The 72,089-nt window shown below is 35.7% G+C and overlaps 1 long non-coding RNA gene across 1 annotated transcript; it reads left to right on the forward strand.

The window, feature by feature from the left end:
• The first annotated feature begins 13,846 nt into the window (after nt 1-13,846).
• On the forward strand, nt 13,847-59,517 carry LOC131825105 (uncharacterized). Its single transcript, XR_009351130.1, has 4 exons — nt 13,847-13,922; nt 47,169-47,324; nt 52,804-52,923; nt 57,295-59,517. It is a non-coding gene; the product is annotated as an uncharacterized LOC131825105 (long non-coding RNA).
• Nucleotides 59,518-72,089: the final 12,572 nt, after the last annotated feature.

Below are 72,089 nucleotides of genomic sequence, written 5' to 3' on the forward strand. Positions count from 1 at the left end.
ATATATATTCCTGGGTAGTATGGCTTTCCGCAACAACATGGTCCCTTTGAAGGCAAGTAAAAAAGGGGTGGATGGGAAATACAGATATGACCATATGTATAATACATACATACACGATTGTTTAATTTATTAGTTTTCCTCTTCACTGTAGTTTTAGGAAATGCTTAAGACTGTAAAATGTAAAATATAACAAAGTAACAAAAATTACAAGTGGAAAAAGAGAAATATAAACAATAGTTCTAGAATTGAGGCTTAGACATGTGTTAAAACTGACTAGTATACGAATTCCCCCATGCTATTATGTCTGTTCTCTACCACTAACAAAATATACACATAGGCAAATATATATAACCAGATTCACTCTTTTCTTGTACTTGTTAGTTTCCCATACCTGTAAACCTCCAGTTGCTATTTATTTCAACAACAAAGTTTCAAAACTACAGATATTTTAATCTCCTAAAAATCTTAGACAATATATTTATGTACTTATGTTAGCAAGATACTAACAACACAAATAATTTAAAAAAATAATTATCAAAATAGGCAAGAGGAGTAGCTGATCATAGATAATATAACAAACATATTAAAAATTCTCATATCACTTATAATTCAGAAAACACAATTCAAAATCACATTGAGACAGTATTTTATAGGTCAAAATTTAAAAAGGGAAAAACTGGCATTAATAATTGATGGCAAAGATATGTTGGAGCAAACCCCCTCACTGTTATTTGGAGAGTAAATTGGTATAAACACTTTGATGAACACTTTATCTATATCATCTAATATAAAATATGTGTATCTCCCTTGAGCCAGTACTTTTTCTCCTAGATATCTAGCCTAACAAAACTAAAGTTTATGAGTTTGTAAGAGGTGTTTAAGAATGCTCATGGCAACAAACATCATTTTCATAACAAAAGAAACAAATTATCAACAGAAAAGCAGAAATATAGAATATGTGGATACATATAGCATCTTCTTTCAGTAAGGTATACATGGGAATTCAGTATAACCCATGACATTAGTTCACAAAAGGTAAATGTTTTAATATGGATTTTCTCAAAAACTTTATATTTAGTAAAAATTTTGTAAGTTACTGAAAATATAATGTGTGTGTGTGTGTTTCTGTCATCATTTAAAATATTTCAAAAACATGAAAACAATACTATATATTTGTATGGAGGCATAAATATGTGCTATTTGTAAATTTTGTAAATGCTGTACTCTGCTTTCCATTTAGTGTCTTTGGGAATCTTTGGTGTATAATGGGCACTCAGCAAATATTGTTTACATTAATAAGTTTTGGCATATTAAATAATAACCAATGTAGGATATGGTTAATTCTGGGGAGAAAGGGAGAGAGGTAATAGTATGATGAAGGGTGTCCCACTGGCCTTTTCTTCCTATATTTGTAGGTTTTGTTTCAATTAATACACACACACATATATATGTATATGTATTATATATATAATATTCTGAAATAATAATATAGAGGGCTTGCTGTGTATTATGAATTTTTATATATTTAAATATTTGTTAGGAATTTTTAAAATACATATTTAAAGTAATCCACAATAAAGAAAGTAAAGTTATACAAGCAAACAAATGAATATTTAATGAATAAAAAGAAATGAAAAGGGAAAACAGATTTCACCTTTCTATGAAAAACAAGGACATTTTATAAATTGAAGAGGTCTGGATTAAAATGTAGTGAGTTTTTCATTTTGCTTCTTTTTATCTTTCTATTTTATTTTATTTTATCTTTTTTAACAGAACCTGGATGGACTTTGCCTGGTATACTAAGAAACTTACTTATTGGATGAGCAATAAAGGAATATACATTTACATCCTCTTTTAAGTATGTCCTCTGCTGGTTTGTTTTTCAAACCCAACAAATCCATCTATGTGCCATGCTCCCAGAAGTAATATAGTGAAAATTGATTAGTAGAAACCAGTCCCTTTCCCTAAAAATAGATTGATTTTTCTGTACAGGAAGAGGAATTCCACAATGCAAAATAAAATATTCAAATTAAAAGGTCTTTAACATATGTCAGCAGTGTATATGTATTGCAACCTTTCCTAAAAATAAGAATCCAACCAGTGTACATCTGACTCATCCAACAATTTCTCTTTAGTCCAAAGCAGAACCATAAAAGTATTATCTTAGTAATAAAATATATTCAACTACCTTGAATGTCATTTAAAGATCTTCAATAGCAATAAAAACATTTTAAATCATTTTATAGCATATTCCATTTCATAATAGTAGCAGCCATTTCTCTACTTACAGTGTATTTAATTTTACATATCAATAAATGTCTTCTAAATTTTTAGATATAGTCATATTATGTAGTTTTCCATTCACTTATAATTTAGATTATGAAAATTAAGTGGATTTGTTTGCATCTCAGAACAAATTAGAAGCAAAACAAATTACATGATCTGAGATTTTTTAAAATTTTAATTAATGCCATCGAAGTACTTGATCCTGACATTTAAGTACTTCAGCTCATTGATGATTCATTCAACATATTAACAACAGGATAGTAAGTGCCAAAAGCTGAGAATGCAAGTAGAGATTTATGCTTGTTTGCAGGCAAGCATACATAAAAAGTTAACAATTAAATCAATTGTTAATGCAGAAGTTCATTCAGAATTTAAAAATTTTAAAAAAATGATTTAAAAAATATAAAACTATAAAATAGCACGACTAGAAAATATTTTTAAAATATTTTAAAAGAAAGGGTAGATTGACTACTTTTCTCTAACATTATTTGGATTTTAGATGCTTACATTATTTAACTCTAGTATCTTCAAAATCCTATGAAGGTAACATTTCTCTGTACCATTTCCACTGGGGGGAAATAGTCCTTTAGTTAATCATGGGATGAATTTATAGTTTACATCTGTATACACTGACAGAGCACATGTTAGATGTTAGATCATGTGCCCAGTACTGGAGAGACAATGAAATAAAGCCTACTCATTGGTGTTTGGTGAATTTGACCTTATGCAGAGGATAAGCATTTAAAAAGATTATGTCAATGCAATGTGGTAGAAGCTGTAAGAATTTATACACAGGATGCTACAAAAGTGAAGAGAAAAATTTACTCTACATAGGGAACATTGGCTCCCAATAGAGTAAGTCTTCCTTTTATCAAGAATGTTAACACAACCTTGGGTTGAAAATTGTTGTGTCAATTTATATCAGATTTCCACATAATTCCTATTACCTAATCATCCAAAAACATAGGCAGAATTTTACTTTTTCTGTCAGTATATATAACTTTGCTGCCTATTGGTTTCTTTCCTCTGAAAAGAAAGAGTCTCTCTGTCTCTCTCTCTTTTTTTTTTTTTTTTGAATTTTATTTATTTATTTGTGAGAGATAGAGAGCACGCACAAACAGGAAAAGTGGCAGGCAAGGCGGAGAGAGAAGCAGGTTCCCTGCGGAACAAGGAGCCGGATGTGGGACTCGATCCCAGGACACTGGGATCATAGCATGAGCTAAAGGCAGCAGTTTAACCAACTGAGCCACCCAGGCATCCCAGAAAGTCTCTTTAATTATAAATTTCCCATATTTCATTTGTTGTCCTGACATACTGACCAGCTTGGAGGTTTCTTCTCTTCATAGAGGCCTGTTTACTACACTGAGTCATGAATAAATTATTTCTTTGTCTCCAGATATTTCCATGCCCTTCATTCAAATTATGCACCATTCTCATTAATTCATAATTAATTTCTAATCATTCTGAGCAGGAAATTATTTTTTAACTTATTTCATCATTTTTCCCACTAAGATCTTCTCAGGTACTTCAGAAATTTACATTTTTGAAACAGAAGATTCCATTTCATTGGTGCCTAACACGTTTTTGAATGAACAAAATAACAAAACATCTTTAGGAATAATAGCTTATCCACTCTTTTGTATGGTAATAACTATAGCATCCATTCCCCCCCATGGCTTATGATGTTTTTAATTTTGATTTATGAAAATTTGACATCATCAACATACGTTATCATTGCTACAAAACTGTCAGTTGCTTTTTGTGGAATTTTGAATTAAAAAATTAGGTTGTAATTATATATATAAAACTTTACTTTTTAGAGCAGTTTTAGATTCACAGTAAAATAATTGAAAGGAAGGTACAGAGATTTCCCACATCCCCCTGCCTCCATTCATGCATAGCCCACTCCTCACCAAAGTGATACCTTTATTATATATATATATATATTTTTTTTTTTAAGATTTTATTTATTTGACAGACAGAGATCACAAGTAGGCAGAGAGGCAGACAGAGGGAGGAAACAGGCACCCTGCTGAGCAGAGAGCCTGATGCTGGGCTCAATCCCAGGACCCTGAGATCATGACCTGAGCCCAAGGCAGAGGCTTTAACCCACTGAGCCACCCAGGCCCCCCGTGATCCCTTTCTTATAATTGATAAACTATATTGATACATCGTAATCACCCCAAGTCCATAGTTTGCAAGGTCCCATTGCTCTTTCACCTATGCAATAATATTAATTTATAAGGGCATGCAAAGCAAAACCATGCAGACCTAATGAAACTTACATAGAAATTTGCCTTCATTGCAATTTGCCCTCCAGTTTTCTAAGTCTAAACCCAAATATTCAGTTCCCGAGTCTAAACCCAAATATTCAGAATGTACATGGAATTTAAAAAATAATGCTTATTATTTAGTTTATTTTAAGCACATAAAACAAGCATAAATATTATTGAAAGATTACTGAATCCTTAATTATCGTTTTAAAAGATGTGCCGATAATGAAATTTCCATTATTCAATATTTCATTAAAAGGTCTAATTAAAATGATTTACAATCTCTAATTAAAGTTCTAGGAAGACAAGCATCATACAGTTCCTAACAACAATGAAGTAAAACAGGATGAGTAACAAACATGAACCCGTGATGCAGAAATTATAAAGACCCATTTTAACCAACAGGGAGTGTTATTAGTCTGCTCAGGCTGTGGCTTCAACAACAGAAATTAACTTCCACACGGTTCTGGAGGCTGGAAATCTAAGATCAAGGAAGCAGCAGAGTTGGTGTTCGGTGAGTCCTCTCTTCTTACATTGAAGTTGGTTGCCTTGTTGCTGTGGATATGTGGGATGAGGGAGAGAGATCTATAGTTCCTCTTCCTTTCAGGATACCAGTCCTGTTTGATTAGGTGTCAACTCTTACGATCTCCTCTAATTTTAATTACCTCTTTAAAGGTACTATCTCCAAATATAGTCATCTTGGGTGTAAGGATTCAACATATGAATTTTGGAAGGCTTTGATCTCATGCAGTAGTCAAATATTCAGTTTTAGAAACTTTTGTGTTATAATTTTAAGCATAAACTTTAAATATTTTGCAGAGGGCAGTAGATAAAACCCATGTACATATTAATGTATTATATCTACCTCACTATTTCTCGTGTAATAGTCCAAGAAATAGTCCAAGAAAATAGTGGCAAGAAACCACTACTCTACTATTGTTCTCTAAAGGGTTATAACTATGTCCCATATTTAGAGGAGTCAGAAAAAAGAAATGACAGATTAGAGTGTGCCTCTAGTTGGAATATCACTGGACCTCTTTAAACAATCTATTTTCTTAATATGTCTGCTTTGAGATAATGTTTCAGTATAGTGTACCTTATGAATTACAAAGCTCGTGCTGAAAGTGCGAACAACTATAATGGATAAGTAACTCATTTATCCAGTACTCTTTTTATTCAAGGAGCCATATATTTTCTAGTCAATACAAGTTCTGTTCATTCAGTGGGTCTGAGATAAGCTACTTCTTCTTCCATTCCTTGCATAATATGCAGATAACATGACCCCAAAATGGACTATCCCCCCTTATACTCTTCTTCCCTTATAAGTCCTTTTTTCCTGTATCAGTACTAATAAATTCTGATCCCTTCTTGAGCTTTGAGTCATTATGTCAGCTGGGCTTGCCATGTACCTGTATTAATCTAGCAGATCAGCTGACGACTGTATAATCTTGTATGCCCTCATTAACAGGTCTGCTGGTTGAAAGGCTGTCAGCTGGGGTCACGGGGGCAACTGGGTCACCACATGCCTCTCATCATCCAGCAGGCCGTTTACATGGAAACACAAGGGTTTTAAGAGCAGCAGAAGAAAATCCTGATCAGTTAGCACTTGTTAAGGCTCTCCTTATATCATATCTGTTGTCCATTAGCAAATAAGAGGGTAAACCCTAATCACTACAAGAAGATGTGGACTTAAAAAAAAAAAAAAGGTATGAACAGTATGGGACATTACTGTAATCATATACACAGCAGGGAGGAGTTGGCATCACTGAAGCATTTTGCCCAAGTAGAAGGTACATATCTGGGAAAAGCTTAGAAACCAGATTGGGGTTAGATAGAGAAACCAGATGGTAAAATACCAGATTAAGAAATATACAAATTATTCTGAGTGCTGTGAAGTGTGTAAACCTGGTGATTCACAGACCTGTACCCCTGGGGATAAAAATATATGTTTATAAAAAATAAAAAATTAAAAAAATAAAAAATTAAAAAAATTTAAAAAAAAAGAAATATACAAATTATCAGTGGAGAGCTGAAAAATTAGAGGAAGTCCAAAAAATTGCTCTTACTTCTGACATCAACTACAAGTCATTAGGGGGGTTACTAACACAACCCTAAGTTTCATTAATTTTCTAGAATGACTCATAAACCTTACTAAAAAGTATGATACTCATGGTTATGGTTTATTATAGCCAGAGGATACCTATTTATATCCATCAAAGGAAGAACAAATACAGTCGAGTCTAGGAAAGTGCCAGTTATGGAACTTTCAGTTGTTTTCTCTCTGTGGAACTATGGACAGTGTTATTTTTTCATTAAGGATGCATGATTATATACAGAGTATTGTCAATCATGAAAGCTCACCTAAGCTTTGATGTCCAGATATTTATTGGGGCTCCACCAAATAAGCATAGTTGACTGACCACATGACCAGTCTCAGACTCTTGCCCCTTGGAGGTCAAATAGATACCACACGACCTAAAGTCTCCATGCTCAGTCACATGGTCAGACTAGCAAGACAAGGAAGATAAGACACTCTACCAAACATGACACATGCTTTCCATTCATTCTGTTTATTTGGAAAACAATACAGTAACTATAATAATTTTAAGGGGATCACTCTGGAAATAAATGATGGGAGATTAGTGTGTTTTATGGTAAGCAACATAATGATCCCCCAAAATATCCATGTCCTAATTTTCCAAATCTTTAAATATAGCAAAAGAGACTTTGCAGATATAATACAATTCAGGAACTTTTAGATGGGGGGATTATTCTGGTTTATTTGGGTAAGCCCTATTTAGTCACATTAGATCATATTATTCCTGATCAGAAAGATTTGAAGAGAGGTAGATCTGATCATTACTGCTTTGAAAATGGAGGAAAAGGGCATGAGCCAAGGAATGTGGTGGGCTCTAGAAGTTGGGAACAAGTCTCAGGTTACAATCAGGAAGAAACTGGGACCTCAGTCCTACAACTACAAGGAAATAATTCTGCTAACAGTCCAATTGAGCAGAAAATAGATTCTTCCTTAGAGCCCTCAGAAGGAGCATAGTAGTTCTGCTGACACATTTAGTTTAGCCTATTTAGACACATGTCCTACTTACAACTACAGACACAAAGTTAAATTGAAAAAAAAAAAAAAAAAAAGTGTGTTAAGTTGCTAAGTTTGTGCCAGCCTTCGAAAGCCTAATGAAGGTGTCAGTGTTGGAATGTATACTACCTTCATATTAGAAGCTAATTGCCTAAAATTAAATATTCATATTTTGGTATTATAAATAATGTTAGGTCTTTGTCTCCTGTTCCTGGTACAGAACTCCTAAAACCCTTCAAATTTCCTGAGAGATCAGGAGTGTCTGTTATTCATAAGGAGTCACTTTTGGGTACATCTGAGTTTATGGTAACAAGGTGTCGCAGGGTGGAATCTCTAGGTGGCTTCAGGATGGGGCTGGTGACCAAAAAGACCAAATGATTAGATGGTTAGAACGTTCAGCTCCCCCCTGACTCTGGGAAGAGGAGGAGTTGGGCTACAGATTAAGCTTTATAAAAACTCTGAACAAGGAGACTTGATGCCCTTTTAGACTGATGTGTCCACCTGCTGGGAAGGTGACACCTCAGTTCTGTGGCTTCTGGACCTCATCCTATGTACCTCTTCCTCTGACTATTCTTTATAATACTCTTTACAGAAAGTTGTTAAATGTAAGTAAGTGTTGCTCTTGAGTTTTGTGAGCTGCTCGAACACATTAAGCACACCCAAGGAGGAGGTCATGGGAACCTCCCGTTTATATATAACCAGTTGCTGAGAAGCATATGTGACAATCTGGGTGTGTGATTGGTGCTGAAATGTGGTGGGGGGTGGCAATCTTGTTGGACCATGTCTTCAAATTGTGGGAGCTCATGTCTGTAGGCAGATAGTATCAGAATTGAGTAAGATTATAGGACACCCAGTCAGTGTCTGCTGAGAATTGGAGAATTGCTTAGTGGTGATGAAAAACACAAAACACCTAAGAATTGAAGTCCATAGATGTTTCTAAGTGATACACCTGGAGATCTTTCAAAGCCTTCTAGTTCACATATACCAAATTAGCATATTAGTTTCCACATACCAAACTTAGAAAATATAGTTTGATAGGTATTGAATATAAAATTAGTAGAGAAGAGTAAAGAGAAGTTTCAGTGCAGATGTTGGGCAGTTGTCTAGGTTCTTCCATGGGAAAGACATCACTCTCCCTCCCATACACTCAGAATGCATCTCACTCCAGGTCCTGCTCTAGAGCCATGTGATTATTTCACGGATGGTACTAGCCTAAAATTAATGTAATTTCTCTGTGCATTTCTCCATCAAAAGGGATTGGTCCAACTTAGAACATTCACTTTGTTGTCCAGGATTCGTAGTTGATGTTTGGAGTGAGGTAATTTTTCTTCTGAATGGTTTGCCTTACAAATGTGTGGACTAGAGCAGTGCAAGTTATTTCACTGCCTCAGGAAAAACCACCTGATTCTGAAAGTTTCATATTCAAAAAAAAAAAAAAGAAAAGAAAAGAAAAAGAAAAGGAAAAAAAAAGAAGGCAGTATCAGAAGATAAAGCAAAACAGAGTCAAAGCATAGAGCTAAACAAAGGAATGCAAAAATTAAAAACTCTAAAGTATGTATGATACTCTGAAATTACTTCCCCTTATTATTTAAACTAGCTTCATTGGGTTTTCAGTCAATTCTAGGAGAATTTGGTATTTTTGGATTTGGGACTTTAGGGTCAGTCCTCAATAGCTGGCTTTAAGCATAATAAAATTACAAATGCCATATTTATCATATAATGGTAGCCATAGAAATAATTAAGAAAATGACAAAGGAAGTTACTTCTAGTAACTGAAAGTCTACCCACCTGTATTGTTCTACGCTTGCCCTAAAGCACCATCCCAGCCAGGAAATAAGCCCTGATTCTTTTTTTTTTTTTTTTTTTTTAAGATTTTGTTTATTTATTTGACAGAGAGAGATCACGAGTAGGCAGAGAGAGAGAGAGGAGGAAGCAGGCTCCCCGCTGAGCAGAGACCCCGATGTGGGACTCGATCCCAGGACCCTGAGATCATGACCTGAGCCGAAGGCAGCGGCTTAACCCACTGAGCCACCCAGGTGCCCCATAAGCCCTGATTCTTAAGGGCATGTTGGATCCTCGTCTTGTGTTTCCTTAGTACTCTGCTTGTATTCATATTATATTATATATTTATTACTAGTATTGTATTACATAATTTCACAGAAACTGGAGGTTTCTTTTGGTATAGTTGTCTCTCGCATTTAAATAGACTGAACTAGTTGGGATATAAAGCACCTATTAGTGTCTGACATACAGAAGGTGTTGAACTACCATGAAAAAATGAATATGACCCACTTTCCACTTCCTGCATTAAGCTAATCTTCCCATGTACAGATCTTTTAGAAACAAATCTATAAGGCATTTGCCAGTCTCTGAAGCTTGCCTAGGCACTCTGAGGTAGAGAGACTTTGAGAGATTTGTCTAGGACTCTCAAGGTGGCTGTTTCCACATTGAGCGTTTTACTACTTATTCAAGATACTTTTAATTCAGCCAGATTATTTATAGAGTGTCATCAAAAGCTTCAAAGGCCTCATTGCCTATCATACTTATATACACTTCTCACTTAGGAGAAAACTTCTAAGCTCACTTTCAGTTCTGTTTTGCTTATTCAAAGAGACCTAGAGCTATAGAGGTTTTTACATTAAAAAAGGGAATGATAAGGAATATGTGTGTCAAGTAACCTGAATATAGATGCTGGAGTTTTTTCTTAGTTTCATTGCTTTTGCTCTGTTATTGCTATTATTTCTTTTTTTTTTTTTAAACAAAGAAACTAACTGACAAATGAAAAAATCCAAGTTATTAATGAAAGAAAGATCATTCAAATAGAGAAAGGGAGGACCATGCTTCAGACTTCTTTCAGTGTAAAACATTAGCAATCCCAAGTTTGAGATTCAAATGTGGTGTAATAGTTTTTTACAACAAGACTTTAAGGGTAAATAGCTTGTTAAAAATTATATAATCACATAGGTCTATTCTGAGCTAATAATGAAGATAGAGAAGACATGAATAATACAGAGCTTGAATTTCAGAATCTTAAAATAGGAAAAGGAGACAGTGTGAATCCAGTTTATATTTAATAAAAATCTATAAAATAACTTTATGATTTTTTTCTAAAAGGAACTTTCAGATTATGTGTGTGTATATACATATATATGTGTATACATATTATATATCTATGTATATATATTTCTAGTACTTTTAATTCTTTTTTGTATTTTCCTGTTTAGTTTTTTCTAACTTCATAGAGCTGTTTTGTAATAGGAGAATGAATGATTGTCTCCTATTTTGTTTATACTGGGAAATTTCATTTGCATGGAGTTTATTTACATATTTTATAAAATTCAATAACCCCTTGGTTCATACATTAGTGATTATTTCCATTGATATTTAAAATATTTTTAGTTTTAAAATAAAATTTAAAAGCAAAATAAGATACAGTGAGTTAAATATTTTGAGTTCATGCCTGAGAGAGAAAGAGAAATATCCCCAAATTTGTGTAGCTCCATTTACCTTAGTTATGCTTCTATAACTATTCTATTCACTACTTTCTTAACTAAGTCTCTTCCTGTTTAAATGAAGGCTTATGTTTTCCAAAAGCAGTTTTCTTTCTCCTTTTATCCCTATATTGGCAAAGGGATGATATGCTAACATTTAAAAAGATAAAACATGACAATGATAAACCTAACAATCAGACACAAACATCTGAGATAGAAAGAGGGCAAAATTTTAAGTGGCATGAAGTGAAATTAAATAATCCCAGTGTATCTTTAGCAAGTCTCCACTAAAATCACTATAATAAATGTTAAGCCAGTAATTTTGGAGCAAACATTTAAGAAAAAAATTACTTTCTTTAATTTTCTTTATAAATTTTCTTTAACAAAGCTAGTGTTATTTGCTTATGACCAAATCTATGTTAATTAACTTGTGTTTGCTTTTTAGCAAAATGCATATAAAATTATTTTCTTTTTTTTAACTTTTTATTTATTTTTTTATTTTTTATAAACATATAATATATTTTTATCCCCAGGGGTACAGGTCTGTGAATCGCCCGATTTACACACTTCACAGCACTCACCAAAGCATATCTTGCTTAGCGAAATAAGTCAAGCGGAGAAAGACAACTATCATATGATCTCCCTGATATGAGGAAGTGGTAAAATTATTTTCTAAAAGAAAAGCATTTTCCAAATTATAATCAGTTACACCCATATTTGTGTTAATCAGCTTCTACTGTAAGTTATTTTGATGGTTTATCTCTTGTTATCTGACCTGAGCAATCTGGACAAAATATCTTCTAACTTGGCCAAATTTTAGTCAGTCTTCTTTCTTCCCCACAGGTCTTTGGATCTTGACTTGTCCTTGAACTTAAGAAAGTATTGGAATTAAGAACAACCCCTCTTAGATGGGCACTCCCGAAAACTGACTGCCCTCAGGGAAAAACATTACTAGATCAACTATGAGATCATACCATCTGTTCATCCTTCTTCCCACACATCCCTTTTTAGCCTACTTTACTCCTTACACAAGCACAAGTCTCTTCTGTTTAACCTTTAAGATAAGCATAGAATTTCCCTAGCAAAGTCCTCCCTATTATGAGTCACTTTCCTCATTGTGCAATAATCTATCTGAGTTAAATAACTTCTTATCTACATTCAAATCTGTTTTTTATTTGACAGTCCCCAAGGTATTTGTTAGGCAACTCCATCCCACAGTCCAGAAAATGATACTCTGGTATGTCAGAAAAATACATACTTCAACATTTTTTTCCCCTTTTTTTTCCAAGTTACTGTGTGCCAGGTTCCTAACATAAACCATCTCTAGAGGATTGTCTATAACTTTAAGATGTATATATCTTTATTAGCCTTTTTCTTTTTTAATAGATGAGAACACTGACAGGTTTAGCACCCAGTTAGATGGGTGTACTAACTGTAGCTCAGTCACTACATCACCCTTCCTCCTAACTTCCCCCAGATAATCCCTTCATTGTCTTCCCCCAGTTCTGTTATCAGGAGACATACATTACCACACTTGCGATGGGATTCTTCTAAAATTGTTATAATTTTGGATTTGGAAGGTGTACTTTTAATTCTGTTGCAAAAGTTGTAGCATTTTATTTTTCCTTATATGCTCCATGTAAAACTCAGAAGTAGTATGCAGATTAAGCAAATCTATATGTATATTTATGCAAAATAAAGTACAAACGTGCCTACCTAGTGTTTTCACAAACATCTGGTAGCTTTAAGATAGAAATGATGGTATTAAGAGCCTGCTCATTTGCTGTGGCTTATCCATGGGTACCATGCCAATTGAGAAACATTAAAGTAATAATTCCAAGTTTGGAGTTGTTGTTGCAATTTTTTCTCCTTCTATAAAATTTTCTTAGGTTAAAAAATTCAGAAAAGTAAATAAATAATATAACGACAAAGATACCAAATGATTATATTAGAATTACCAATATAATTTTTTAGTGGTTCAGACCTTTTAAAACAAAGAAATAAAGCATTATAGGTAAAACAGGTTTGTCTGTCATCAGTTCACCTCCCGTCTATCCGGATACATACTGGTTTTCATGGATTTATTCCTTTTTTTGTTTCTTCAAATTTTAAAATGTGGTTATGTTTACATAAGTAATACATGTCACTTCTTTGTATACTTTTAAAAATTGCATTTAAATGCTCCTACTGTAACTGGCTCTTTCCACTTACACTGTATTTTGGTAAATGAGACACATTAAAATGTATAAATTTGAGAATTTTGAATGTTGCATGATAGTATATGGTACATATAAACTTAAAAGTAATCATTGGGGTGCCTGGGTGACTCATACAGTTGAGTGTCTGACTCTTGATCTTGCCTCAAGCCACGTTCTCGGAGTGGTGAGATGGAGCCCTACAGTGGACTCCACGTTCAGTGTAGACAGTGTCCGCTTAAGATTCTTTTCCTCTCCCTCTGCCTCTCCTCACCCTTTCTAATGTGCACGTGTTCTTGCACTCTCTCTCTGTCTCTCTCAAAATAAATAAATAAATAGATTAATTAAAAATTAAAATTAAAAAAATTATCCATGAGCATAACAGACATTTCCCTCAGTAGTTTATCATGAAAACCATAGTAGCAATGTAGCAATGGAAATCATTATGCTTATGTTCTGTTACAATTATCTATTATTTATCTACATCTTATCTATGACTTTGCTTTCCATGCTTTCAGTTGCCTGTGGTCAACCACAGTCCAGAAAGAGATGATCTCCCCTCGGACATACTGTCAGAAGGTCAATTGTAAGTTAATGCCATGTCACTAATGCCTACATCATTCACCTCACTTCATCTCATAAGTAGGCATTTTAATCATTTCACATTCTCACAGGAAGGGTGAGTACATTACACTAAAATATTTAGAGAGAAAGAGAAAGAAAAAGACCATATTCACATAGCTTTTATTATATTGTTATAGTTGTTTTATTGTATCCTTTAGTAACTTTCATCTTACTGCACCTAATTTATAGATTATACTTTATCATAGCTTTGCACATATGGGGAAAAAAAAAAAACCAGCATATATAGGGTTTGGTACTATCAGCAGTTTCAAGTATCCACTGGGGCTCTTGGAATATATCCCCTGTGGATAAAGGGGGAACTACTGCATTCTTAAAAAGGAATCTGTTGGGCCACCTGGGTGGCTCAGTGGGTTAAAGCCTCTGCCTTTGGCTCAGGTCATGATCTCAGGGTCCTGGGATTGAGCCCCGCATCGGGTTCTCTGCTCAGCAGGGAGCCTCCTTCCCTTCCTCTCTCTGCCTGTCTCCCTGCCTCCTTTTAATCTCTGTCTGTCAAATAAATAAATAAAATCTTTAAAAATAAAAAAAAAGGAATCTGTTAATGAATTTGATTATTAATGGTTTAATTGTGTCCCTCTAAAATTTGTATGTTTAATTCCCCACCCCAAGTATCTCAGAATGTGACCTTATTTGGAGATAAGGTCTGTATAGAGAAATCAAATTAAGATGACATCATTAGGGCAGACCCTAATCTGACTGGTGTCTTTATAAAAAGGGGAAATTTGGACACAGAAACATGCACACATGGAAAGAATCATGCAAAGATGAAGGCAGAGATAGCAATGATGCTTCTATAAGCCAAGGAACATCTGAAAATGCCAGTATATCACCTGAAGCTAGAGAAGAGACATGGAATATATTCTCCCTCATGACTCTCCAGAAGAAACAACCTTGACAATATCTTGCTCTTGTTCTAGCCTTCAGACCTGTGAGTCAATAAATTTCTGTTTTTTAAGCCATTCAAAGTACTTGTGCTTTGTTATGGTAGCCCTAGAAAACTAACAGAGTGGGCATTTTTCAACTTTACTAGACACTACCAAATATCCTTTAAATCAATTTTTACTTTTACTAGGGGTGGTCTTTTATTCAACTTAACTCACCAAAGAAATCACTAAACCTAGAGGCTCTCACCTGGTAGGCATTCCTAAATGAAAAGATTGGTAATGAAGGGGCATTTTTTCTGTCTCTCTTGCTCTTTGAGTATTCATATTCCAAAGAATTAGGAGAGTCCTTGTTTTTATCCCTCATCATGGTCACTGTCTTCCTTTCCTCTGAGCCAGGAGTCTAGTGATATCTCCCTTTCTTGTTCAACACTTACAATAATAATCATGTTTTGTACTGTTAGAGTATTAACACTTTTCTAAACACTTTACATTAATTTAATTTCCAAAGATCTCTACAATGTGGCTCCTCTTGCCTCTATTTTGCAGCTGGGAAATTTGAGGCTCAAGATATACTAATACATGACCAAGGTCATAGAGTAAAAGAAGCAGAATACGAGCCCCATTTTTCTGTACTTCAAAACCAATTATCTTGACTGTTACTCCATGAGTCCTTAGTGCCTAAATATGTATAGTAAGACCCCACAAAGATGTCTATGTCCTAATTCCCAGAACATGGGAACGTTAGGTTACATGACACATGGGAAATTAAGGTGTTAAGTTCACTAATCAACTGACCCTAAAATAGAGAGATTATTCTGTATTATTTTGGTGGGTCCACTTTAATCACAAGGACATGCAGTATTGTTGGCTTTTGAAGATGGAGGCCATGAGGTAAGGAGCGAGGATGTTCTGTAGTTAGCTGGAAAAGGAATGGAAACAGATTCTTCCCTAGAGAATCCAGAAAAGAACATAGATAGCCCTGCTATCTATGAGGCAATGCATTTTTGTTGGTTAAGCCATCCAGTTTGTTGTACTCTGTAGCCATAGCAAACTAATGCATTCAATTAGTTACCATCCATATATTTGTGAAAACTTTGAAACTGGGTATTATGGTTCAAACACTGAACCATATGTGAAAAATGAACCATATCCACAATGAACCATATTCACTATCATGAATTATGGTTCACACATAATACTGGGTATTATGATTCAAACCATTTTTTACAAAGTTAGGGAAAATGCCTTAATTGTATAGTAATACCTCTTTCTTCTTGGCCTCCTTCTACCTGTTGAAAATAGATACAGTTAGAACAATAAAATAAAATGATTTAAAAGAACATTGATCAGGTCATTTAGAAGGCTCTGAACCAGCAAAAGTGTCACAAGCAAAACACAGCTACTGTATTGCTTCTCTTCTGATGCCTTAGCAAATCTCCACAAAGTCAGTGGGTTAAGCAACCTCAGTTTAGTATCTCACAGTTCTGTAGTCAGTGGACTTGGCTTGCCTGTCCTGGTCTTACAAAGTCCCTATCTTACAAGGTCTAAATGAAAGTGTAGGCAGGACTTGCCTTCCTTTTTGATGGTTCTGGAGAGTGTTTTTCTGGGGTAATTCATGGAGCTGGCAGATTGAGCTCCGTGTAGTTGTAGGAATTAGGCCCCTGTTTTTTTGTTGGTTATCTGCTGGGATGCTTTCTCAAACTTCCTGGGAGGTCTCTTCCTCCGTGTTCAAAGCCAGTGATCATGGCCCGGTCCTTGTCGTGCTTTGAATCTTCTCTCTGTCTCCCCTTTCTGCTGCGTCTCTCTAACTCATCCCTTTTGCTCTCATCTCCTGCTTTTTAAGAACCCATGTGATTACTTCAGGTTCACTTGGATAAACCAGAATAATCTCCCAATTTCAATGTCAGTAACCTTAATAATATCTGAATATGATATGTAACACAGCTCTCAGAGATTAGGGTCTGATGATATTTGGGTGGGGACAGCATCATTATTCCCAGTGCACCATCATAAATGTAGGTCTAAGTTAAGATATACTATAACTACATATTTTACTTAACATGTGTGAATATTGAAATACACTGGAACCTCTGATAGAATTAATGTGTATATCACCTAATGCTCATTTTTATCTAAGTATCACTTGAATTGTTTTTAGTAATTGTATAGGTCTTCAATTGTTAGATTACTTATTTGAAAACGTGATTTTGTCATTTCTATTGAATATTTAATTCTAATCTTAGTAAAGACTGTATCAGTGTTTTAATGTAATTTTGTAGGAAATTACAGTGTTCTTTTTAATAGTATAGTTCAGGACTGAAATTCGCAGAGAAGGCCCATTCTTCTTTGGCTTTAAAAGACTAATGTAGCTTTAAAATAGTAAAAGAAATTATATGAGCTTAGAGATGGGTTCCACAAGACTCCTGAGTCTTAGTGCTGAAATAAACACTGAGAAAGGGCTAATTGCCAACCAAAAGAAAGCAGACTCCTCCAGGGCAGAGAGAACACACTTCCTAGCCAAAAACTGATGGAATCCACAGAGAAAAAAAGTGCCATGGAGAAAATGGTATGCTTTTTTGGGAAATAAACAATTGTTCTGTTTTGTCAGTTTGAATAAATGAATAGTTTGAATCTGTTTAAACATAATGTGGTTCCAGTCGCCCAGACAATAGCATACGGAATATTTAATAATAAGATGATGTAAACAAGGAAAAGTGGTTCTCACTTGGCCATATGGTTTTATTTTCTGTGAAAGTATAATTTTTGCTCAGAGTTATATTATTCCTCTTAGATTTCAAGATACTGTATTTCCTTTGCTAATGTTATTTAACACTTCAACAGAATATTTATAGTTGTAAAGGCATACCAATGATTTTATTAGAACATTCTGATAATAAATATATCAATGGAAGTGAAGAAGATGTCAAGACACTGAAAACCTGTGAGGGTTTATTCAGAAGTTCCATGAACCTGATTAACATAAGTGAGGTGTAGCTAAATGAGTTAGATGATAGTGGCAGATGCCTGAAAGTTGAACAAAGGAAACACACACCCTACTAACTCAATCTCAGAGTCAAAAAGATGCTCTTACTCCCTCCCAACCTCTACAATTGCTCCTAAATGTGTCCAGAAGATAAACTAGTATGTGGAAAAGACTTATTATCAGTGACATAAACAGTGGCTTCATAAGCTTCAATCTAAATTATATTTTGAAATTTTTTATTGGAAAAATTTTTATTCAGATATAATTGGCATATACTATTGTATAAATTTAAGGTATTCAGTGTACTGATTTTATACATTTCAACCTTCATTCTAGTAGTAATGAAGCCTACCTATAGCTATACTGCTCCTTGATATTTTTCACTTTCAAGTGATACACACTTTTTACTGAGGTAGTAAATATGCTATATTTACGAACTGTCTATGAAAGGACCTACTTTGAAAAAATCATTGACACAAGGGATTAAAAGGAAAAATGACTTGTTTTCAAAAGGTGAATAATTATCAATCCCAGGGTGATGTTAAGTTCTCATTTAATAGATTATGAAAATGTGGGAGACAAACAAAAAGATGGTGGATTAAACTATTTCTGTGACCATAAGCATTTCTATTATACATAACATTTAGGTTTCTTTTGAAAGCTTCCAAAATTTATACTATTTAAAGCCTACTTTATTTTAATATGGTAAATCTCTATTGTGCTAATATGGAAAAAAATCTACAAGATACATTATTATTTTTTTAAAGTATGCAGAGAATGCTAGTAATTGTGAAGAAAAAAAGTTTATATATTTGGATATAAGCTTTTACCTGTAAGCAAATTTCTGAAAGTTTATATAATAATTTGTATCAGTCAGGGCCCAAACAAGAAACTGATGGTACATTCAAATTAAGGTCATTTGAAGAAGATTTATTTACACAGAAATTAATTACAAAGGTATGGATGAGTATAGAAAACTGAAAGAAAGGGATCAAGCAAGATTCTTGACTATTAGTGGCAGAACAGTTATCACTACCAAGGCTGAGAGATTAGGAAAAAGGAAAGCTATCCAATGCCTGAAAGAGGAACAATCTTATAGGACAGGCTGTCTTTTAAGGCACAGACAACCTAGGTTGGTCTTAGTGGTAGACAGCAAGATGAATAAGGACCTTGAGGTCACTCTCTTTCTCTCTTCTCTAAGAGGGATCCAGCAAAGCCAACCCAACAAAACCAACCCTGAGATCCTGGGTGTACTGGTTATGCAGTTCACATGGGTCACCTTCTCAGGGCAAAAAAGAGAGAGTAGGAGGTAGAAAACAGGTCTGGAGAAAGAAATGGAAGAAATCAATTACACTACTCGGCTGCATTAGGCATCTTAGAGTGTAAATCACTTTGCATCTGCATATATAGTTCTTGCTTATTTATTAAAAATTGTTCATAACAAGAGTTTACCAGTAAAATAGTTAACAACAACAGCATGTGGATAACTTCTTTTAGAAAGATCTTCACAATTTGTCTCATGTAAATGTAGTTATTCCATTATATTAAGTCTGGAATTATACCTAATAGACAAAATATTTAAAAATTTTTAAGGATATATACCATCAAAATAGTTTGGCAATACTTTTATAATTTCTTCAGGAAGAGCAGAGGAATTGACCAAGTTAGGACAAATTGGTTTGCCAATCTTTTTGTATTATGTAGGCATGTAAGTATGGTGGCTCCCTAACTGGTTATCCCCATTTTATAGAAAAGAAAAAGACATCTGACATGCAAAATTGTCAAGCCAGAATCTGAATTCAATCCTGTTGATAACACTAGGATATTAAGAGATTTAAATGAGAGAAAGAAACTGGTTTTCAAATCCCACCTGTCACATAAATCACATCTTTTTTGGCAAGTCATTTCACTTCCTAAACCTGATTTTTTATAAAGATACTAAAATTAAAATATTTTCTTACAAAGACTGAAGTGAAACTAAGTAGTACAGTATGTGAGAATATAATTTAAATAAATGTAAAATAATTAATGTAATTTTGTTTCATGCACAAAGAGTTTAGGTTTCTGTCTGTCTCCCTCCCTTAAACACACATACACACACACAGACTCACATTCGTGTGAATTCTTACAGGTTGACCTTAGAGTTGTTACCTGGTAGATTCTCACTTCCATTCTAACTGGTTCTACTGGTCTTGATCATGATGTAGAACCATGTAATGCTCTGGGAGGCCTGTTGGAGTCATTTGATTTTGTTCATTGGATTGGCTACTAGAGAGATTTTAGCAAATGGCAGCAAAACAGTTCGGAAATTCAACTTTTTTGTTCTTGTGAAATGTTAGAGACATCAATTTATCTTTCTCCTTGTAATTTTTCCTCTCCTTTCTTCTGTCTTGCGGGTAACAGTCTCTGAGCTGCCTTTTCTTCACTGAGGCATTTTTGGCAGGAAGAAAAAGCAGAAGTTGTCTGCATGACACTCTCCTTATTTGGCATTTGTTTCCTAAAACCAAAATCCACTGAAGCAATCAGTCTAGGCTCCCCAGAGGAAAGAGACTGGAAAGCAACATGAACAGAAAGGGAGGGTTTCTTTCAGGCGAAAAACAAAATCTGGAAACTGGAGAAAGCAAAGTGGAGTATCGTTCTATGGCTAGTACAAGCAGTGGGGCTCCTTAATTTGATCTGTAGAAAATTCCCAGGACAGTTTCAAGAAATCTAAGTGGAACAATATCATGATTCCCAGCCTTGGTAAAGATATATGAGTCAGAGATTCAACAGAGCAGAGAGGACTAAAGGAATCCTATGAAATGATTCTGTAGGCTTCTTGGAGACAACAGTGGATTCTGATGATCAGGAACTACAGGCAACTATTAGATTCTTTTTTTTTTTTTTCCCTGCCGCCCATGATGAATTTTCTTTCAAATAGAAAGGAGATACATAGGTCAAATTGGACTGTTTTTTAAAACAATTAGGTTGAAATTAAGGTATTTCTTCCTTGTGGAAAATGAGCCTTATTGCATACATTTGTATCTAATACAGCCTGTGGTTGCAGGACTTTAGGAGTGAGAGAATACAGGTAGTAAAATACCAGTATAGGCCACGAGCTTTATGTCCTGATGACCTCTGCAGAGAAAGAGTTAATGGGGGACTCCAGGCTTTTGAGACATTGACCTGCATGGGTACCAAAACAAGCCCACACTGAATTTTAGACGTGTCACTCAGGTTTAATTATGTTGTTTTGGTTTTAACTGTGTATTTGTTCAAATTCCATAAAGATCTCTCCTGGGGGCCTGGGAAGCACAGTGGGTTAAATGTCTGACTCTTGGTTTCAGGTAATGAGATCAAGCCCCATGTCCTGCTCCATGCTCACAAGAGTTTGCTTGAGAATCTCTCTTTCCCTCTCCCTCTGCGCCTCCAGCTTGTGCTCTCTCTCTTTCTCTCTAAAGTAAATAAATGAATATTTAAGGAAAAAATCTGAAAAGGAACGTTTCCTTAAAAAAAGATCCCTCTTGACACTACTGGTTGATTTTCTTCAAATGTACCTTTATATTGTTCCAATGCATTTTTTTCTAATGCAACTTTATTGAGGTACAATTGACATATAATACATTATACACATTTAAAGGTATAACTCGTAAGATTTGACATACAAATGCACCCATGAAGCCACCATGGAAATCAGGATAATGAACATGTCACTCACAAAAGTTTGCTCATTCCCCTTTGTGATGCCTCTCTCTTGTCCTCCCTGCACATTTACCATCCCATGAACACCTCTTTCCCAGGTAACAATTAATCTGCTTTTATTCAAGATAGATTAGTTTGTATTTTTTAGAATTTTACATAAATGTGGCTGTACTACAATATGTACTCTCTTTTGTTGAACTTCTTTCACTCACCATAACGATTTTAAAATGTATCCATTTTGTTGTATGCAGCAACAATTAAACATTTATCAAAAGAAAGAGGCTATGTGCAAGTCTTTACATACACATAGGCTTTCCACACTCTTAGAAACAGAATCGCTATATTTAAGAAATTGTAAAACTTTTGTTCCAAAGGGTTGCAATAGTTTATATTCCTACCAGATATATATTAGAATTCCATATGCTAATACTGAGGTTCAGTCGTTGCATAGAAGCCTCAATTTTAAAGTCAGCAATCTCAAAAGAGAAGAGAAATGCAGTAAGGAAATTATTCATTTGCTGCCCAGTTTTGACTGGGGTCTCAGAGGAAGGAAAAAAACAAAACAAAACAAAACAAAACAGAAATCACCTGTTTGTCTCCATAGCATCCCCAAATCATGGACAACCTGAAAGGTATACCTGCCATCAGTATAATGGTTTTGCCTTCTGATGCCTCGCATGCTCATTAAGACAATGGAGCTCTGCTTTTTGGGAGAACTTAGCTTGAAAGTAGTTAGTTCTCCTTTGAGACTCTCAGTTGAGTCACATTGGGTAGTAAGAGCACGACCATCCTAAAAACTCCTTTTTTCATTTCTACATATGACCCATCCACAAACAAAATTAGACTAGGAGTAGTTTAGGGGTGTCTTGTAGATAAGTCTGAAATGTCACAAAATGGGATGTAATTGCCTCATTGTCATGGGGCTGGCCTGCCTCAGACAAGGGTGATAATACTGGGATTAAGGACGTTACAACATTTAAGATGTAGGTTAGATGGCAAAAGCAGAAAGAACCCCAAAGAAGTTAGTCTACTTGCAGAGGAATGTTGAGTTAATTCAGAGTTAAGGTGGCTTTGGACAGAGTGTGTAGTTTGTAAATAAACATCATTTCCTAGGGTCAGATCTGCTGGAGCTTTCACTGACTTAGCAGCTGCAGGCATAGAACCTTAAGAGCTGAAATACACATGAGCAACTGAAGCAACTTGTAGGCTGTAATTAGCAATAAGCCTATGCTTATTACCATGTTCTTGCATGAGCATTCCCAGGGCTAACTTATCCCTTTTGTGCATAAACATCGTGAAAGATTTTGAATAGTTAGGTAAATAGTTAGGTAGAAATAAGGAACACATGGTCTGCAATAACCAGTCAAGCCTGGAAATCTACAAAGCTGTTATTTAGTTGTGGGTCTAGAAAATTTCTGGATTAGTTTAATTCTTTTGAAGATCACTGAGTTCCTTCAGTATTTCAATCATGACCCAGGTAATGAATAGTGTCTAGAGATAATTTCAGTTTTTTCTTGAAGACTTTGTGTCCTTTTTCAGCTAACTGTTGCAGCAAATAAGCAAACTCTTGTATGGGTGCCTCTTTGGTAACTGAGCACAGCAAAAGGTCATCTACATATTGTACAAAAATTGATTTCCCAGGGATCTGGAGGGCAGTTAAATCTCAGTGAAGTACTTGAGGAAAATAAGAAAGGACCTCAATGATCCCTGGAGGCAAAACTGTCCAGGTATATTGTCAATTGTTCCAAGTAAAGGCAAATGAATATTGGCTGTTGGGGTCTACAGGGGTACTAAAACAAGGTTGAACAAAGGTCTACACCAGTAAACCATTTTGAGTTTGACGGAACTTGTGACAGAAGAGTGTTTGAGTTTAGAGCAATCGAAAAATAGGAATGACTATTTTTGTGTTTATCTGTTTAAGAATTTATTTATTTATTTGAGAGAGCGAGAACATGAACAGAGGGAAGGGGAAGAGGGGGAAAGAGAAGCAGACTTCTTGCTGAACAGGGACCCCAATGCAGGGGTCAGTCCCGGGACACGGAGATCATGACCTGAGCTTAACCAACTGAGCCAACCAGATGCTCCAGGAATGACTATTCTGTTAATAGCTCTCAGGTCCTGGACAAAACTCCGTCTCTACCTGTTGAGTTTCCTGACTGGCAAGATCTGAGTGTTGCAGAGTGGGAAAGATTGGTCCCTGGGCAGTGAAGTCCACCATCACAGATATGAAGCCCTGGAAGGCCTCAGGCTTTAGTGGACATGGAGGTGATTTAGAAGGAGGTTTATTTAAATCTATTTGCACCTTTGTTTCCACTTTTCATGTTGGGCTCCCTGTTCAATAGGGACTCTGCTTGAAGAATCTCTCTCTCCCTCTCCTTCTGTCCATACCCCCATTCACACACACATTCTCTCTCTAAAATAAATAAATATTTTTTAAAAAAATTATCCCTGAACTTAATTAGATACCCCCACTATGGAAATTTTCTTTTTATTCCAAAGTGTATGTTGCTTTACAAGGGTGAAATTTAAAGTAGCAAGTGTAGCTCTGGTATCAACTAAAATTGGTCAAATTTTCATTTTCGTTTCCCCTTGGTTGTTTAAGGGCATTATTGGTAATACTTTTCTGGAAGATGAATCCATCTAAGGTGTGAGAACCCCTCAGACTCCTGTCAAGTATCTAGGGACTAGTGTTTTGATGATGGACCCTTGCGGAGGGTGCAGTGCAGGAAGCCCAGGTGTTGTTTTGGGTCTTTGGCCTTGGAGCTTTTATAGCAGGAAAGCTCATTCTTGGGCAGATTTTTGCTTTCAATCTTGCTCCAGGGTTCTTTCAAAATGCTCAGCTAAGTCATGAGTTCCAGCAGACCTGTAGCCTCCTTTTTTTTTTTTTTTCCTTTTTATCAATCCATTGATCTTAAGAGATAATCTATTTACAAAGAAGGCAGCTGGAGCAGGCTGTGTGACCTTATTTATTGTATGGAACCGTGAATGCCATAGAAAAAGGATTTCCAAATGGGATTTAAAGAATGGCATGAATTCATTTTTGTATGCCTGTTTGCATGTTTGAAAAATAGACCATCAGGGTGGGCAGGGAAAACTCTAAAAATGGCTTGTAAAAGTTCAACTGCTGCTATGTGAGCTTTTTCTGGTCTCTGAGATGTAGAAGACCAAGGATCTTGGAAATCATCCTCCGGGTTTTGCCATCTTGCTTCCTGCAACCATTTGTGGACTCCAGCAACTCCTCCCAACATGTGTACAAGCTGACAAAGATCTGGCAACCCAGGGTCATAGGCCTCATAATAGCTCTAAATTCTTCAAAAAACTTTTTGGGGTTCTGCCTTAGGTTTAGGAAATTCTTTAACTAGGAATCTTAATTCCATTTTTGACCAAGGGATGAAGGATATCTGAAGTTCATCTGTAACCTCAGGTAGTTTTATTTTAAAAAGTAACTGTCTAATAATAGTCTCTTTGGAGTGGAAAGGCAGCTCAGACAAAGAATTAGTAAAACTTGAGCATTCAGGTGAAAAAGAATAGGGGGGCAGGCAGTAGGAGTCACATTAGTCCTATGATCTTTTGTTTTAGGTACCTCTTGTGTATTTAAATTTCCATTAGCCTTTTGTAACGAGCCTTTTAATGAAGCTATTTTGGAATCTTGAAGTCTTTTGGAAGTTTCTGCATACCAATTAAAGTAGGCATTCCATTCTGTTTATTCAACCTGGGAAACCAGGCTCTCAAGTGCATTTCTTAAATGAGTGATCTTATCTAATTGGAATGTTCCCCAAGATGGCCATGATATCTTTAAGTTATTTTTAGTAAAATTTTGTCATTTTTCTAGATAATCTGCAGCTTCTGGGGCTACAGTTCTTAAACATAAAGCAATAGCCATGCCAGAGGTGGTGAGTTAAACTCTTCGGATATAAAACATCAAATTTCTTTTAGCTAGGACTCTGGGCTTCCCAGAGTCAAACTAAAATCTATGATGACCTATCACAGGAATCCTCTTGAGGTGATGAGGGCTCTAACAACCTTTAAATGCTTGACCCTGTCCACTAATATTTGTGGCCTTTTTGATTTTGATTTCTGAACAATTTTTGATTTTGATTTTTGAACAATTAGCCCTTATTTGATATACACTCGAGGCCTTCCACCAGACTCAAGCCAGCCCAAAGCAGAATCAAGTGAATCCCAGATTCAGTCCGATTTTTAAATCGTACCCCTGAGGACTCAGCTACAGATCCACTTAGCTTTGGTTCTGTTGCTTGTGCCATATCCGAGAGACCAGGAGGAGTCTTACCCACCAAACATGGGGTGACAGATGCCCAGCTATGGATCCTGAAGTGTTACTCTGTCTTTTTCAGAAGAACAAATAAACTGATTTTTTTTCTTTTAAAATAATTATGGCATAAAGAATTTAATTAATGGATACCATATCAAACATGTACTACATGTATTATTTGTCAGATAATGTGCTATTAAATGTCATACAAATTAAACTAAGTTCTTTGAGATTTTAGGAAGAAAATGTATGATTTCATCTTTTTCTTCATCATTCCTCTGTTTACTTATGCATAACTCTAGGGTTTATTTGTACAAATAGCACATACATTTGTGCACATGCAACATTCATTGAAAGGAGGGGTGTTCTCCTACAAATTATTGGTTCATTTTTTTTTAAACCTCAAATTAAGAAAATTGAGCTAATACCACTCGTGGTACCTTACCATTGTGGAGACACTCAAGTCCCTTCTCTTCTTTGGTTTGCTTCTTCCTCTCTCTGAGCTCCTTCCCTGGTCCCTTTGGCCTTCCTTCCTCCCTCTCTTCCTTACTTCCTTGTTTCATTTCCTAGACAGTTTTCTTCCATTTCTCCTGAAAATTCTAATATGTTTATTAGGCATCTTTGTTTGTGTCCTTTTAAAACATGCATTGATTATGCATGCAAGCAATTTCTAAATTTACATAAGTAATATTGTGCTTTGTATCTCCTGGGTTTTTTGTTTTGTTTTGGTTTGGTTTTAGAAGTTCTATTCTAGGGGCGCCTGGGTTGCTCAGTGGGTTAAGCCGCTGCCTTCGGCTCAGGTCATGATCTCGGGGTCCTGGGATCGGGTCCCGCATCGGGCTCTCTGCTCTCGGGCTCTCGATGCTCTCTCCCGCATCGAGTCCCCGCATCGGGGGAGCCTGCTTCCCTTCCTCTCTCTCTCTGCCTGCCTCTCTGTCTACTTGTGATCTCTCTCTGTCAAATAAATAAATAAAAATCTTTAAAAAAAAAAAAAAAAGAAGTTCTATTGTTGTTGTTGTTTTAACTCAAAGCTGTATTTATAAGATCCAGCCATGTTGTGTTATGTGTGTGTGTGTTTATTCCTTGCTTCTACTGCTAGATGATGTGTGTCTACTACATTTCTCCATCTGCTTTTTAGGGGATAGGCACCTCGATTGCCTGTAATTCTTTACCACCACTCAGAACACTGTACTGAACATCCTGATAAATGCCTCCTCTGGACCTGTGTAAGAAATTCTGCATTATGGATTCCCAGGAGCAGAATTGCTAGGACAAAATATATGTGTAATTCAAGTGTGTCCTGGCAGGTTCTTGTCCAGAATAGACCCACAGTCTACAGCGCCACCACCAGCATAAGAGTTGCTGTATCCTAATACCAGCCTTTTAAAGTTTTGCCAGAGAAGTATAAGCTCCTATCTCATATCTCGTTGTTACTTGCATTTTCATGCTTCTGACTTGGATTGACTGTGCATTTCTTCATATACTTACCAGCACCGCAGTATTTTTCTTCTGTATATGACAGTTCATACGTTTTGCTCATTTGATCATTGGAATAGCCGTATCATTCTTCTTCATCATCTTCTTCTTCTTCTTCTTCTTCTTCTTCTTTTTTTTTTTTTTTAACATATATTGCATTATTTGCTTCAGGGTACAGGTCTGTGAAACAACAGTCTTACACAATTCACAGCACTCACCATAGCTTATACCTTCCCCAATGTCCATCACCCAGCCACCCTATCCCTCCCCACCCCACCCACCAGCAACTTTCAGTTTGTTTCCTGAAATTAAGATTCTATTATAGTTTGTCTCCCTCCCCGGTCCCATCTTGTTTTATTCATGTTGATTTACAGGACCTTCTTGTTTTTTGTGTGTTTTGTTTTGTTTTGATGTTTTGTGTGTGTATACTTTCAAGGGACGTTGTATCCAATCATTGCCAGTTTTGGATATGTATATACAAACCCCTCTTTTAGCCTCCCTCTAATTTTGTCTGTAGTGTTATTCACTGGCAGAAGTTGTTAATTGTGATGTAATGCAATTAATTCTTTTTAAAGAGCTTTTTGATGAGAAGTTTTGCATAAGAATCCCTTCTCCTTGGGGAGGAGATATTTTTCATATTTCCTTCTACTACTTTTATAGTTTTATTTTTCTTATTTAGGTAACTCATCTAATAGGAGCTACCTGGTGTTACATAAAGATACATACAGCTTTAGTTTTCTTCATATTGTGAGCGGACTTTTGCAGTTTTAACAACATGCCCTTGTCCTTAAAATTTGTAGTAACATATTTATGGCATTTTATGTCCACATACATATGGTTCTGTCTCTAAGTCCTTTCATCAATTTTATCTATTTATCTGTTCTGCAACCAAATGGCGCTGTTTTTATTACTAGGGCTTTGTGATATGTCTTAGTTATTTATCGCTGGTATAAAAAATACTATTAATTTTTATAGTTTGGCCTTATATATCTTAGGCTTCCTTATGTATTTTCTATCTTTATCCTTCTCTGAAATCATCTAGGAGTTCTTCAACCTGATATTCCAGCCCACTAATGTTTTCTTTATTGTATCCTTACTGTTATGATCTGCATGTGGTCTGCATTTATTTCAACCAATGTATTTTTATATATAATATTTAAAATTATTTATTTTATTTTCTAGTATTTTCCTTTATTTTCTTTTTAAAAATGATTATCTATTGCAATAACGCTGATTCAAATCTTCCTGCTGGTCAGTTTCTTTTATGGTGCTTGTCCTCTGCAGATATTGAGGTTTTGACTTGTGGGCTCCACTTGCCTTCCAGTTATCAGATATGGTCTGCTAACATGGGTTGAGCATGGATTCGGTCAGACATTTTTTTTACTTTCTCTTTTCTTTTCTTTCTTTCTTTTTTTTCCTTCTGTGACGATCTCAGCCAATTTAATCATTCCCATTTTTGGCCAGTTCATCAGGAAAAGGAAAGTCTTATGATCAGGGCTGAAGTAGTGAGGTCCAGGTCCAAGAGGTATTCAATTCACACCTGTTTTCATCAGCTTCAGGCTTCTCCCATGCACAGATGTGAGTAACCTTGCAGACCCTAGCATGGACGGTCTAGGCTCTCGTGTTAGGGTTTTGTTCTGAAGGAGTAAGGTCACCAGGAGCCAAGACAGGAATGGAACCTGAAATGTTGTCTTCAATCGCTCTTGTCTGTAGATGTCTTCTTTTCCAGATTGTAGCCATGCATTGAATACCCTTGTCCAAGACAGCATTTGTCTTCCTGGGATTGTCTTGTATTGTAACTCATATTTTATTGTTATTGTTTGATTGATTAGTTCCTGGAGTCCATGTTTCCCTCCTGTTGTTAATTTCCCCAGAGATGTGTCCTGGGGAGGGAGTCTTAAACTGCTTTGCCTGAAACTTGAGATTTCTCTGTCACCATTTTTCTTATGATGTTTGTGCCAATGAGTCAAGCCAGAAAAAAATAGTTTATTTCATCATATCCTTATAGGCCTTTAATAAATTAGAATTCACTCTTAATTGATTGTATTGGGTTTACTTTAAAGTCATAAACTGTGCTTTTTATCCCCTTATTTTTAAGAAATGTTTCCCTTTTGGGTGTTCCTTTTTCTTTTAGGTGTTCTCTCGTACCCTGATAGACATGCAGAAGGTCTACCTTCAGTAACAATAAAAAAATAATAATTCTAGTCCGTATTTTGTTCTCAAGAGTTATCTAATTTAGACCTCATAGCAATCTATTAGTTCAGGTGCAATTTTCAACATTTTATTCAAGTGAAGAAAATATTAGAGAAATAACTTTTCCTGAATTCCAGAGCAGGATTCAAAACAAGCTCTGAATTGCCCCAGATTCTGAGCTTATAGCCATTCCTGTCTGATTTTCTGATGCTAAGTAAATGCTGGCAAACTTCTACTGGTACAATGTGAGAGCATTTAAAAACTAAAAAAAAAAGGGATAAAGAAAAGAAAGTTCATTTTCTCTACCTCAATTTGCCACATATCACTGTTAAAACTTTTCTAAGTTCTCTCTCCCCACAGAATGAATCCACTTGGACTTGTTAACTATATCCTATCTCGTGCTACCTGCTAGGCCAACAGCAGAAGCATATGAAAACCCAGGTTTGTCTTACTAGTCCTGATGAAGATGAAGCCTTCATACTAGGACCCAGGACCAATTAATTATATTATTAATGCCGTGGTGTCCCTATACTTGATAGAGTATTGCATGCTGATGGGAACTGCTGTTTTGCCATTAAATGCTGTATACATTATTCATAATGCATGGCAGTGAAACTGAATAATTAATATCTTGATATCAGTGATAATCCGACCTCCCTTCCACATGCCAATACACAGTTTGGAAATTCTTTTTGATGCATGCCCAATGCATATCACACTGTGCAAGAGTTCTGCATCCTGAAAGATATATGCATGTGCTGTAAATCTGAAACATAGCTATTGTGCCTTGTAACTCAGCAATTATTTTTTCCAGGGCACCATAAATAAAAATGAGAAATTTACCTATATACATTTTTGAAAATTGGAGAGTGGATACAGCTCTAGTAAACTATTCATTTTAAAAGAATGGCTATTGAACTTAATGCAACAGCTTCATCGATGTACAGAAATTTACCCTTTTGACAATACAATTTAAAGCTGGCTTGTTTTAGAAACAGACTGGTAAAAATTATAGGAAGAGATTTTTCAAAAAGGAATAGAAACTCCCAGTCCTTACATGACTCTCTGTATCCGAAAATTAGTTTATTTAAAAAAAAAAAAAAAACAGAAAGTGTGTGTGTGTGTGGACTTTTTCCATCCCTAAATTTTAACTTAAAAAGATATTATCTGCTGCATTTTTACAGTATCACTTTCTACTATTCATTAATATTTCCATCACCATCGATTAATATTCATTGAACATCTAAAGCATCTATGCCACTCTAGCAAGAGATCTGATCTCTCAGAATACTGACTTTTGATCTAGAGTCAGAAAAGCTACTATTTTATTCGTAAGGTCACGATTAATTACAGGAATGAAACAAATTATATATTTATAAGAAATAGTTGGCATTTCCTGAATTCCAACTGTGAATAAGGCACAATCTAGCATACTTATTATTCTCATATCTAGTTGGGATTACAACTTAAGTTAAAAAGTCAGAAAACACAGAGACATATAGACGGACTAGAAATGGAAGCCCAAAATAGCACTCTTGTCAAAGTGACTTTAAATTAGGGTGACAGGCAAGAACTATAAAAATAGACATATGGAAATAGCCAAGTTGATTAAAAATGGGTTTCTGAATTAGTGCCATTTGGAGGCTAATGTCAGATTCTGATTCTGTTCTGACATATTAGGAAATGTGTCATATTTCCACCCCAGGCCATTTAGATATCCTTTATCTAGTGGTACCCAGTTTTCCCAGGGAGGCCTTTTTATTCCTCCTGAGAGCCCAAAAGCCTACAGCACAAAGACCCAAGTTACCTCTTAATAGAAATTTATACCCAACATGACCAAGACATGATTATTTCAGTGTACGTATAGGAGAGCTCCCTGCTGTTCTTGGCGTTGTGAGAATCATTCTTGCTCACTCTCCCTGAAGTTGTAGAGGGCTTTTTTTTTTTTTTTTTTTTTTTTTTTGGTTTTTTATTTTTCTTTTCCATTAACAAGAGAACATTTCAATTCAGTTGGTGTTCCTTTAGTCTCTGAGGTGGCATTACCACTAACTTTAGCACTTTGAAATGGTTACAGTCAAGTTTTAGATCACAATCCTCATACCATTACTAAGGGTAATGGTTTTCAAACAATACAACTGTAAGAGAAAGCCTGGGGATAGCCTGGGAAAGGAAAGGTGGGAAAGTAGCTCTATTGAAAGGTAAGAATCTCTTGTGACTGAAAAACCTCCTTTATGCATTGACTGAACCCCAAGTGGACCTTTCCTATTGACAAGCTAAAGGTATTTCTGAGAACAGGTAGTCAAGTAACAAAAACTCATTTCCTCCAAATTGAACTGAATTGCTAAAGCTACTGCTTGAAAGAATGACCTCCTCAGAAGACAGGGCAGAAGAATTTAGCTATGTTTCTTCTCCAACTGTGTACAGTTAGCAGAACTGTTAGCTATTCCCGGTGTCACTAGGAACAGCCCCTTTGAGCAAGAAAGGGAGAGGAGGTCCAATACAGAAGTGTGATTCTGTAGAGAAGGCCATTCTTCTCCCTTATAACATCATTAAATACGTCCTACTACTCGCTGGGTCATTCAGCTTCATCATCTCCCAAATAATTTAGCTCTTTGTAAAAAGATATATAAATGTATATGGGCACAATTGCATTTAACTTTTTGCCTTTAGCATAAGTATAAAAATATAAAGTGTCAATGCTCCAAGTGATTTCCTCTGGGACTTTAATATATTTACCAGATGCTTGTACTGTGCCATAGTCTGATGGACAGTGTGTCTTGGTTGACATTTCTTCCTGCTATTTTGCACAGGTTGGTTCCAAAAGGTTTTTTAAAAAAAGTGACAGTTAAGCATATCGGTATTCCTTGATCCAACTCAAAGCAATGCTTAGCATTTTATTCACATTTTTCCCATCGTATGTCTATAGATTCTTAATTTGTTAATGATGATTTTCCATTATCATTCAAGAGACATTGCCTCTGATATTCTTAAAAGGAAAAATATAATCACATAAAATCATATAATAAAAACAACCAGTTTCCCATCCAGAAATCCACAGACTAACGTCACTATGTGTATTTTATCTTTGTGCATTTGCTTAGTTTTGCTATGAAGGGGTATGTCTTGATGGGTTTGATTATATTTTCCATATTTTATAATTGCTTCTATATTTTCCATATTTTATGATTACTTCTGAGATGTCAGAGAATATACGCAAGTAATCTGACTGAGAGATGGGATAAATCTATTTCATCAAAATGTTTAGGGAAGATGAAAAAAAAAATCAGTCACCAGAAAAATGTTAAATCAATCAACAAATGCTAATATTGGGTATTTGGGTATGGGCTGTCTACATATAATAATGTATACATAATCTGGACTATGATTCTTTCTAAGTGCAAAGCACTCAGAATAGACTTTTAAGATTATTTGTGATTATCACCCTGGATTTTAAAATTATATTCTTGCCTTTATTTATTACATTAATTAGGACTTAGTTACTATTCCCAAATTCTCAGGAAGTAACTTTCCCATTCAGGCTATTCACTGAATTTGTATTAGTCACCAAATGATTGCATGTTAGTCATGAAATGACACAGTGATTTTATTTTATTATTTTATTTTATTTTATTTTATTTTATTTTATTATTTATTTATTGGCGGGGGCTTTAGCTCCTTTCCAGGTTTAAAATTATAAGACGGACAAGGGAAATCATCAGCAAAAGTAAACTGACAGTAATATTAGGTGTGTTTGTTAATTCTAATCATTATGCTTCCACAGCGAAGGTCACATCAATGACTTTTAAAGTGGAAATGAAAGTTTAAGTTTGGAATGAGAGCACATCAGTGTCAATGAAGAGAGCCAGGGCCCCTGAGGAAAGTTTTCATCAGAGTGGAAAGCAAATAGGGAAGTCAGTCTCACCCAAACCTTTTCCTTGCAGAGGTGAAGTGAGGCTTATGGTAGTGAGGACCATAAGAGTTTGATCTTGAGCTCTCTTGACATGATTTTTGAGACAAATTATCAGTAAAGTGGTATGGTCAGGAGAAAGGCATCAAGGAGAACAGGGAAGGCTAATTTAATTGCTTTTGTTCCTCAGTGACATAGCTTAAATTGAGCTTGCATTTCGGAGAGCACAGGGATATTTGCATGCTTGGATTTTTATAAATGGGAAATGAACTCAAAGCACTTGGCCTACCGATAATGTATCATTCTATACTTGAAGGACAAAAAATACAAGAGGGAGTTAAGGGAATCTGAAAATTTTTTCCTCTTTCGCTCATTTTCTCCAGATATGAGGGGGTGGTGGTGATAAGGTCAGCTTAAGTGTAAAATGAAATATAATAAATACAATACAAAGATTAAAAAATGTGGAGAGTCAAAATGCATGTACCTAAATATATGTTCTTAAGAAGAGCAATATCTCGTGGCTATAAAGGAAACCAGTTCACTTGATGTTTCATTTGTTAATATATTAAACAAAGACATATTAAAGATCCTTTTGAAATGGTTCATACCAAGACAAATTCTGGCACAAAATGTTTTGTTGAAGACGCTCTGTCTATATGACTGAATCTGTGAAAAATCAGGGAAATATCAGACTAATGATTTTAAGCTGTTGTAGAAAAATTAAAAAAAAATTTGAAACTCCAATAATATTCAAGGATTGAAAAACTTGGAGCTCTTTCCATTAAAAACCTGGTAATACTATGATTTCCTGGAAGTGGAGATAATTAAAATCTATTAAAAAAAGGCAATTCACATTCTGCTTGCAAATTCTCCCACACATTTAGATGTTACTACAGTTGATTTCTTCTGCATTTGATCTTGTTGTCACTGTCTTTTATGATCATTGAGATTTTATTCATGTCCTACTGAATCTAAGTTATGAAAAGTTAATAAAATCTGTTATCAATATAATGAAAACTATAACTTTGCTATAGAGGTAAATAAACACTTGTGAAACTCTGAATCATAATTTGGGGGAGTTTGTAAGCAATATAAATTTGTAAAATTCAAACAAATGAAACATCAATAAATGTGAGCTATTGTTGCAACTTGAGGGGTGTTTACTAAATAGCATTATTTTCATGCTCTGGTTGGAATCAATTAAGAGACACAGGGATCAGACCGATGGAGATCAAGAGAACACCAAGAATGCTGATAAAGGTTAAATGGGAGAAATTGTCTTTCAGTCTGTTAGCCTTGTGGGCTGGCTCAGATTACACACTGAAATTGAACTTGTCCACTCAGTTTCAAGTGTTGTGGAAACTTACACTCCTCCATGCGGTCCTGACCCTGCAAAGCTTTCAGGAAGGTAATGCAGCATGTGTTTTCTTCTAGCAGGTGTACTAGAGAGAGAATGGGGCTGGGTCCCATTTGTAAATTCTTAGCTCTCGGCCTTACCCACGAGAAAAGTTCATCTTCCTTCTCTAGGCAAAAGTAAATCTAAGAACAGAGAGAAGTCCATATTTAACTCTATTGGAGGTGTTATTATTATTGTTTACTGATATTTAAAATATAATAATAATAACAGTATCCTCATGAGATTTATTTTTTCTTTTTTACCTTTTTTTTTTTTTTTTTTTTAAGATTTATTTATTTGAGAGAGAGAAAGGGAGCACACACACAAGTCAAGGGAGGAGTGGCGGGAGAGAATCGCAAGCAGACTCGGCGGGGCGTGCAGCCCAGTGCCCTGCTTGGTCTCCCAACCCTGAGATCATGACTTGGGCCTAAACTGAAAGTCTGTGTCTCAATCAACTGAGCCACCCAGGCGCCAACTTCTTGAGATTTCTAAACATATCCATATTTGGAAGGAGATAGATGAAGCAGCTTCATGTTTTCAATTTCAACCAGATGGTTTCAGTTTGACTACTAGAGCAAATAGTGATAGGACAATTGTTACTTCATATTACCTTCTCCCATGAGTATTCTATTAACTTTACTACAAAAAGATAATAATTAATAAATGTTTTAGCCATTGTTATTAAGGGCTTAACAACTAGGCATAAAACTTTAGATTCCTTTGTCTGCTCTGATAGGTATATACCAACAGAAAGGATGGGGATATGCAAAATAGTACATTTAAAAGTCTTTTCTACAGGATGTCCTCACAGACCTTTTCTTCTCTTCTACTTTTGAGATGATGGAGTTCAGAAGACAATGAGAAAAGCCTATGTTGCTTCATTAAGAATAGCTGTGGGGCGCCTGGGTGGCTCAGTGGGTTAAAGCCTCTGCCTTCAGCTCAGGGCATGATCCCAGGGTCCTGGGATCGAGCCCTGCATCGGGCTCTCTGCTCAGTGGAGAGCCTGCTTCCTCCTCTCTCTGCCTGTCTCTCTGCCTAGTTGTGATCTCTGTATGTTAAATAAATAAAATCTTAAAAATAAAAAAAGAAAAAAAAGAATAGCTGCGATACAACGCCACTATTCCTTGGGTGAGATTTTTGAATAGAGACAACAGAGTCGTATTCTGTTAAAAACAGTACTGGCATAGAATATATATATATATATATATATATATATATATATTCTTTGCCAGGGCCCAAATAAATACATATTTATATGTATGTATTTGAGTAGAGTAGAGGATGGATTTTGAGTGTGCAACATTATGAAAAGTGTAAAACAATACAAACGTGAAGCACTTAAGATTTATTAAACATATTAAATTGCAAAAGTATGAAAGATATAAAAATGATCCTTTATGTTGTATGTTAGGTACATTAAAGCTAAACAGATGTGACATATCCATATTCCTTGGGTAAACTACCAGTGCAAAGTAAATGCTGCATGCACAATACTTGTGGAAGCTAATCGTTAAGCTGAGTGAAAATGGATACCGCATTAGCGAAAGTGATGTTGCTGTACTGGAGATTTGGGGATGGCAAGATATTTGAGGCAACATTCTAGTTCTTATTGGATCAAAGTATTAAGATACTGTTTCACTTTCTTGTAATAAATCACTGTTTTTATGTTCTTGATTATGTATTAAACCTTCCAGGATTTATATTAATGTGGACAAAGATTCAAAGAATCAAGTCTATGAGCTAAAATCTTAAGAGTTGTAATGAGACCAAAGAATGCCACTGGGATGGGTTGACACATCCATTCTTGTTCGTATCTATTTTGTTTGGGGGGTTACTCAATAGAACCACTTACTGCAACACCAACTGATGTTTTCTAGCTTAATCTTTATCAGTAAATGAGATGATACTTTGTCCTCCATATATTTTTCTTTTTTTATGACATTGATTTAGAGGCACCTGGGTGGTTCACACAGTTGAGTCCAGCTGTTGATTTTGGCTCAGGTCATGATCTCAGGGTCATTGGATCAAGACCTGGGTCAGTTCCAACCATAGTGGGGAATCTGCTCCCCTTGAGATTCTCTTTCATCCTCTTGCTCTGCCCTTCCTCCTACTCACTCTCTCTCAAATAAATAAATGAATCTTTTTAAAAAAGATATTAATTTAAAAAATCTGGGGAAGGAAGAGAAGTGTTATTTATTAGGATGACTTAAAGATTCTAATTCTCTCTCTCTTTCTATATATATGTGTATATATATATATATATATATATATATATATATATATATATATATATTTCTATTTCCACATACCATTTTTGATACCTACCAGTATTCATCAACCCACATATACAAATACGTACTTACAAAAACATGTTTTTCATAGATTAATAAAATGACTCCAGAGCTTAAAAGTCTGTATACTTTGGATCTTTTCTGATTTAGAAAAGGATTGGATGTTGAATTTCTTTCCTAATAAAAAAAAAAAAAGGATCAAAATATAATGTAATCTCAAAGCCAAAATTAATGACAGGAGTAGAATGCGATTATTTTACTGTTTGGCTCAATTTAATCCTATGTAGTACTGGGCATGTTAAAACTACAAGATTTCTTTTTGGCAAACATTTTTTTATTGTTAATATTTCCTTGACTTGGGATTATTTTTCTTTTAAATTACCTAGGGGTGCCTGGGTGGCTCAGTAGGTTAAAGCCTCTGCCTTCCTGATCCTAGGTCCTGAGATCAAGGCCCGCATCGGGCTCTCTGCTCAGCGGGAAGCTTGCTATCCCAAACCCCCCTCCCCACCCACCTGCCTCTCTGCCTGCTTTTGATCTCTGTCTGGCAAATAAATAAATAAAATCTTTAAAAAAATTATCTATTTGGTTTGCTAAATCTTTACAATGCTAAGGTTTGGGGTGATGCTGACACAAAAATTATAGATTATTGTCTTTATTTTTTAAAAAATTGTTATTGTCTGCCTGTTGCAATTTCTACTAGTATTTAATCTAATTGTTTAAAAAGAAATGTATTTATGTAGCTGTGTGCTACTGTGTGCTTAGCTTTCAGGTTGCCTCTTCACATATTTCTTTGGTGTCTCTCATTATTAACTCCCAGAATAACTTTATAAGAAGAATGCAAAAAAAAAAAAAATAGATCAAATACAACTTCCAGCTATAACCATCTCCTCATGTTCCATCTCTTGAAGAGAAATATTATTCTTTCAATCGATAGAGGCTACCCTACACTTGCCCCTTGCTCGATGCTTTACTTAGTTTATTAACATCAGTTCAGACTTGAGTCCTGGTTTTTGAGTCCACTCAACTCCATCCTGCCTCAGTGTCCAACAGTACCAGGTCCAAATGTAAGAACAGTTTGAAATAAACTTTAAATTGTCATTGAGGACACCTGGGTGGCTCAGTGGGTTAAGCTTCTGCCTTCAGCTCAGATCATGATCTCAGGGTCCTGGGATGGAGCCCCGAATCAGGCTCTCTGCTCAGCAGGGAGCCTGCTTCCCTCTCTGTCTCTGCCTTCCTCTCTGCCTACTTGTGATTTCTCTGTCAAACCAATAAATTGAAAAAAAAAATCTTTAAAAAAAAATGTAATTGAAATCTCAAGGGCAATATCCAGAGGTGAGGGACCACTCCTCCTCCTCCTCTACACCATTATTTGAAAAAAATGGTGGGACCTTCACTAAACAGTGAATAAACTGCTCGGGGAATTATCTATAGCTGGGTGTTGAACTCAGCTGCCGCAAAGAGTTTAATAAAAAGTGATCCCAAACCGGAGACACATGTTCAATACCCGAGGCTACCCCAACTCTTCATATGATCCTTGGTAGTTATTTAAATTCTTTCAGGTTACCCTGGTTATCTCATTTAAAAAAGAGAGGTGAAGTGAGCTATCCATAATAGCTATCATTTATTGAACACTGTGTCTAAATTTCTCTACATTATTTATATCTGTTATATCATTTAATTTAATAATTGTGTGAGAGATGTGTTAGTATTATTCCATTTTACATTTGAAGAAACGGAATCTTAGAGAAGCTAAAATATTCTCATGGTCATATGCCTAGTGAATGGTGGAGGCAGAATGCAAATTTAGGTCCATCTGTCTTCAAAGTCTGTGTTATAGGGATAATGCTCTAGTTTATGTTAACATTCTATGATTATTGGTTATTTGAGTGGGGTCTGTTGTCTTTGGGAAGCAATAAAATGTTTTGGTACAAAGGTGACCTAGAATCTTTTGCAGTACTTAAGTACTTTAAAACAAAAGAAGTATCATATATATATATATATATATATATATATATATATATATATATATATATAAAAACAGTGTTTTTAAAATAGGCTATAAGGTAGATGTATTTTAATCTGTACACTTTCTTTTAGATTGGAAGCTTGTTGTAGTCCTATTTCCAGAATAAATATAGAAGAGGACTTAGTATATTACAGCGCCTGAATATAATTTGGGGCTAATTGAAAAAGGCAAGGAAATTATCCCTGATTAAATTTGCAAATGGCTGTCTGGAGAACCATTATAATTTATGAGGATTTGTTGCTCAGAGAGTAAATAATACCAGTGACAGCATTTCCTCAGAGAACAGAAGATCAAATCTGTTGCAAACTAAGTGCCAATACTTCCTCTCAAAAACACAGTGAAAGAGACAGAGGTAATAAATGATGCTCCATTTACTGCAGTGCTTATGACCCTCCCGGATGCTTGACAGCAGAGGGACAGCATTTAACCCTTGCAGTGTGCTTGAGCTACATATTCCTGCTTCATCCAACAGCCCCACATTCTCAGGGCATAACTGAATGAGAGACGTTGTCTAGGCAAGTGAACCCCATAAAATCACACCTGGTATTTCTGGCATATAGAGATATGTTTAGAAATTTCAAGTAGGGGCGCCTGGGTGGCTGAGTCATTAAGTGTCTGCCTTCGGATCAGGTCATGATCCCAGGACTCTGGGATCAAGCCCTGCATCGGGCTCCCTGCTCAGCGAGAAGCCTGCTTTTCCCTCTCCCACTCCCCCTGCTTGTATTCCCTCTCTCACTGTCTCTGTCAAATAAATAAAATCTTAACAAAAAAGAAATTTCATATAAAAATCTTTTTATTTTTTTCGTAATAACAATAACAAGAATCTCCATGGCATGCATTACAGCAATACTGTGTTGGTGTATTTTAGCAAAATGACAGGCATTCTGCAATTAGCATTTGTGAGTTTCTGATAAGGCAAATTGCACGATGAAATTCAGAATTTGTGGTCCTATATTTCAGAGCTAACCCCAAAAATCCGAGGTGCAGATTCTAGCAGATTTAATTCTACCTTTAGCTCTCCTGCAGCATATAAATTGAAAGCTAGGCAACTTGTCATTCAAATGAGTTATTAAAAATTGAGACCCTGGATCTCACCACTTTAGAATCTGGTGGTGTCAGCACATATTAAGAACAATTTATGAAACGTGGAGACCTATTGGTCAAATGTTAGCCATATATACTGGGGTTGCCATTTTAATTACTACATGTCCTTTTTTAAATAGGCATTTATTATATGAAATAAATTATTGTTCTGTTTGAACAGTAATATCTGGCCCTTATTGATATCTTATTACATTGCTTTAATAATCATTTGACATTTAGCATTTCATAGCTAACAATGAAATGCAGTGATTCATATCTCTTGAATGGATGATAAAATCCTAGAGGGAAGTCATTATTTTCTACATTCACTTTATTAATTGATTAATTAAACTGACACAACGTTAGACTGTAGTGGGATTAGTAAATACCAAAAGACTGATGAGCCAAAGTTTACCCTTAATAGGTATAGCAGTATATATTTGTTAGTTGTATTTTTTTTTTGGTGATTTGACATAAAATGAAATGATACATGTAAAACATGGAATACAGTGTCCATAATAAAATAGATGATATAATATATATGGTTTCCTTTCTTTCATTTTATTAGTTCTCAAAAAAGTCTGCGTATGGAGACATGCACACACAATTTTCTCTCTCAGCCAAGATGCTGATTTCATGCAGGTGCACTAGATGCAAGATAGTGTCATTACAGGTAGTAATACAATAAGCCTTGTGTCTACTAAATTCTATCTATAATAGCCAACTCTGAAACCTGCATAAACAGGCTAAGAAAGTAAGACAGAAGTGTAATCTCCTTGCATGGAGTCAGGAAAAGAGGATCACAATCAATTCCTTTCTTGAGGGAAAATATAACACGGGTCCAGCTTCAGGAGGAAAAAAAAAAAGCTGGCTTCTAATTTTGCATTTTACAACGATTTGTCCAAATTTTGCTTGGTTGATTGCACTGAATTGTCTTGTTTTTGAAAAACAGCAACAGCTTAAGAGGAAGCTCTCTGCAGGAGAAAAAAATATGCTTCAGGGAAGAAGGGTAGAAAAAGGAGAGAAGGCATTATTAATACAGCTAGTTATATGATTATTCTCTCTACAATTTGTTTCTTCGGCGTCCGCTGGCAGCTTTTTGAACTCACTTTGTGGGCCACAACTCTTAATAGATTAGTAAGTCACCAAAGCAGTCTCCATTACACAAAATTAGCAGGATACACCTGCAGCAAGGAAATAAGGTAATAAACAAACAGACATGGACACAGAGGTCAGCAATACTTGAGAATTAATGCTGCTTCGTCGTATGCCATGTGCGCAATAATTCAGAGTAAATGATAATATATTACACCCCGAGAAAATAAAAGCCTAGTCGGTGCTTGACTTACACGAGCAAAACAAGCTTACAGTGCATGGGTCTGTGTTGTTTGGCAAGTAGTCAATAAAACCGTACCTTATGACTTTCTCTCCTAAAGGTTCTAATCAAAACAATTTATTTCAGGCGTGTAAACCCTGCTTTTCAGACTGTAGCTATTGTCAGCATATGCAGAGGCATCAGCAGCCGCTGATGCGATTTTTGGACTGAGAGTCTCAGAGCTCCCCCATCTGTCTCAGGAATGGTTGGATTTCGAGCTCGATCAATACAGCATGTCAACTTTAGTGCGAGGATTCCCCCCCTAACCTTTATACCAGCAATTTCCCTGCATCCAAAGCTTGCCTAGTGTAAAAGCAGTATCTGAGGATATTATGCAAAGTGCCTGGATCTGATAGCGCTCAGAGAACATTAGCTACCAGGACACTAATTGCTGGAGGCCGAGCATTCAGACATTACAGCCCATTTGAAATCTTAAACGCCAGCCATGAAAAGAGAATATCTTCTCAGGCTAGATGTTAACTTGCTTGCCTCTATGATCACAAGGCGGTGGGCAAAAATGAGAAAGAGTTCTGTAAACAAAGCTACCGTTTATTTTTGTGTGAGAGTAATCTGGCGGCTCTGGCTGCTTCTTTGAATGTATTTCTCTCTCATCAGCCGTGGGAGAAAAGAATTGAATGTGATGTGTTTGTCTTAGTAAAAGGTATAACTAGATCCTGGAGGGAGACAAAGTGTTTTGCTTTGTTTCTGCTCCAGTTCTCTACTGAGAAATAAAACCAAGAGGATTCAATTCTTTTCCTTGCAATGGACTCGCAGCTGCCATGACTCACTGCTCAGAGCCACAGTGAGCGGATTGTTGTGTATCACTGCCCCTTAGTGGTTGGCCAACAGCAAACCTTTTAACACCTACTGAACACCGCAGGTTTGCAGGTAAGTAGTATACGCGGGCTTCCCTGTTTCTTAGTGTGGGCAACAGAGACTTAATATGCGTGCCTATCGCTTTCTAAGATGATGCGTTTCTCCTGGTCAGTGGAATTGCAGAGGAAAATGTACTCTGGGGTCAAACGCATCCAGAATGATATTTCCCTGCTATGAGAGCATAAGAAAGTTGCTTAACTCCTTTCTCTTTCCAGCATGGAATTAGCTACTATCCACCTAAACCGACGTTGTGGAATTAGCTGAGATGATGCAGGAGAACGACTAGCAAAATAGCTGCTATGGGTCTTGGCCTCTGTGATGATCAAATGTAGAAAGCATGCAACCCACTATTTTGTGAAACCAAGATAATGTACGCATGTCATGGAAACATCACTATGGTCCCTATGGAATTACAAGTGGAGCCTGCCTTGAGGGGTCACCTCAGGGAAACTAGAGCACAGTGGTTCCTGTATCTCGCCCAGACTGTACGTTAATTTAATTATTGTGGTTTGTGGTTAGATTACGGTAAGGTGAAGTAGGGTTTTATTCAGTTCGCCACCTATTTATTGGTAGCCTCCTGCTCTGTACAGTCAATGTGCAAAGGAAAAAAGCGAGTATCAGTGGCTCGGAGGAGCAACTTCTAAACAGTGGAAGAGAAAGAGATACAAACGTGTCTATATAAAAATTAGACTCTGCCAAACTGAGCATGTATATGGGGTGCCTGGGTGGCTCAGCTGGTTAGCATCTATCTGACTTCAGCTCAGGTCACTGTCCCAGGGTCATGGGATCCAGCCCCACATCAGGCTCCCTGCTCAGTGGGGGATCTGCTTCTTCCTCCCCGTCTGCTCCTTCCCCTATCTATGCTTGGCTCTCTCTCTCTCTCTTTCATAGAGTAATAAAATCTTTAAAAAATAAATAAATAAACATGTGTAGTAAGTGCTATGGGAATGTAGGAGGAAAGGTCATCGGCGACCTCGGTAATTTTCACAGAGTTTATATTTGTAGAGGTACTTGATGTAGTAATTTTAGACTTGGCTAAACAAGAAGAAAACATTCGAAGTAAGAACAATAGCAAGGATAAGTAATTTACCGGGGGGGGGGGGGGAGGAGAAGGTATTGAAAGAATAATTTAAAAATCAAGTGTGGCATGGGCCCCTGGGTGGCTCAGTGGGCTAATTGTCTACCTTTGGCTCAGGTCATGATCTTGGAGTCCCAATATCGAATCCTGCATTAGACTCCCCACTCAGGGGGGAGTCTGCTCCTCCCTCTCACCCTCTCTTACCAGCTCACTCTCTCTCACAAATAAATAAATAAAATATTTTAAAAAAATATGTGGCAAAAGCATAAACCATGTGTTAGGAATAACAACCAATAAAGGTGATCAGGGTAGATTTTGAAGAGCCTTGATCTCTGTGCTGAACTTTTACATACTATATTCTATAATAAGGAATCATGAGGGAACATGTTTTACATCTTGGGACATTTTCTTTATTTTGATTGAAAAAAGCAATATTTAAAATGGATTCCCCAATAGCAGCTTTCGTATCAGAGACAAATATTTTATAGTCATTTTCAAGGTTATCTATTATTATTTAACAATATTCACTTACATCTTCTTTAAAATGTTGGTATAATACAAATAGCAGTAAAATCTAAGTCATGGATTCTTGTCACCAACCAAATCTCCCATTGGCCTACCATTTGATTTTCCCATTGCTAATAATAGCTCTACATGAATATTGTTCTTCCCTCCTAAATAATTATATTAGGCCCAGACAAAACAGGTCACTGGAAACAACTTGAACACCTAACTGGGATCATTCTACACATAAAGTAAAACATTTGGTTATCTTATGAAGATGTAAAAATTATCAAGTAACATTGAAGGATGAATGACAAGTCCCAAAGAACCATAGGACAACATATCAGCCTTACCTACAAATACACCCAAATATCGATTTCTGTTAATATCATTAGCACTACTCAGGTCTAAGACATCATCATTTCTCCCTTGGACTACCTCATCAGCTATAATTGTTATAAACATAAGCCAGCCAACTGAACTTCCAGTTTATAACTCTCTTTTGATTCCTAGCATCATTAAAAAATACTGTACATGTTCATATTTCATAAGGTCTTTACGACATCTTTATAACATCTGCATTGTGTTCCCATGCTGCAATGCTACAACTTTGCTTCGCCCCTCAGGTTTTCCTATTCTTCTAACAATTCTCCTCTTTTCCACCACAGGGCCCTTGCTTTCTCTTACCTTTTCTAGAACACTGATCTCATGTATATTTCAATTTACCCTTCATTGAAGTTTTTTTTTTTTTTTTTTTTTAAGACATCTGTAGGGGGGCACCTGGGTGGCTCAGTGGGCTAAACCTCTGCCTTCGGCTCAGGTCAGGATCTCAGGGTCCTGGGATCAAGCCCTGCATCAGGCTCTCTGCTCAGCGGGGAGCCTGCTTCCCTCTCTCTCTCTCTCTCTCTGCCTGCTGCTCTGCCTACTGGTGATCTCTCTCTCTTGTCCAATAAATAAGTAAAATCTTTTAAAAATTTTTTAAAAAGACATCTGTAGGCAGAATTGTTCTACCCATACACTCTCAGGTGGCTCCCTTCCCCACTTTCATCATTCTCTATGTTCCATCACATCTTGAATTTTATTTCTTTCTCCACACCTGTTGTAATAATAAATTACTGTAATTCTTATATATTTACCTTGTATAGTCTGTTTCACCAGTGAGAGTCATTTGTGTTATTTCCTTTTGCATCCTCAGTACTCCCCCACAGTGCAGGCAGCTGTGTTTGTTAAACGTTTACTGAATGAATGAATGAATGAATGCACTAACCAATGAATGAATGACTCACTAAAGCCCAAGTCAGATGAGAAGAAAAATGAAATAGAAAGCCACTGAGAGGGCGCCTGGGTGTCTCAGTGGGTTAAGCCACTGCCTTCGGCTCAGGTCATGATCTCAGGGTACTGGGATGGAGTCCCGCATCAGGCTCTCTGCTCGGCAGGGAGCCTGCTTCCTCCTCTCTCTCTCTGCCTGCCTGTCTGCCTACTTGTGATCTCTGTCTGTCAAATTAAATAAATAAAATCTTTAAAAAAAAAAAAAAAAGAAAGCCACTGAGATGGTAAAGCCAACAGAGAGAATCAAGGGAGGGAGATAACTGACTAAGGAAAGCATTAAGGGCACACATATCAATAATGTAAGATAGGAAAAGTGGAGACATAGCCTGTATCCATATGGCCGTATTTACAACCCGCAGTCCGTTAAATTCAGTATGCCAGGGGATGAGTCAGAGTGCTTGGGATTTATCCTCCTCCCTATAACTGCATAGGCTATGGGGAAACAGCCAGAGGAAATGTGAAAAGTCCACAGAAGCCACCCATACTCTGAGGTAGCTGGGATGAGAGGCGAGACACACTCCTACAGCAAAGTGGTGGCACTGGGAACATCAATGGAACACTGCAGCATCTCCCCATGGGTCCTACAGCAGAGTTCCAGCAGATGTAAGAGCAAGGAATTATCTTATAAGAAACCCTGCCATTAGGATATATGATTCTAATTTTAACAAGCTGGATTTTGTTTTCAGAACTCTGCTCCTTAGAGAAAGGAGAGAGGTTAGGCAATGAGGTGAAACTCAAAGTCCTAAGGAAAAAAGAAAAAACAAAAGAAAGAAAGAAAAAAAGAAAGAGGAAAAGGTTAAAAAATACATATATATAAAATATATATGTATACGTATACATATATATGTATACGTATACATATATATACCGTGCATGTTGCTACTATGAGAATTCAGTCAGGAGGGTAAACCTGAAGCCACTAAAACCAGAATGAAGAAATAAAGTCAGAGTTGGATTGTTGCTTTATGTATTTCTTTAAACAACAAGGCCTTTATTCACATGTTTCAGGTGGGAAAGGAGCAAATTGTTGCAATCTACTCCAATTTGTTCTTTTGATTTTTATTATTCCTGTGGCAAATGATATTGTCTGCAAATGACTAAAAAAATCACATACTAATAGTGACAAACTTCAGTACAGACACTCTCTCTTATTTGGCTGAGAAACCTATAGGAAGAGCTGCTGGTTGGGAAAATGGGACTGTGTGGTCCAGAATGCTAATATAAATGCTGATCTACTGAATCTGTGAGAACCACGCAGAATGAATAGTAACACAGGGTATTGGAGGTTTTATGCAGGAAAAAAAAATGCCTGTGATTAGAGATAAGTTCATGGGGAATAAAAGAATGTGGAGGCAGAATTACAGACTTAGTACAGGAAAATAGATTAAGGTTGAGAAAAACTAAGATAAAAAGAGATTTGGCAAGAGGCTGAAATGCTTTAAATCCATGCAAATAACCGACAAGGGGGAAAGTGAATATGCTGGAAGAACAAAAGAATGCATTTTAGAGCAAGACAAAGATCAGATACGGGGACAAAACATTAAGAAACTGCCCACACCCTGATTTTTAAGTTATCTAAGAGTACAAATTGACTTAAACATATTCTGTTTAATGTACAATAAAAACAATAACCAAGCAAATAATATTAATAGAGCAAGCAAGGAAAATCAGAGTGACCTTGGTTAGCAATGTTATGGAAAAGAATGGAAGGGTTTCTGGTTTAAAAAAGGAATTCATTATAAATCTTGAGTGGAGCCTGTAGGAGGAAATTTTTATTTTATGCCCTTTTAAGTTTGCATAAAACAAGTATTGATTTTGCCATATATTTTTGGAAGGTGGCACTATAGACCAAGATTAAGTCCTTATGGAGACACTACAGGGAAACCGAGTGACAAAATCTCAATGCTGAGAAGCACGATGCCATCTCCAACACCTACTCCTGAAACACCATAAACTCTGTATCCTGCATCCCAAGTGATTCAACAAGGAAGGTACTAATCTGAAGTTTCTATAGATGTGCTTTGGAAATGGGGAGGTTGAAGATTTTTGAATAACTTAAAACCATAAACACACTGAAGGAGAACAGGGTCTATTGCTGTCATCACTTTTTTCAAAGGAGGTCTCAACTCAAAAGTTTCAGAAGAACTGAATGGTTATGAAATTATGATATAAAAACTTAATCTAATGCTTAAATCAGTATGATTATAGATTATTTACAATGTATAACATATGGAGATCACATATATGTGCGTGTATAATGTGTGTATGTGTGTATAATATAGTTATACATAATCTGTATATTTGTAAGCATTAGTTTGTTTTTATATAATCTTTCTATCACCATTCATATATATAATAACTTGTGGAACTGGGAATAATTTATGCATTATTTTAGTAACTTATACATGATCAATAAAGGGTCATCAATAAAGATACTCGATAGATAGATAACTATTTTCCAAAAGCATATTCAAAACTTGTGTTTTTTTACCTCTCTCAAACATCCCTAAATATAGATGATGCTGTGCCTAATACAACTAACATAACTGTTTTGCTCAAATTAATTCAATTAAAATCTTTATTAATTAAGGTTAACATAGTTCTATCACTCATTCGATCATCATTTGAAGATTTTAAGATTAAATTATTAAATGTTTTATGTGCATTTTATGTTCTTACTTGGCTTAATCTTCTTTTTCTTGAGATGGCCAGAAATACTTTCATCTGGAAAAAGCTTGCCTCTCTAAGGGCATAAATCCCAGGCAGAAAAATGAAGGTCTCGATTCAGCTGTCTGTAAAACCATAGAGCTAATTAAACTAAACTAACTATTGTGTTGCTATAGCACAATAATTAATCATGGAATAAGGCTAAAATCCTAGAATAGAGAAGTTTCTGCTCTTAGTGAAATCAAAATGTGTGAATTTGCCATAACATTAACATTGATTAAAAATTTTAAGCAGTGGTATCCAGTATTTCTTTTACCAATTATGTAAAGGATGGGTAGTAAGTTTAAACAACTGCAACATAAATGCATTTGTTCAGAAAAAATACCTGAGAATTCTGAAATATGGAACAAATATTTTAAGATTGTATCCTTGCCTGTTTCAGTTACAAAATAAATGTCTTCATGACCTTCACCTTGCAGAGAAAACTTAGAATTTTATGAGGGCTCTACTATATGTAAGCTAAAAAGAATCAGCTAATTTTCTGTTGCCAAATAAGAATTTGGACAGACCTCTGAAGACTCTATAACTAAACATTTTCCCGATAAAGCATCTCTGGGATTTTAAACTCCAAATTTTCTCTTAGGTACATGTCTCAATACAATGTTCAAGTAGAAAATACTTACATCTACTTCCCCAAAATGCATTTCCTATAAAACTGCATTTTTATCAAAATGATAGGAAAGAAAACTCTTGACTTACATTTTAGGTATAATTGGTAGAATGTTATACTTACATATAGAAAATTTGAAAAACTCGAGAATTCTTGGCAGTTGGAAAGTGTGTTTTGCAGGTTGTAGGCATTGTATCAAAATATACCAGATAAGCCTTTCTCTGCCATATTGTTCTCACCTGAGCATGTTTTCACTGTGATTCTATATTTAGTCCTTATTTTGTCTATTAAAGTACAATGAATGCCGAAAAAGTGGAGAAAATATTAACAAAACTGTACAAAATTTAGCAAAGCAGATGGGAAAAGTAATTGGCAGGGAAAACATGGTCCTGCATGTAAAATGACTACTTGCTAATAACCATATTAATATTTTGGAGACCAAGTAGCAATGTCTTAAAGCAATTCACATCTTTACGTGATAGTTTGATACTTGTTTTTCAGCATTATACAAAGTGTACACTGGATACTGTTTGAGCACTTTATATATACATGTAGCACTTTATAATGTTTCTCTTTAACTAATGAAAACCTGGATCCCTGTTAGGATTTGGGGGCAGGAAATCTATCCGTAAAGAATAATGTGGGTAGTGACTGATTTTGTTCCTTCAAACATTGAATTGTCAAATAGCTTCATGGATGTTTTTCTTAGGACTCTAACATCATTTTTCTTAAAACAGATTTTAATCTCTTCCAGATTGTTCTTGTTGCACCATGACCAAAAACAATACATCTTAGCAAGACAGCGATGACTTTCTGTAGCTGTATCGTGCTGTATAGTAAAGGTTACAGTGTAGGGAAGATCTCTGCTCCTTCCCTAGAAGAACTATCTTATGGAAGAGAGTTTAACACCATAGTCTCCTCATGGGCTGTAGGTCCATGACAATGGCTTATTTTACCTAAGAGACTTTGTAAGTTTGGGTAATTAGCTTTGTAAATTTCCCAATCATAGGGAGATTATGTCATATGGAAAGCAAGAGTAAGTATCCTTGACCAAGTTCAGATAAAATCTAAGAAATATACACATAAACTGTTGTTAAGGAGGTGAACAATTTCACCTAAAATTACTTTAAACCTATGATAGGATAAGTGGTAGAGTTGATTAATAGTAAAATTACTAATTAATAATAAAATTAATTGTAAGATAGCAACAGTAAATTTATCAAAAATTCTTAGGCCAGATTTGAAAAGAAGCCTTTATTTTAGATGTCAAACAAACACAGAAATATGTTTAATGTCATTGGCATTCCCTATTGTAAGGAGATTTTTAGAGATGTCTGTTTCCAAAGTATATCTTTGGCATGCATAGTGACATAAGGAGGAAAGAATGTTCTATTTCTTGATTATGCAAATAATGACATTATCTTCTTAAATTTGTTTCAGTACTGGGTCAAAATCAAGTTAATAAAGAAAAAAATGGTGAAAATCTGAACAAAAATTTTTAAAATTAAGACATTATTATGTAATATGGCTAATAATGACTCTTATACTAGAACTTCCATCCTGTGTTCTTCTATACACCTGTCTTTCTTCCCCTTCCTTCCTTCATCCCTTTCTTCCATCCGCCTTCTCTCTCTTTCTCCTCTCTCTCTCTCAATTGTAATTCTGTATCCTGGAAACAGAGATTCTTATCCTTAGCACTGAAAGTAAATTTTTATCTCTTCCTCTGCAACATTATGGCTATAGAAACAAAGTATTTTTAATGTAAATATTAAAGTAAAATTTGGTACAGTATTTGAACTGCCATTGCTTTCGGTAAATGAGCTTTTATAAATGTTTTAAGGTTCTTCATGAGGAGCATTTTCATCCAAATAAGGAGAGACTAAGCTTTAATATCCACTTGTTTGGATGGAGAGTTCTTTAAAAAAAAAAAATTACTACTGTGAAATTGCTAAAGGTACTCAATAAACATGTAGTATAGTGACACTATACTAAATGGCTTAGCACATGTTAAACTCAAAGAGGTTTATTAGCCAGGAATATTAATTTCATCTTTCCATATTTATAATTTTCCTTTGTTTTTCTTAAGTTCTTGGACTTAGATCAGTGGTTCTTAAAATTATTCAATGGGTCTAGGAGCTGGAAGTCACAGTGCATTTTGTGGACCACCATCGAAATACTGAGATACTCAGTGTACCTTTAAATTCGACATAGACAATTTTGTGGCATACTCAATATCATTTTATACAGATATAATATAAATAAGATGAAATAAGAGTCAATGTTCTAAGACAAATGTATTTGGAAAAAAACCACATTTTTTAAAAAATCTCCATTAGTTTATTTTTTTCTACAAATTCGGAAGAAACTCATTATTCAATTACAGCAGCAGAACACCTTGATCCTGCTAATGGAACATGCTCGGCATGATAATTATTTAAAAGCTATCTTTCTACATTAACAGACTTTGAAAAAAGACCAGGAAGTAAAGAACATTACATGACTATAATCAACACAAAAATTAGCTGGATATTTAAATATATAAAATTCATGGCACATTGCACAATTTATGATCTAAACAGGATGTTTTAAGCAGAGTAATTCCCTTAAAACTGCTCAGTAATATTAATAAAGTCTGCATATTTAGACATTCTTCGGGCAATAATTTACACAAAAAAATTTGATATGATAAGCAGTGGTTGAATAATTTTGTTTTCTTTTGTAAAAAGATAAAACAAAAATCTAACAAATATGCATGAACTCATTAAATAACTGAAGTGCAGTTTTATAGAAATACCTTTGTGGGGGCATCTGGGTGGCTCAGTCAGTTAAGCATCTGCCTTAAGCTCAGGTCATGATCCCATGAGTGCCAGGATTTAGCCCTGCATTAGGCTCTCCACTCAGCAGGGAGTCTGCTTCTCCCTCTGACCCTCCCACCACTTGGGCTCTCATAAAATCTTTAAGAAAAAAACCAAACAAACAAAGAGAAAAATGCCTTTCTTACAATAGTGCAAAGTGCTATTTTGTGAATTGATTAGTGGCACAGGGCATTTTCAGATCATTACAGAGCACTGAAGAATATTCTGGCAAAAATCCACGGTCATTTCCCTTCTAGAAAAGTTTGGTAAATTTAGAATAATTTATTTAAAGTTTAGTTTTTTCCTTTGTTAGTAGTCTGTATCAGGCTGAACTTCTCAAGATGGTGATCAAGTAATTAAGAAATGCAGTTCTTTTTTACATAAGTAATAGAGAGATTAAATACACAAAAAGAAAATGAGAAGGCTAGGATTATATATATATGCTTTATATATATGTTATATACAAACACACATATAATAAACATACATACATATATTTTTTACTACATATATACTACTTATTTCATAATTTTCTTTATTACTAAGAACTGGTTGATTTAAAAGTAAGCACTAACTGGAATATTAAAAAGGCAGAATTACAATTATTTGGTCTAAAAAAACCTGAAAGTAAAAAATTTAAGTTTGCAAATGATGAAGTTGAAACTCAAAGAGGATGTGACATGCTCAAAATATGAGCGTGGGAAAAATGCTAGGTCCCAGGTCTCTGCCTCCCAATCAATGTTTCCTCTAGTTTCCCAGACTGTAAACAAATAAGAGTTACATATAAGACTTCTATATTGAATAATGCATTTTTCTTCTTCTCTTGGCTTGTAAAGACCAGTAATGGAAAGTTTTTCTACAACTCTATTGTTCAGAAAATCAGGACTAGAATTTTAAGTAGTCATTTCTTCACTTGTAGAGAGTTATACACATGCAAGATACTATAATGTGGGAATAGACATATCTCCAAAGAAGATAACAATTGGCCAATAAGGATATAAAAAGATGCTTATAGTTAATCATTATAGAAATGCAAGACAAAACCACAGGAAGATACCACCTTGCACCTATTAGGATGGCTTCTATAAGAAGAAAATAAAACAAAATGAAAATCAAAATCAGAAAAAAACAAGTTTTGTTGAGGATGTGGAGAAGTTGAATCCCTAATACACTGCTGGAGGGAACTCAAAATGGTGCAGCTTCTGTGGGAAACAGTTTGGTGATTTCTCAAAAGATTAAATAGAGAACTACTATATAATCTAGCAATTTCATTTGCAGGTATATACTCAAAAGAATGGAAAGCAAGGTCTCAAAGAGGCACTTGTATATTCATATTTATAGCAACATCCATTATTCACAGTAACTAAAATATGGAAGCAACCCATCAGCAAGTGAATGGTAAGTAGACTACGGCATATATAAGCAATGAATTGTTATTCTGCCTTAGAAAGGAAAGGGGTTCTGACACATGTTACTAGATGGATGAACGTTGACAGACAGATGCATCCGCCCTTTACATTCACACTCTACCCAGATCCTTTGTTCAGAATGAGTGTGCATTTATATAGCAAGATGATTTTATCAGAAGAAAATACAGACTATTTCAGATATATTTTATTTTATTTATTTGAGCTAGAGAGAGCATGAGTGGGGAGAGGTCAGAGGGAGGATCAGACTCCCTGCCAAGTAGTGAGCCCAATGTGGGACCCAATCCAGGGACTCCAGGATCATGACCTGAGCAGAAGGCAGTTGCTTCACCAACTGAACCACCCAGGTGCCCCAGACTACCTCAAAATCTTCTCACAATTAACTTCAAATTTTGTTCACTAAGAAAACATTTCCCAAATACCTTGTCCTCAATGTCCTCTTTAGAGAAACCTGGAATTTTAAGGAATGAGAGTTGTAATATGGAAATAAACAAATACTCATGGTATTACATTTTCTTTATTCTTCATAAATGTTAACTGTCATATAAGAGATATTTCTACACAATATTTTTCAAACTTAAGGGCTGATGTGTTCAAAGGGATTAGAGAATTTTAAATGCAGTTTAACTCAAATGATTTTAATTATAGGCAGATACCCATCTATGTTAAATTTGAGAAAAAATTCCATTTGAATTTTGACCTCATCAAAAAGAGTTTCAATACAACTAACGATAGATTACATAAATTTACTTGCAGAGTAAAAGGGCTAAGAGAATTTTTTTTAATATAGTCATTTTTATAAGTTTAAACTATGTCACTGAGGAAAGCAATCAAAAGAGCTTAAATTTTGCAGGTTCAGGTGAAATTTCATTAAATTCTCTACATGCATTTACGTTCTATTTTCATGTTTTTCAAGAGTGAGAAATACAGGCTGCTCCCACAGTGGATCTTTCTATCTGGATATCTGATTGCAGAGCTTCAGTGGGATACTAGCTAGTATTCTGAGATACCAACAACAACATATGAAAATAAATTTGGATTGTATAAGTAGGAAGGGGATTTATTGATAAGATGGAGGAGTATGACTTCAAAATAGCAGTATGAAGAGCTCTGCAAAACTGCTCCCCAGTGAAATAACCATAAATGGTGAAAATCATGAAAAAAAAAAAAAGAAAGAAAGTCTTTCGAAATGGTCCCAAAGGCGTATAATAAGTGAAGAAATGGAATCTTGGTAAGAATAGCAAGACTCTGTGGCAGTCAAGTACATCCCACTCACCCCATCACCTTCCCCCACCGTAGAGCTCAGCATGAGGGAAACACCAGTCTGGGCATGTGTTGCTAAGAAGATGGAAACTTTCTTCACCCCCGGTTCCCAACAAGGGATATGGTGCCAACTTGAGAGTGGCAGTACGCCAGCATTTCCCATGGCCCTTCATCTCTGTATAGTAGAAGCTGAGCTCCAAGTGAATATTTCTGAGAGGTTAGGGGCTCCTACAATGGAGGTTCTATCCCAGGCTTAGCAGGTCTAGAACCCTGGAGCTGGAGGACACCCAGAAAACTCTCAGGGTGGCAATTAAATTGTGAGAGAAGAAAGCAGAGAATATCAGAGGCTGCCACCCACCCTGAACACCCTGCTGGTATGGAGGGTGTCATTTTGAGAGCAGTATACCATTGCTGTTGTTCTTATCTCAGAGATTCTGCTCATGCAAGAGAGATGGGGCCAAAGAACAAAGAATTCTCAAGTTCTCTCCAAAAGAATTAACCTTATTCTCAACAGAATATGAGAATTAAAATCTAAGGGCATCTCAAAAATAGGAGAGGTTTTGGTGATAAGCAATTAAAAGGAATTTGGCAACTCTATCAGTGTAGCAAACTAAGCTATAAGCTAGCTAGCCGACCAGACAAAACAGGGGTAAAAAGCAGCTGAGATGAGCCCTCTTGGAGTCTGGACAAATCTCAAAGATGATTCTCAAAATTAACCGCCAAAAATGGGAAGAACCCAAATGTCTATTAACTGATAAATAGAAAATAAGGTATATATTCCCCAAATAGCATATTATTTTGCAATAAAATGGAACGAATTAACTACAACTACAACATGGATGAACTTTGAAACATTATGCTAAGTTAAAGAAGCAAGTCACAAAATAGCACAGAATATTCAAGATAAACAAATCCATAGAGACAGAAAGTAGCTTTCGTGGATGCCTAAGGCTAGAGGCATTAGAGTTGGGAGAAACCAACGGAGGTGATTGCTATTAGGTACAGGATTTCTTTTTGAGGTGGTGAAAACTACTGTAAAATTAATGTGATGGTTATTGCACAATTCTGTGAATATACTAAAAACCATTGAATTATATGCTTTAAGGCAGTGAACTGCATGGTATGTGAATTATATCTCAATGAAGTTGCTATGCAAATATTATTTAAGTACAATTTGGTGGTTCACCTTATCACTGGGGTAACTAGAGAAATAGGCTCTGAAAAAGATCAGGAAGAAGAGATGGCCAGGCTACCAGAACCAAGCTGAATGAATTCATAAATTTGAGGCTCTTCATGCTTACCTACTACAGTCTTCCCTGCCACTACCAGCTCTCCTTGGATATTATATACAAGGACTTCTGTCATTGGTTCCACTATCCAAAGAGATTCTCCACTTCCCTTGTTTATATCATTAGCTCCGGTTTCAAACCACTGAGTGACTCATCTGATTGTTTAAGCTTGCATTACATGCCTGCCCAAGCAGAATGTGTAAATACAAAGCCTTTTTTCTCTGCTATATTAGAGGTCATATTTTTGTCCCTACCAGGTGAGAGTTTCTCAAGCATAGGAAAGGGACTCAGATGATGGGAGGATAAAGATGACAAATACAAACAGATAAATGAACATAGAATATACTGTATAAGTATACATTAACTTTATTTAAGTAGAAATATAGGTTCAACACGATAATAGCTAACACATACACTTCTTACTGTGTACAAGATAAGACACTGTTCCAAGAGCCTTTGGTATTTTAACTCACTTACTGTTTGCGTGAAGTCTGAAAAACAAAGGTCTTTTGATTCAACTCAGCTCTCCTAGATGGATCATGATCCGTACTTAGAAATATATTTTTTTTCTCCTAGTCACTGAAAATTTTCTCACTGAAAATAGACAGATTATATAACATTCTGTTATTTTCCTCCTTCAGGGGTTGTGTTTGATGCTAGGAGGGTGTAGGAAGCAAAAGGGAATACAATATAATTCCTGCTCTTAACAAGTTTGCAATATAAATGCATTCCTGCTAAATGAGTGTGCAAAATAACTAAAATAAAAGAAAGTCTTCTCAATAAAAAGAAGTTTCTCAAGGAATAGAAACATTGTCTTCCAAAATAAATGTCATGCTTACTTCAATTAAAAAAAAATTTTTTTTGAACCTATACCCACATCCTCTTCTCCCTGGCCCTAATGCAATGCCTGGAGCACCTCTGAGGGAACATTCAGCTCCTGAAATTTCAGTTTGAAATCCTTGATTATAATGAATTCAGAGAGAAATATAAAAATAAGGATTTATAGGACTATCTAGGAAGAGAGGTAGTGTTAACGGAAGTCCAAAAGCAATCTTTGAAGAGGATGGCATTTGAGATAAGCTTTGACAGACGCAGATGGGTGGTGGCGATGAATTAGAGAGAGCACTGTTAGGACCACAGACTCACAAGAGTTGTTCAGGGAACAGTGAATGATCTACTTTTGTAGGAACATAGATTATATATACAAGTGAGCTAGGAAACAAATTTGGTCAGATAAATTAACTCAGTGTTACAGACCATGAGTTGCCAATGTAAGACTTTTATGTTAAGCTGAAAAGTAACAGGAAATCATTAAGTTTGTCAATTAGAGAATGACATGTTTTATTTTGTTTATACAAGAAGGGTTCAAGAGGTTTATTAGACAGCTCATGGCAAGATACAAAATGCTCAGTGACCATAATAATCATATTTCATCAACCAGCTGCCACTTGGCACTATGATGCAATCCTGCAAGATACTCCTGGGCTCACATTTCCTAATGGGCTGCCAAGAAATGAATCCCCTCAAATCAAGATCCTAATGCAAAGGCATTCTTGAGACCACTGGGGAGCAGAGTCCTTAGAAAGCCTGCTTTCTTATCAATGTTAGGAGGGACTGGGGAGGAAACTGTGTGGGACAATTTGAATTTCCAAACTTAGTAAGAGGGAAATAAATTTGGAGGCAGGGTCTCCTGGGTCTGGGGCAGAGCATGGGGACAAGAGAAGCAAAACAACTGGGACACGACAGCAGCTTTCTCTCACCTACTTCTTTTGCTTACCCCTCTCCTCGAGGGCCAGCAGATGACTGCACCATTGGCCATGTTGAAGTAAGCCACCAAGTTGCTATCCTTTGTGAAGATGCCTTCATAAGACAGCTTCTCCTTCTCTGCAAGCATGCCTGCGGCTTCAGAAATCTTGTCCGTGATTCTAGAGAACTGATCTGTGAGCAGGAGGCTGAAGAGTAGAGCCTGCCCTTTCAGTTTCCATTCTGTCTTATCCTGCATGTAGGCACCTGGATTTTGAAGAACACCAGCCTTGTCTTTGTGCACGAACTCCTCCTCAGGCATGAGGCTCTTCTCTGTCTTCAGGGTCTTGGAGGTGTGTGTGCCTTCCATGGGAGGCAGCGTTGGACAGTGGGCTTTGCGCCTGGGGCTGGGACCAGTGACAAAGGTGAAGCAGGGAAAAAGGCTGTTGGCACAATCATAGGGGAGGACAAGGTGCCATGGTAAGGGGCCAGTGGAGTCATGTGCACCACAATGATCTTGGGTGAGTGTATGGTAAGCAGCATGGAAGTGATAGCTGAGCCAGGGGGCAGTCAGACCATGAGAGCCACTGGGGCCAAGGACATGATGGGGCTGTAGCTAAGATGGTGCTATGGCCACAATTATAACACAGATGGACTAGAGGCAGCATGGCACATGAAAATGAGGTGATGAGAGGGTCAAGCTGGGAATGTTGATGGCTGGGGGCACAAGTGGTGACTGCTGGGGGATGCAATTGGGCTTGCTGGCATCAGTGTACTCTTTGGTATCATGCTCCAACACTGGGCCCTTAGATAGGCTCCTGACAGTTGATATTGGACTGGGTGGCCTGCTGGGTCCTGGTCATGCTGCCTAAGTGACCAGTATCAATTAGATATTGCTGAAAGTGGTATGAAATATGTTTTATGCTGTAGATTGTTATTATTTTCTATTGTTAGTTTAAAAACATCATTATTTCATAACATTTATTTATTTGTTTATTGGGTTTAAGATGGTTCCAAATAACAATCAAAAAGAGGTATAGAAACCTGTTATAATTCTGTCTCATTATATAGTAAATGAGATTTATTTAAATGGGAGAAAAAGGAATAATAAATATTGATGGATGATGAATGGATGAGAAAAATTCATGGAAGAGTGAATAAATGCATGATACAGTATGGAGACAGAATCTATATAATTAGATCAGTTCCTATCACAGAGGGACATTAGATGTTGATGTCAAGGATTTATTAGAAATGTTATTGAAGATATGTAGGGTAATGTTCATATAATTAACAGAAATCAGGATTGAAAAGGCAGTAGCGTTTTTGAAGCAGAAGTAATATATTTTTTGATGTATTTAGATAAATATTCCATTGGGGCAAATTTGAGGTAATACCTAACAGTTGAAATTACAAACCTAAACTTTAAGAGAGTCTTTTTGGATTATAAAAGTTGATAACACATATGCAAAGAATACAAATTCAACTATAGGAATAGATTCAAAATAGAGTCAGACAAAATGAAACAAGAAAGAAGGTTTTGGAGACAGGGCCATTTGGAATGAATATTTCTAGGTTGGGGATGACCGTATGAGAAAGACCAGAACAATAACATAGAAGATAAGATTGATATTTGTAAGGAACCTAGAAGCCAGAGAAAGAGAATTTTAAAAGTTGATTTGCCAGTTGGAAAAAAAAAAAGCATTAAATATTTCAGAAATTAAGGGTTTTACGCAATGAGTGATCAGTTTTGCTAAATAAAGAATATCATTTGGACTGTGTTTGAAAACTTTTGTCAAAGACCATTAACAGTGTCATATGGGAAAATAGAAGAGTCCCTACTGAGTTTATGTCATGTCATATGGAATAAGCCTAAAGGTTTAGAATTATTCTTCAGTTTTGAGCAAAATTAACACTAACATTTTTAGTAAGATATGTTTATGCAAATGTGCAGTTTTCTGATGATATTCAAGAGCAGTATTGAGGTGTTATTTTATACATATGAGAACGTCTAGTTACTCAAACACAAGAGATGTCCAGTAGTTGTTTCTCAATAATAATATCTAAAATATGACCATTCACTATTATGTTGAGATGCTAACTCATTCTATTTATTTTTTTGTGTGAAGTAGGAATTTGTGATAAATATTTTCTATTTATATGTTATGTTTCTATACTATTTGTATCATGTTTAAGGATTTAAAAAAAACAACTAAAATTAAAAGAAGTTACCATATAAATTTTTTATGGCAAAAGGAAGGAAACACAAATCACACATACACACAGACAAGATTTCAGAAAAAAAAATATAACCAGCTTTTTAAGTATGTAAATAAAGTCAACTTTTCAAGTTTACTATGAGGATTGAGATAATATACAGAAGCATGATTTACATATTATAAAACACTCAGAGATCATTGTTATGTTAATTATTATGTTAATACTCCTTGGATAAGGCAAGGAGTATTAATCTAACACAGTAGATCATGAAATAGAAACAGTACTAACAATAACTTCAAATATAAGAGTACTGTGGTTACACTCATTCTGGTATTCATGTTGATCTATGAAGAAAGAAAAAATAGATATTGTGTTTTTTCTAATTTTTTCAATAGCAAAACTAATATATACAGGTGGTCATTTCTAAACATCACATATTAATAAATGGAAAATAACAAAAATAAGCTGGATCCAGTGTCAGTGTTTTGCGTCCCTAAAGTAACTTTGCCAAGGTTACAAATCAAGTGACAGAAATTATATTTGGATCTGTTGCTGTCCACCATATATAATTTTTCTTGAAATCATATCTATGACAGGATTTTTGTCAAAATCAATATTTTTCTCAAAACAAAATTATTAGAATTGACTTTAAGACATTTTATTTAATTCAGTAAAGATTTATTGATAGCTTTGTATGTTCAAGTTGGATGTCTAAGACACTGTGATAAATTAAAAATCAATCTGCTATCACCACTTCTCTAATATCACAGGGACTCATAAGGTAATAGATGAAGTAATTATTTATAAATTGCTAATAATATAAAGCAGGTTTATATAAATAGTACAACAAATATTCAGACAAAGAGCTATAGGAGTGAGGAAAATATAAATGAGAAATTTATTCTGAAGAAAGTAATGTAAGAAGTGTGTCTTGAGTCAGGTAATATTTGATAATGGTACTGAAATGACTTAAATGTGGACAGGGTGATAAAGGATAGAGGATGTGTAGGGCATTCTTCAATGATTTGTCTCAAGAGAAAACTTCGGAGATTTAAGATTATACTCAGATAATTCACCACCATGTCATCTATGCATAGAATTGCATAGGGTATATTGAGCAAAGAGCACAGTGTAAGTCATGAGAGAATTTTTTTTTATTTCCAGTGTAGTTAATATATGGTATTATATTAGTTTCAGACGTACAATATAGTAATTCAGTGGATCCATTTACTACTCAACGCTCATCATTTAAGGCCATACCCCTCTAAATATGCTCAATTTCATCTGATCTCAAACGGCTAAGAAGGGTCAAGCCTGGTTAGTACTTGAATCGGAGAGAGAGGTGTTTTGATTAATAGCTATAGATACCTGTGTGTTGAGAAGAAACATCAGATAAGCAGGAGTACCCATTTGGAGAGAAAAATTTTAAATTATATGGATATGGTATAAATTGTTAAGACTTAATTGTCAACAAAATATTACACTAACCAAAATTAACAGTTATATGATTGCCTCGAAACATAAACTAGATGAACTCCTTATCTCAGATCTGCCTTTTTTCTGCTAAAAATGAAAGGAGACTTTTATCTCACATCATTGAAGCCTCATTGTAATGGACATCACTGTAAATACATAGTTTTTGTTTTCTTAACCATGAGGCAAAAATACCTTTTTTGAAAAATTGAGCATAAATCAGAAAATATTGGGTAGCTTCATATTTGACAATCTAAGGACCTTGGAACCATTTCAGGACCTTAAATAACTATGTCTCATGTCTTTCTTCTGATTTATCTTTGAAGATGTATTAGTCAGAGGTATATTCTATATTTTTGCAGATTTTATACACTTTGCAAAATTGTAATCAATCTCATTGAACTGAATTGTAGTTTTCCAAAAGGGTGAAGTGAAATTTAGAATTTAATGCTAAAGAACAGAAAAAAAAAAATTGTGCTTTTTCAATGTTATAAAATGCAGTCCTCAGAAATAACAATGACTTCCATAGTATTTACATGTTCTATGCTGTTATTTCTTGTCTCTTTTCTGATTTTACTTAAAAACCAATGATGGGGGTACTTGGGTGGCTCAGTCGGTTAACCACCTGCCTTCGGCTCAGGTCATGATCCCAGGACCCTGGGATCAAGCCCCACATCAGGCTCTCTGATCAGTGGGAAGCCTGCTTCTCCCTCTCCCACTCCCCCTGCATGTGTTCCTTCTCTTGCTGTGCCTCTTTCTCGGTCTGTAAAATAAATAAATTAAATAAATAAATAAACAAACAAGTAAATCTATCTTAAAAAAACAACAACAACAACAACAACAAAAACAAATGATTTTTTTTTTCTTAAACTCCCTTGCATGGTCACATGTTTTCTAATTAATATGGTCTCTTCTCTGTCCAATAACTATTTTGGGTCTCTTGGCCAACTATGTTGAACCCTCTCTCTGACAATCAAAATCCTCTATAATATGGTCTCCGTTTCCCTAATTAAATTTTGTCTCCCTCAAATCTTTCCCATCTGCATGATTTCTAATCTGATAATTTCCTATGCCATTTTTAGTATAGGTCAAACCTACTTGTGCATTTGGCCATCATGAATACCTATTCCAGTGGCCTCTACTATCTGAATTTTTCCAATTATTCAATACCAAGTTCAGTGCCTGTAGGCCTTCTTAATGAGATTTACTAATTGACTACCATATGAAAGGGATAGCATACTTAAATATTATCTTCAAGATTTATAGTTGCCTTCAAGAATCTTATAGTTAAATCAAAGTAAATCAAAAGAACAGGTCAGTGAGTTTGTTAATACTTAGATTTATTTTGATGAAGGCATGGAGGTGATGGCAAGACAAATCCATGTGTATAGAAAGTGCTCTATAGTAGCACTTAGAGGGTCTATTCTCAGGCAGGATGTTGGATACGTGAGCACTGAGTGTCCTCCCCAACAATATCCCAATAATATAAATCTATTTCTAACATCTCTTCCTTACACCCAGCTTAGCAGCATACTCCCTGTGCATTTGAGACTCAAGCGAAGACCATTACCAATAGACTCACATCATCAATGCCAAGGAAATACCTCACGTATATTAAGACTGATTCTTCCAAAAACTGAAACACTTATGACTTTACTAGATGGCCAGATCAGGCTGAATCTGTACATCCTCTATAGATTTATTCATTAATAATTTCTACAAATAGTTGTTGAGGCCCATTAGGCACTGGACCCACAGATAATCTCTAGTTATGGCAGATTCTGTGCTTCAAGTTTTCTGTCTTGATTTATGTACTGAGCTACTGTATGTCAGGTGCTGCCAACACTACAACATTGCAGATGTCACATTTGGCCATAGAATTAAGTCTTTCAAAGCCTCCTTGTTTTATTTTCTCCTTTAAACCTCCAGATATCTCATCCTCATCACTCTCTGCACAAAAATGTCCCACAATCCAGTAGCAGATTCGGGTCTAAAGTTCCAAGGCTGGCTGAAAACTCATTCTTAAAGTGGCTTGTTCTGTGTAAGACCAGGAACTGGAGCTACCTGGTTCTGGGACTTTTCATGTGGGTGATCTTAGGCAAGATAATCAATGTAACCAAGTCTCGGTTCATTCTTCAGTAAAGGAAAATGGTAATACTTGCCAGCTCACATGGTTTTATGAGAATACAATGAGAAAAAGTACCTGTTAATCATAATACAGAATAAATACATTATTACAAATAAAACTAATAATAAGATGAAAAATATATACATTTTTTTTCCTCCCAGTTATAATTTGAGTCATCCACGGCTTGGACTTTACACAGTGTCTGGTAAGATATTTTAAGCATGTGGTTAAATGCACAAGAAGAATGGTTTGATTTACTGGGAAATCCAATGAAGTTTAAAATTCTCCATTGTCTGTTACACAGACAGGACAAACAAAGACCTGCCCAAACCTTTTTTCTAGGCTCACAATAAAAACAGACAAGTGTCTCATTCTTTGACATGCAAATAAAAACATACATGTGCTTATGTGTGTACCTGTGTATGTATGCAAACAGGCACATATTTCTAAAAAACTTAAAGCAAAAATATACACATTTCCACATTTTACTAGTTAGGGTCTTTGGCAACAAACAACCCATCTGACCCCTAATTTGGCCATAGGGGAAACATACTCTGAGATGGATATTTGCAAGCCAGAGGTTTATTGAGAAGTCCCTTGGGATCAGCTCTGTGGTGAAGGAAAGGAAGTCAGAATGAGTAGAAAGTAGTATTGGATTACAATACCATTGTGAAGGATAATTTTGCTGATTTTCTGGGGTCTTAGAGCTTGCAATGGCCCATCCTAATTGTTCTGCAGAAGAAAGAGGACCAGACTTCACACCATGTAATCAACTATCACTGAATGCCTCTGGGACAAATCACTGAAATTGAGCCAGATCTCTTCAAGGCAGTTTTCCAAGAGGAACATAGCTTAGAACTATCCAGATCCAACTCTCCCCAAAAGCCAAGGAATTCTGTTTCAGTCATGAATAGAGAAAAAATAATCTCTTAACAGTTACAAGTAAAACTCCATCAACCAGGAAGGTATGAATATTTGTTTCATAGAACAAGTGCTGAGAACAACTCCTCTAGGATCCTAATGTGGTCTGGAGGTTTCAACTAATATTTATCATCTATCTCATTTTTATATAATAATTACTGAAAGAGGGGTTATTCTGCTGTAAAGTCATTTGTTATGATCATATAAATTTAATGAGTGTGCATATCACAAACTCCCATAAAACCTCTTAGAATGAAGATTCATCATAATTCATGATGAATCCTCATCATTCAATGGAACCACTTACTTCCGATGAATGTTATCTGAATATTTTTGAAAGTTATCTGAATATCTAAGACACTCCTGTGTCCTAAAAATTTTGCTGATTTTAATAATTTTCCCTAATTTTGCTAATTCCAATTGGCCATTCTCTTCCCTTACCAATTATTTTCTGCTCCAAAACAGTATCTCAGGTTGTCTTATGTCTAAGTGAGACATATATATGGCTGAGATGTGTGCGATGCAACACTGACAGACAAAATGGCAAGATCTATACTAGTGCATAAAAACCCATTATCTATAATTATTGGCTCCTCCATAGATAGGGTGCAAGATTAAATACAGGATACAGGGCACCTGGATGGGTCAGTCACCTGCCTTTGGCTCGGGTCATGATCTCAGGGTCGTGGGATCGAGCCCCACATTTGGCTCCTTCCTTGGCTGAGAGTCTGCTTCTCTCTCTCCCTCCACCTCTGCCTGCCTCTCCTCCTGCTTGTGCCTGCCCCCCCCCACCGTCAAACATCTAAATAAACAATCTTAAAAAAAAAAAAGTAAATAAATAAATAAATAAATAAATAAATACAGGATACACAGTTAAATGTTAATTTCAGGTAAATAACTAGTACTACTTTAGTGTAATTGCATTCCAAATAGTGCATGTGACACATTTACACCAAAAAAAAAAAAAAAAATGGTATTTATTTGAAATAAAAATTTAATTGGCATCCCTTATTTTCATTTTCTAAATCTGGCAACATTGTCCTCAAATGAATGACACTATGTCAGAAAGGTAACATTTTACTTTCTGTTCACACTATCTACATCATGGTATCTCAGCCTCAAAGCTGTTGAGATTCTTGGCCAGATAATTCTTGGTTGGGAAGAGGAGGGCAGACTCTCCTACTCTCTATAGAATAAACAGCAATATTCCTGGTCTCTACCCACTAGATGCCACTAGCATCCCCCCAGTAGTGATAATCCAGAAATTTCTACAGATGTTGCCTCGTTTCCCCTGGAAGCAAAACAGCCCCACTTAAGAACTTGTATCCAGATACAAGGATTAACAATATAACGGATTTAATCATCAGGATAATTCAGGCCAAATCCTTCTCTTTTAGTTAGATAATTGCAGCAAACAAACAAACAGATGACACATGTAGAGATGTTTAAATTCGTTGCACTTTATTCAGAGTGTGACATAAATTTCTAGCTATCTATCTGCTGATTCATTTGATTGCTTGAGAGCAGACCATGAAAAAGCCTTCTGTTGTATGATCCTGTTTCAAAAGCTATTGACTCATTACTTGCCACCAGAGCAGTTCTGGTTCAAAGTATTTAGTCTGACAGATAAGTGAGATGCATGCCCTTCACACTTCTATGTGTAGCCCTACTGAGATGCAAATTGACTCTTTTGTGACTCATTCAGTTTGGTTTCAGCCATCCTAAAACTTCCTTGGTAAACTAACATGCAATTTAAGATGACTGAAATAACAAGAATATCTACTAGGTCTGTTTAAATCAGTGAGAAAAACGGCTGTAGGATAAGGTTAACTGATAGAAACACAGGATAAGATGAGGCTTGTTCCAGTTCGTGTTACTACCAAACATGACCGTGTAAACTCCAGGCCAGAAGCTTCATTGGTCTCCTTCTTTGCTGTATCTCCCAAACCTAGAGCACTACCTGGCTGATTGTGTTCAACAATATATCTATAATGAATGAATGAATCAGTCAGTAACAGATGGAGTTGACGTAGTCATATATGATATTATTGATTAAGCACACTGTCCGATCAGTGATTATAAATTGTTCAGCAGACATTATCTTGCTTACAAGGTTGTATTCATTAAAATAAAAATAAAACTCTTAACATTAATAAGTGATTAAGCTCTTATTAGAATTACTTTAGCATTAAGACATAACACAGGGCTCTAATTTTAACCAGTCAAGCTGTTTGCTAAGTGTTATTTTGTAACCCTTAGGATTAAGGTGTATAAATATATAAGATGTAAAAGGTCATATTCATTTATTATAACTAAATAAATAAACTATTTATTATAACTAAATTAGTTATAAGCAGAATTTATAATTAAATTCTGTATGAAGATGTGAGAGTGAGAGAGAAAGGGAAAGAAAGAGGTACTTAAGAATTAAGTTATTTAGTTATTTGAGGAGAAAAGTTATATACTTCATATTAAACATTACCAAAAAAAAAGGACTAAGTTTTGCCTTTCTGGGCATACTGCTCACTATTTTCCTAAAGTTGTAAGATTTTTGGAGTGTCTAGAAATTTTGTATGATATAGCAATTAGCTGTGCTTTATCCTTAGATATATTAAAGGCAGTAATTTCTCAAATACTAATGTTAATGAGGTTTATGAAGCCAGTTTTATCATTTTGCAAACATCTGTTGGGGCATGACTAATTGGAGAAAGAATAGCGATCAGAATTTCTGAAACATCTTCATATTTTATGAAGAAGCAATTACCCTATAGAAATGTTAAACACATCTAGAGCACAATTATACTTTCATTATTCAAAATTCAATACAAATATTCAGTCAAACATAAACAAAATAAATGTACATAAATGGTTTAAAAATCCTGTCGGCTCTTCTATTACAGGCAATATATATTTTTAAGAGTCTCATGCTCTTCCGACTGAGCTAGCCGGGCAATATATATTTTTAATAGCAGAAGAAAAAAGGTCTTCATCAATGTCCAGGCACTAAATTTGTGTTTTTATTTTCAACCCAGCAGATATTACCAGTCTAGGAGAAAGGCACTATGATATGTTATTGGGCAAATCTGCTACACCTGCCTTCTTGTGACAGACTCTTAGACTTTATGGACCTCAATTTTCTTATCTGTAAAGTAGGAATAAAATTGACTTCTAAGATAAAATGTGATGATGTTTATAAACTGTTTAAGAGCCAAAGTTGGCCCATGGCAATTCACAGGAGGCTACTGTTTTGCAGCTTTCCAAACAATTTCAATCCATATATGAAAATAATCTTTTGGTTGTAACACTTCTGCTGTTAGGTAAGCCTTTATGGTTTGGTATATCAAGAGTTTTCTTCGTTTCTTTTTTTTTTTGTTTTGTTTTTGTTTTTGTTTTTTAGTTACATGATAATGCAAATATACACTTAGACATACATAAGGGATTGATGTTGCTGTTTGTTGGATCCTGAATCAGTTCAAATCAGTAAAATTTAGTTCAAGATAATGGGAATTTATGGAGCAAGCATCAAATGATAAAAATTATACTCAGGGCTTTCAAAACAAAGATAAGCAAAAATCCCTTGATATCACAGTCTTGATGGTAAAACAACAGAAATCAGTTTATTTTACTATGCAGAGCAATTTATCTCTTCTCTCTGGACCAAAAACCTAGACCAGGGGCTCTGCCTCAGCATACTCCAAAGGCATATTTGAGTGTGTGTGTGTATGTATGCATGTTTATACATGTGTGTGGGCTTGCTTTCATCTCTTTAATAATGGAAGCTGTGTTTCCAAAGATGAATGTTGTCTCCATTCCTGGAACATCTGATGAACATATACGCAGCTTGTAAAATAATTTTCTCACCCATACCCACAAATGCATTCATTTAATCCACAAGCATTTGTTGAGCAACTATGTGATGTTCTGCTAAAAATTGGAAAATATGAAGATAAGTAAAATAGACATGGCTCCACCCTTTGAGAGTTCAGAATCTACCAGGTCAATGAATATACATTATATAAACCTGCACATATATAAAATAAAGTTATGTATAATTTAAGTTATAATCACAGACAAGCCTTTCCTCCATGTTTATGCAAATTAATGTAGAGATTATTTTCCCTCTCACAACTTCAAATTTCAACAAAAGAGGAAAAAAATAAAATGTTTGCACACACTCAATATATTTTTGTAAACTTCTCATGAGAAAGCAAATATTCACTTGCGCAGAAAGTATTTTCATGTAGCTTATGATTTCTAGGCGTTTTGCTGAGTACTGGTTATAAAGAGAAACAAAGACCCTGTCCTTGGTTCACATTGATTTCACACAAGGGACACATGTCTTAGTGAAGAAAATTAAACCTGAGTTTGGTTCCCTCCCCCATGCCTATCACCTTCTACTAACATGAATATTCTTTTTTCTTTCTAACAGGAATATTCTTTTTTAGCGAGTATACATCTTTATTTTATACTTTGTTTTCTTCTCAATACATTATGCAGTCCTTCTCATTTTTATTTATATTCTTCAAATCTAACATGAATATTCTTATATAATCCTCAACTTTTGAGAGTCACTGGTTTTGAAGAGGAAACTAGACAATGAAAATAAATCAATGTAATAAAATGCTAGAGGTATTATGATAGAAAACTTTACTAAGTTTAGCGGGGTGACATATTGGTTTGAATAATTTTACTTTGCAGAAGGAAGGTGTTCAATATACCTACTAAAACAATAAATGGGCCTTTGAAATAAAATTCAAAAGGCAAATATAATATTCTAGCCTATTTTCTAGGCTATTCATGGTGAAGGAAGGGAAGGGGTTTAGGAAGCAGGAATTATGGTGTCTGAGGCAAAAAAAAAAAAAAAAAAAAAAGTGATATGAAACAATGTGGCACTTTCTAAGAACAAGTGTGCTAGCCTGAATAGAAAGCAGCTTCTGAGAGAGGGAAGAAACAAACATGAGCAGATTTTCTCTCTCTCTCTCCCTCTCTCTCACACACACAGTTATAGAATGGGTTGAAGAGTGTGGGGTTTTTCCCATGGGTGATATTGACTTGCTTGAAATTGGCGATTAAACAATTAAATTTGTGATTTGTTTTGTTTTTAAAGACTTCCATGGCAGCAAGGTGAAACCTGTATCAGAGGAATGTAAAATTGTAAATCGAAATTGCAGATAATGATTGAAACAGTCCTGATGAATCTGATCACTAGAAGACCAAAAACGAAAAACTCAAACCTTCAAAAACCTAGTTAGTTTTGCTCACAGACAAATGTAGTAATTAAAAAAAAAAAAAAATACTTTGCTCTCTTAAATGGAAAAGTACACTAGATAGTCTTCTATACCAGATTTCATATTCACTTGCTAAAGGCTTGGCATATAGAATCTATAGAAACCAGTCCTCTCATTTCTGCCTTTGCCAATGTAAAGACAGAATGTAAAAACCTTTGCCAAACATTCCTTTTAACCAAATTTTGCCTGTTAAACATCTCAGCTGAAAAATGTCTTGTTACGCTATATTCTTATTCACAGCTTTCTAAACAAAAGGTCAAATATTTTATTTCTTAGTTGTCACGTAACAGCTGCAAAGAATTTTAAGTAACTGGCAACCTGTACATAAGTTGAGACTTAAAGGTATCTGCTTTTACAAAGCCTAATAAATATGTAAATTGTGTCTGAATGTGAATTTTGCTTACTTATCAAGATTCTTGGACTGTTTAATCCACAGGGTAGTAGAATTCTCTAGGCTATTTTTCTTGCTATATTAAAAGTGTTCCTGAGACAAATACTAATTCAGCATAAAGATAATGATTCCAACGAGCAGCTCCATAATAAAAGAAGGTTTGATAGAAGAGAAAAATTTTGTTAAATTTCTAGTGAATTTTGAAAACACAGAAAAAGTGTATTACTGCTTGGGCATGTGTAAGACTATTACTTATAGAGTCAGTGTTTAAAAGTGACCAAATATATTTAAGGGAATCTCTTCTGCTTCAGTGATTATTAGAAATATTTAAAAGCCATTTCTAGGAGCACCTGCGTGGCTCAGTTAGGAAGCGTCTGCCTTCTGCTCAGGTCATGAACCCAGGGTCCTGGGATGGAGCCCTGCGTCAGCCTCCCTGCTCAATGGGAAGCCTATTTCTCCCTCTCCCACTCCCCTGCTTGTGTTACCTCTCTCACTGTCTCTCTCTGTCAAATAAAGGAATAAAATCTTAAATAAACAAATAAATAAAAACCATTTCTAATTTGGGATCAGTGTCTTATAATCTGCTTATATCCATGGGATTTGATCACTTTCTTACAGGGTGCTTTAAAGATTTATTTACTTATTTTTAGAGAGGTGGGGAGGGGCGGAGGGAAAGAGAGAGAATCTCAGGGAGACCCCCACTGAGGACAGATCTTAATGGCAGGGCTCGATCTCACTACCCTCAGACCACAACCTGAGCCCAAACCAAGAGTCGGTCCTTTAATTTACTGCACCACCCTTAAGGGGTGCCTGGGTGGTGCACACCTTAAGGGGTGTCATGAAACAGAAATATCTGTACATGTGCGTGTGTGTGCGTGTGCGTGACACAGCAAAATAATAGTAATTTTTTTCTCAACCATTACTGTGGTCAGTTGTTAATTAGCCATCTCAAAGAAATCCAGACAATCCTGCCTCCTTCACCAAATATCTTATAGTTTTTGTTTGTGTTTTCCTCTCCCCATTTCAGTGTCACTTTTACTTTCTTTTAGTACCATCTCCTTCGCCAACACTGGAAGTCTCACTTTTCCTAAGTCTCCTTTAGTATTTTTTTTCTTTTTTCTTCTTACATTTTAAAACCACACAATTATAGTGATTAACATTTGTGTTATAAATATATTTCCTGGTCCATATTATCAATTCAGTCCACAGAATTCAAGAATTTTATCCGACTTTGGGATAGAACTCTATGATTTAATACAATTATGTAGTTGATACCAGATGCCTACCCACATCAAAAAGCAACTCAAGGAGCTCTGATATTTTTTTCTTGACTACTAATGACAATGAACTCAGGGTTTCCCTCAAAACAGTCAATTCTGACTTCAAGGAAGTTTCTAGAAAGTTTCAAGAAACTTCTAGAAAGTTTGCTTCTATAGCACTGACATTGTTCTCCCTACATCTCATTATACTATCTTAGTCTTCTTGGGCTGCCACAGCAAGATGCCACAACTGGGTGACTTAAACTGTGGGCAGTCATTGTGCTTGGATAGACAAAGTCTGATTGGTATATGCCTCCCTGGATGAGACTACTTGAAAAGCAGAGGAGGAGTGCCCGGAACGCTGGGCCTCCTTTGAAGTTTTGGAGGATTCTAACTGTGGCTCAAGGCTCTCACCTAGGGAGTAAATGTTTAAATTTTAAAGAAAAACAGGTACCTGCAGTGGTCATGTACTTCGTGTACCTCTTACCTTGTCCACATGTCATGAGAACTGTTTGGTCCTATCTCACGCTGCCCTGTATATTATTATCGTCCTGATCACTAAAGCTACACATTCCTTCTTGTTTTGCTCTTGTACTTGGTGCATTGATCAAACTCAAAATAAACGAGGACACAGACCTTGGCTTGTGACTTTTTCCCACTAGACCGTCTGATCCCCTATTTCGGTGTCTGGATTAATCTTTTCATTTGCTGTCTCAGAGTTTCCTGGCCAGACCCAACTTTACACAATGTAGTTCGCACATTTCTTGAGGCTGGAAGTCCGAGATCAAGGTGCCGGCAAAGGAAGCTTCATTCTCAGGCTTCCTCTCTTGGCTTATCGGTGGCTCCCATCTCACTGGGCACCCACATGACCTTGTCTTTCTGTGCATGGAGACAGAGAGAGGGAGCTCTCAGGCGTCTCTTCTTACAAAGACATTAATCCCATTGGATGAGGGCCCCACCCTTATCACCTCTTCTCTCCTCAATTCCTGCAAATATAGCTGTACTAGTGATTGGAATTTCAGCATATGAGTCTTCAGGGACACAAACGTTCAGTTCATAATACATACCAACTGGACCCCTTGACACTATATGAAAAAGTCTATTGCAGAGACTATCACAATGATTATTTGAAACATCTCATCAGATCTTTTTGGCTTTCACA

This window comes from Mustela lutreola, chromosome 1, assembly GCF_030435805.1.
Source record: "Mustela lutreola isolate mMusLut2 chromosome 1, mMusLut2.pri, whole genome shotgun sequence".
Lineage (NCBI taxonomy): Eukaryota > Metazoa > Chordata > Mammalia > Carnivora > Mustelidae > Mustela > Mustela lutreola.